This window comes from Lolium perenne, chromosome 7 (genome assembly GCF_019359855.2).
Source record: "Lolium perenne isolate Kyuss_39 chromosome 7, Kyuss_2.0, whole genome shotgun sequence".
Lineage (NCBI taxonomy): Eukaryota > Viridiplantae > Streptophyta > Magnoliopsida > Poales > Poaceae > Lolium > Lolium perenne.
The window spans coordinates 297244550-297316236 of NC_067250.2; the positions used below are offsets into that span (position 1 = coordinate 297244550).

The window sequence follows — 71687 nt, forward strand, 5'->3', positions numbered from 1 at the left end:
TCCCACCAAGATGTGCTTGCTCCTTCCGGCTTGCTGCTCTTGTCTTGATAGCACATCCTTCACTTCTTCCTCCGAAAGCCCCTTGCCCTTGTTGTTGGAGGCCATGGTGCTTCTAGACCGACAACAGATCCTGGCAGAAACAACTCGAAACAAAACACGTCGAGAACACGATATACGGACCTCCAGGGGTCCGGGGGATTATATAGCAAAAATTTTCGCGACTAAAGGAAAGTACCAGATCGAACTAGAGTCGGAAAGGGGCGACGGGGCGGCCAAACCATAGGGCGGCGCGGGCCCAGGTCAGACCGAGCCGGCCTATGGTGGCGCCCCCTCGTGCGTCCTTTCCACTCCGTTTCGAACTCGTAATTTTTCATATTTTCTAAAAACAGCAAAAATATTGTTCGGAAAGTAAATTGCGTACTTTTCATTACCAGTACTGTTACCTATTCAAAGTCGAGTTCTGGCGGACTGTCAATTTGCCCTTTGATGAAAGCCTCCGGTGTTTCCACTTGAATAATATCAACATCAACATTATAGGAATCACCTGAGATATAATGCTTGAGTCTTTGTCCATTCACCACTTGCGTAGCATTGCCTTGGAGAGAGCTAATTTTGATTGCTCCTGAACGATACACCTCCTCGACAACATATGGTCCTTCCCATTTTGAGAGTAATTTCCCTGCAAAGAATCTGAGACGAGACCGATACAATAGAACTTTATCCCCAATATTAAATTCTCTTTTGATAATCCTTCTATCATGCCATTTTTTAACTTTCTCTTTAAAGAGTTTAGCATTTTCATAAGCTTCACTTCTCCATTCATCTAGAGAACTTAATTGCAACAACCTCTTATCACCGGCAAGTTTAGGATCTTTATTTAATTCTCTAACTGCCCAATAAGCTTTGTGCTCTAGTTCTAAAGGTAAATGACAAGCTTTCCCATAAACCATTTTATAAGGTGACATTCCCATGGGATTTTTATAAGCAGTTCTATAAGCCCATAATGCATCCTTCAATTTACTAGCCCAATTCTTTCTTGTTTTATTAACGGTCTTTCCCAAAATAGATTTAATCTCTCTATTTGATAATTCTACTTGACCACTAGTTTGAGGATGATAAGCGGAAGCAATTCTATGATTAATACCATACTTAGCAAGAGTTTTTCTAAAACCTCCATGAATAAAATGAGAACCTCCATCAGTCATAATATATCTAGGCACTCCAAATCTAGGAAAAATAATATCTAAAAGCATTCTTAAAGTGGTCTCACCATCAGCACTTTTTGTAGGTATAGCTTCCACCCATTTAGTAACATAATCAACAGCAACAAGTATATGAGTGTTACCTTCTGAAGAGGGAAAAGGTCCCATGAAGTCAAATCCCCAACAATCAAATGGTTCAATAACAAGAGTATAATTCATAGGCATTTCATTGCGTCTGGAGATATTACCAACCCTTTGGCATTCATCACAAGATAAAATAAACTTTCTCGCATCCTTGAAGAGAGTTGGCCAATAAAAACCTGATTGTAGAACCTTTTGCGCGGTTCTTTCTCCGGCGTGATGTCCTCCATAAGCACTACCATGACATTTACTCAATATCTCCTGTTGTTCATATTCGGGAACACATCTTCGCATAATACCATCCACTCCTTCTCTATATAAGTGTGGGTCATCCCAGAAATAATGCCTCAAATCATAAAAGAATTTCCTCCTTTGCTGAGCTGAAAAGGTTGGAGGCAAGTACTTGGAAACAATAAAGTTAGCATAATCAGCATACCAAGGACTGTCTCGCGAGCTCACTTTTATTACAGCCAATTGTTCATTTGGAAAACTATCATTAACAGGAACAGGATCATAAGCAATATTTTCCAATCTAGACAAATTATCAGCAACAGGATTTTCAGCACCTTTCCTATCTACAATATGTAAATCAAATTCTTGCAACAGAAGTACCCATCTAATAAGCCTTGGCTTAGCATCTTTCTTTGTCATTAGGTATCTAATTGCAGCATGATCAGTATGAATAGTAACTTTTGAATCAACAATATAAGATCTAAATTTATCACAAGCAAAGACTACAGCTAATAATTCTTTTTCAGTCGTAGCATAATTTCTTTGAGCAGCATCAAGAGTTTTACTAGCATAATGAATAACATTCAGCTTTTTATCTACTCGCTGTCCAAGAACAGCGCCTACAGCAAAATCACTAGCATCACACATAATCTCAAAGGGTAAATTCCAATCAGGAGGTTCAACTATAGGAGCAGTTGTTAAGGCTTTCTTAAGAGTTTCAAAAGCTTCCTTACAATCATCATCAAAAACAAAAGGCACGTCTTTTTGAAGAAGATTAGTAAGAGGCTTCGAAATTTTGGAGAAATCTTTAATAAATCTCCTATAAAACCCAGCATGACCAAGAACACTACGAATACCTTTAACATCCCTCGGATAGGGCATCTTCTCAATTGCTTCAACTTTAGCTCTATCAACTTCAATACCTCTCTCAGAAATTTTATGTCCCAATACAATTCCTTCATTAACCATAAAGTGGCATTTCTCCCAATTAAGAACAAGGTTAGTTTCTTCACATCTCTGCAAAACTTTATCAAGATTTCGCAAGCAGCTATCAAAAGAATTCCCATAGACGGAAAAATCATCCATGAATACTTCTACAATACTCTCGCAAAAACCATGAAAAATAGCAGACATGCATCTTTGAAAAGTAGCAGGAGCATTACATAAACCAAAAGGCATGCGTCTATAAGCATAAGTTCCATAGGGACAGGTAAAGGTGGTTTTCTCTTGATCTTTAGCTTTAACCGCAATTTGTGAAAACCCAGAATAACCATCAAGAAAACAAAAATGAGTATTTTTAGACAATCTTTCCAGCATTTGATCAATAAATGGTAAAGGGTAATGATCTTTCTTAGTAACTTTATTAACTTTTCGAAAATCAATGCACATTCTATACCCTACAACTACTCTTTGAGGAATGAGCTCATCATTATCATTAGGCACAACAGTCATACCTCCTTTCTTGGGAACGCAGTGCACAGGACTAACCCATCTACTATCAGCAATAGGATATATAATACCAGCTTCAAGAAGTCGTAATACCTCATTCCTTACCACTTCCTTCATCTTCAGAATTAGACGACGCTGATGTTCAACAACAGGCTTTGCATCTTCTTCCATATTAATAGCATGTTGGCAAATAGAAGGAGAAATCCCTTTCAAATCATCAAGAGTGTAGCCAATAGCTCCTCGGTGCTTCTTCAATATTTCCAATAACCTTTCTTCCTCAATCTCTGAAAGCTTAGAACTAATAATAACAGGATAAATTTTCTTATCATCAATATGAGCATATTTAAGATTATCAGGCAAAGGCTTTAAATCAAAAACAGGATCTTCCTTTGGTGGCGGTGTTGTACCCAAATCTTCCACCGGTAAATCATGCTTGAGAATAGGTTGGCGAAGAAAAATTTCCTCAAGTTCATCTCTTTCTTTCCTAAAAACTTCACTCTCGCTATCCTCCAAATGTTGCTGCAAAGGATTATTAGGAACAAGAACAATAGATGCACACTGTTCCATTTTAAAATCATTACTAGGCAAATCAGCTTTATAAGGAGTTTTAGTAAATTTAGAGAAGTTAAACTCATAAGATTCACCAGCAAATTTAGTCAAAATTTTCTCTTTCTTGCAATCTATAATAGCTCCACAAGTATTTAGAAAAGGTCTACCAAAAATAATAGGACAATAATCACTAGCAGCAGAACCAAGTACCAAAAAGTCAGCAGGATATTTAATCTTACCGCATAAAACTTCCACATCTCGAACAATACCAATTGGAGAAATAGTTTCTCTATTAGCCAGCTGAATAACCACATCAATATCTTCAAGTTCACAAGAATCAATTTCGTGCATAATCTCCGTGTAAAGCTCATAAGGAATAGCACTAACACTTGCACCAATATCACATAATCCATAATAGCAATGATCACCAATTCTAACAGATAGCATAGGAACACTAGCTTGTTTGGGTTTATTAGGATGTGAAACAATATTAGAAGCATCTTCACAGAAAATAATATGACCATCCTCCACATTTTCAGTCACAAGATCTTTAACTATTGAAACAGCAGGTTCAACTTTTATTTGTTCTTCAGGTTCTACAGGTTTCTTTTCACTTTTATGAACCGCACTATTTATAACAGAGTACTCCTTCATTTTAGCAGGGAAAGGAGTTTTTTCAATATAAGCTTCAGGAACAACATGATCAGCAGTTTCAACTACAACGCATTTATTAATAGATGAATCAATTTTATCTTTATACGGTTCATGATACTTATCAAAATTCTTCTTTGGCAATTCATAATGAGAGGCAAAAGCTTTATAAAGATTTACAGCAAATTGAGAATCAAGACCATATGTAGCACTCATATTACGAAATTTATCAGTATCCATAAAAGCTTCAATGCATTTATAATCATAAATTATACCTGATTCTCTATCCTTGTCGTTCTCCCAACCTTCAGTATTTTCTTGGATCCGATCAAGAAGGTCCCTTTTAAACTCTTCTTTATTGCGTGTAAATGATCCAGAACAAGAAGTATCCAGCAAGGTCTTGTCTTGAAAAGAAAGTCTTGCATAGAAATTATCAATAATAACATTACCAGGAAGCTCATGAATGGGGCATTTGAGCATTAAAGACTTCAATCTCCCCCAAGCTTGGGCAATACTCTCTCCATCATGAGGCCAAAAATTATATATGCGATTCCGATCCTTGTGAATTTCACTTGGAGGATAGAACTTAGAATAAAACCGGGGCACAATATCATTCCATTCAAGAGAATCCCCATTATCCAGTAATTTATACCAATGCGCCGCTTTACCAGACAGCGATAAAGAGAATAGTTTCTTCCTCACTTCATCCATAGCAATACCTGCACATTTGAATAACCCGCATAATTCATGCAAAAACAGTAAATGATCACCGGGATGGACAGTTCCATCCCCTTCATAGCGGTTATCCATAACACGTTCAATAATTTTCATAGGTATTTTATATGGTATTACTTCCTCACCTGGCGCCTCATCCACTACCGTTGCAGTAGTAGTAGATTTCCCAAATAAAAATTGAAGAGAAGATCTCTCCATAATGACTTATAGCAGCAGGCAGAAATAAAATCAGCACAACAGTAAAGGTTTTCCTTACCAATTCCACTTACCAATAGCGCTTCACTCCCAGGCAACGGCGCCAGAAAATAGTCTTGATGACCCACAAGTATAGGGGGTGTATCGTAGTATCTTCGATAAGTAAGAATGTCGATCCCAACGAGGAGCAGAAGGTGTTGACAAGCAGTTTCGATGAAGGATTCACTGTAAATGCTCACAGACAAGTATTCAGGGGGTTTTGGTGTAACAGTTGAATAAAGTACGAGTAAGTAAAGTGCGAGAGTAATAATTGCAGCGAGTGGCCCAATCCTTTTTAGCACAAAGGACAAGCCGGTTTGTTTACTTATAATTACCAAACGTTCTCGAGGACACACGGGATTTTAGTCTAGTGCTTTCGCTACATACGGCTAAATAATCTTCATTGTTATGATAAGTGTTGTGTGGGTGAACCTATGCTAATGTACCGCCCTTCCTAGGACTAATACATACTTGTGATTATACCCCTTGCAAGCATCCGCAACTACAAGAAAGTAATTAAGAATAAATCTAACCACAGCCTTAAACTCTGAGATCCTGCGATCCCTCCCGCATCGATATACCAACGGGGGTTTAGGTTTGTCACTCCGGCAACCCCGCAATTAGCAAACGAATACAAGATGCATTCCCCTAGGCCCATAAATGGTGAAGTGTCATGTAGTCGACGTTCACATGACACCACTAGAAGAATAACACCACAACTTAAATATCACACCATTGAATATTACTCAACCATAGTTCACTACTAACATTTAGACTTCACCCATGTCCTCAAGAACTAAACGAACTACTCACGAGACATCATATGGAACATGATCAGAGGTGATATGATGATGAATAACAATCTGAACATAAACTTGGTTCAATGGTTTCACTCAATAGCATCAACAACAAGTAGAGATCGATACCGGGAGAGTTTCCCCTATCAAACAATCAAGATCAAACCCAAATTGCTACGGCGGTGACGATGTCCAGCGGTGGAGACGGCGGTGATGATGGTGGAGATGATGATGATGGTGATGGAGATGATGTCCAGCTCGATGACGGTGACGATGGCGTCGATTTCCCCCTCCCGGAGGGAATTTCCCCGGCGGATTCCTGCCCGCCGGCGAGCTCTGTTCTCTCTGGTGTTCTCCGCCCCGCGAGAGGCGGCTGTAACTCTTCGCGAGGTACCCTACGTGGCTTAGGTTTTCGGGACGAAGGATTTCGCGAAGAAAAGGAGGCGAAAGGGGTCGTGGGCCCCCCAAACCACATGGCGGCGCGGCCAGGGCATGGGCCGCGCCGCCCTAGGGTGTGGGCCCACCCTGGGTCCTCCTGGCCCCGCCATCTGGCTTCCTTAGTCATCTTGAAAAATAGGATTTTTGGTATAATTTCCTCCCACGGTTGATCTTCCGAAATATTGCGTTACGACGGTGCTTTTCCAGTAATCCTGGCTCCGGTGCTTGATCCTCCAATAATGATGAAACATGCAAAATAGATGAAATAACATAAGTATTGTGTCCCAATATGAAATATATCAATGAATAACAGCAAATTATGATATAAAATAGTGATGCAAATTGGACGTATCACTTCCAGAAGACCGAAGACGAAACGAAGTGGGGCCACAGGGTGGCCAAACCCTAGGGCGGCGCGGCCCCACCCCTGGCCGCGCCGGCCTATGGTTTGGGCCCCCTGTGCCGCCTCTTGACCTGCCCTTCCGCCTACAAATAGCCTCCGTGACGAAACCCCCAGTACCGAGAGCCACGATACGGAAAACCTTCCAGAGACACCGCCAACGCCGATCCCATCTTGGGGGATCCAGGAGATCGCCTCCGGCACCCTGCCGGAGAGGGGAATCATCTCCCGGAGGACTCTACGCCGCCATGGTCGCCTCCGGTGTGATGTGTGAGTAGTCTACCCCTGGACTATGGGTCCATAGCAGTAGCTAGATGGTTGTCTTCTCCCCATTGTGCTATCATTGTCGGATCTTGTGAGCTGCCTAACATGATCAAGATCATCTATCTGTAATTCTATATGTTGCGTTTGTTGGGATCCGATGAATAGAGAATACTTGTTATGTTGATTATCAAAGTTATATCTATGTGTTGTTTATGATCTTGCATGCTTTCCGTTACTAGTAGATGCTCTGGCCAAGTAGATGCTTGTAACTCCAAGAGGGAGTACTTATGCTCGATAGTGGGTTCATGCCTGCATTGACACCGGGACAAGTGATGAAAGTTCTAAGGTTGTGTTGTGCTGTTGCCACTAGGGATAAAACATTGATGCTATGTCTAAGGATGTAGTTGTTGATTACATTACGCATCATACTTAATGCAATTGTCTGTTGCTTTGCAACTTAATACTGGAGGGGGTTCGGATGATAACCTGAAGGTGGACTTTTTAGGCATAGATGCAGTTGGATGGCGGTCTATGTACTTTGTCGTAATGCCCAATTAAATCTCACTATACTCATCATGATATGTATGTGCATTGTCATGCTCTCTTTATTTGTCAATTGCCCAACTGTAATTTGTTCACCCAACATGTTGTTTGTCTTATGGGAGAGACACCTCTAGTGAACTGTGGACCCCGGTCCAATTCTCTTTACTGAAATACAATCTACTGCAATACTTGTTCTACTGTTTTCTGCAAACAATCATCTTCCACACAATACGGTTAATCCTTTGTTACAGCAAGCCGGTGAGATTGACAACCTCACTGTTTCGTTGGGGCAAAGTACTTTGGTTGTGTTGTGCAGGTTCCACGTTGGCGCGGAATCCACAGTGTTGCGCCGCACTACATCCCGCCGCCATCAACCTTCAACGTGCTTCTTGGCTCCTCCTGGTTCGATAAACCTTGGTTTCTTTCTGAGGGAAAACTTGCTGCTGTGCGCATCATACCTTCCTCTTGGGGTTCCCAACGAACGTGTGAGTTACACGCCATCAAGCATATTTTCTGGCGCCGTTGCCGGGGAGATCAAGACACGCTGCAAGGGGAGTCTCCACTTCTCAACCTCTTTACTTTGTTTTTGTCTTGCTTAGTTTTATTTACTACTTTGTTTGCTGCACTAAATCAAAATACAAAAAAATTAGTTGCTAGTTTTACTTTGTTTGCTATCTTGTTTGCTATATCAAAAACAAAAAAAAAATTAGTTACTAGCATTTACTTTATCTAGTTTGCTTTATTTATTGTCTTGCACTCTATATCAAAAACACAAAAAAAATTAGTTACTTTTGTTACCATGTCTAGCTCTGAACCTGTTACTTCTTCGCCTGAAGAATTAGTCTTCACTTTTAAACAAGGGGATGAGGAGAGTTTTAAGGATGCTTGGTCTAGAATTTTTACTTCTTATCGTAAAACTGAACCTCAAATGACTCTAAGTTTGCTACTTAGTAATTTTTATTTTGGTCTTATGGTTCGCTATAGATATGCTTTGGATACTTTAGTGGGAGGAGATTTCCTTCATTGCAATGGGGATCAAGCTTTTAATGCCATAAAGAAGTTGGTTGCGTCACATGATTCAGCTAATAACTTTGATTCAGCCCTCACTAGCATATATAGTAGATTAAATAATCTCGAGATAAGTACATCTCGCTTGAATGATAACTATTGCCACGTTCGTAATCATCTTGAACAAGTTTTAGTGAACTCTAAACTCTCATTGTGGGATCCTGCTGTTAAAATTGTTATCGGTGATCGAACTCTCCATGCCTACTGTGATATTATGTATGAATTTTGCCTTATGCCTGAAAGTATTTATAAATCTTTGAAACTTTGGGGAATTGATGAAGGAGGAGAAGAAATAACTCTCATTGATAACTCTACTATAATTCCTAAAGGAATAGCCGCAGGTGTGCATACAACCATTCTTGGAAGGACAATATCCATTGATTATCTTGTTATTGAAATAGGAAAACTCACACTCGGAAGATCCCTGCTGAAACTATTGGGAGCAGTCATTGATGTTGGAGAAGGCACTCTGAAATTCACCTCTATACCGGGGGGAAATCATATATTTCCTAAACCAAAGGGAAAGAAAAACAATAAGAAAGGTAAAGGTAAAGCCCAAGGTAAGGTTGACACTTCGTCTCTTGATAATACTTGATACACACCTTCTGCGCCTAGCTGAAAGGCGTTAAAGAAAAGCGCTTATGGGAGACAACCCATGTTTTTACCTACAGTACTTTGTTTTTATTTTGTGTCTTGGAAGTTGTTTACTACTGTAGCAACCTCTCCTTATCTTAGTTTTGTGTTTTGTTGTGCCAAGTTAAGCCGTTGATAGAAAAGTAAGTACTAGATTTGGATTACTGCGCAGTTCCAGATTTCTTTGCTGTCACGAATCTGGGTCCACCTCCCTGTAGGTAGATCAGAAAATTAAGTCAATTTACGTGCATGATCCTCAGATATGTATGCAACTTTCATTCAATTTGAGCATTTTCATTTGAGCAAGTCTGGTGCCATTTTAAAATTCGTCAATACGAACTGTTCTGTTTTGACAGATTCTGCCTTTTATTTCGCATTGCCTCTTTTGCTATGTTGGATGAATTTCTTTGATCCACTAATGTCCAGTAGCATTATGCAATGTCCAGAAGTGTTAAGAATGATTGTGTCACCTCTGAATATGTTAATTTTTATTGTGCACTAACCCTCTAATGAGTTGTTTCGAGTTTGGTGTGGAGGAAGTTTTCAAGGATCAAGAGAGGAGTATGATGCAACATGATCAAGGAGAGTGAAAGCTCTAAGCTTGGGGATGCCCCGGTGATTCACCCCTGCATATATCAAGAAGACTCAAGCGTCTAAGCTTGGGGATGCCCAAGGCATCCCCTTCTTCATCGACAACATTATCAGGTTCCTCCCCTGAAACTATATTTTTATTCCATCACATCTTATGTGCTTTGCTTGGAGCGTCGGTTTGTTTTTGTTTTTGTTTTGTTTGAATAAAATGGATCCTAGCATTCACTTTATGGGAGAGAGACACGCTCCGCTGTAGCATATGGACAAGTATGTCCTTGGTTTCTACTCATAGTATTCATGGCGAAGTTTCTCCTTCGTTAAATTGTTATATGGTTGGAATTGGAAAATGATACATGTAGTAATTGCTATAAATGTCTTGGGTAATGTGATACTTGGCAATTGTTGTGCTCAAGATTAAGCTCTTGCATCATATGCTTTGCACCCATTAATGAAGAAATACATAGAGCATGCTAAAATTTGGTTTGCATATTTGGTTTCTCTAAGGTCTAGATAATTTCTAGTATTGAGTTTGAACAACAAGGAAGACGGTGTAGAGTCTTATAATGTTTTCAATATGTCTTTTATGTGAGTTTTGCTGCAGCGGTTCATCCTTGTGTTTGTTTCAAATAAACCTTGCTAGCCTAAACCTTGTATCGAGAGGGAATACTTCTCATGCATCCAAAATACTTGAGCCAACCACTATGCCATTTGTGTCCACCATACCTACCTACTACATGGTATTTTCCGCCGTTCCAAAGTAAATTGCTTGAGTGCTACCTTTAAAATTCATCATTCACCTTTGCAATATATAGCTCATGGGACAAATAGCTTAAAAACTATTGTGGTATTGAATATGTAATTATGCACTTTATCTCTTATTAAGTTGCTTGTTGTGCGATAACCATGTTTACTGGGGACGCCATCAACTTTTCATTGTTGAATTTCATGTGAGTTGCTATGCATGTTCGTCTTGTCTGAAGTAAGAGAGATCTACCACCTTATGGTTAAGCATGCATATGTTAGAGAAGAACATTGGGCCGCTAACTAAAGCCATGATCCATGGTGGAAGTTTCAGTTTTGGACATATATCCTCAATCTCAAATGAGAAAATTATTAATTGTTGTTACATGCTTATGCATAAAAGAGGAGTCCATTATCTGTTGTCTATGTTGTCCCGGTATGGATGTCTAAGTTGAGAATAATCAATAGCGAGAAATCCAAATGCGAGCTTTCTCCTTAGACCTTTGTACAAAGTGGCATAGAGGTACCCCTTTGTGACACTTGGTTAAAACAGTGCATTGTGATGATCCGGTAGTCCAAGCTAATTAGGACAAGGTGCGGGCACTATTAGTACACTATGCATGAGGCTTGCAACTTATAAGATATAATTTACATGATGCATATGCTTTATTACTACCGTTGACAAAATTGTTTCATGTTTTCAAAATCAAAGCTCTAGCACAAATATAGCAATCGATGCTTTTCCTCTATGGAGGACCATTCTTTTGCTTTCAATGTTGAGTCAGTTCACCTATTTCTCTCCACCTCAAGAAGCAAACACTTGTGTGAACTGTGCATTGATTCCTACATACTTGCTTATTGCACTTATTATATTACTCTATGTTGACAATATCCATGAGATATACATGTTACAAGTTGAAAGCAACCGCTGAAACTTGATCTTCTTTTGTGTTGCTTCAATGCCTTTACTTTGAATTATTGCTTTATGAGTTAACTCTTATGCAAGACTTATTGATGCTTGTCTTGAAGTGCTATTCATGAAAAGTCTTTGCTTTATGATTCACTTGTTTACTCATGTCATATACATTGTTTTGATCGCTGCATTCACTACATATGCTTTACAAATAGTATGATCAAGATTATGATGGCATGTCGCTCCAGAAATTATCTGTGTTATCGTTTTACCTGCTCGGGACGAGCAGAACTAAGCTTGGGGATGCTGATACGTCTCCGACGTATCGATAATTTCTTATGTTCCATGCCACATTATTGATGTTATCTACATGTTTTATGCACACTTTATGTCATATTCGTGCATTTTCTGGAACTAACCTATTAACAAGATGCCGAAGTGCCGCTTCTGTTTTCATTGTTTTTGGTTTCAGAAATCCTAGTAAGGAAATATTCTCGGAATTGGACGAAATCAACGCCCAGGGGCCTATTTTTCCACGAAGCTTCCAGAAGACCGAAGACGAAACGAAGTGGGGCCACAGGGTGGCCAAACCCTAGGGCGGCGCGGCCCCACCCCTGGCCGCGCCGGCCTATGGTTTGGGCCCCCTGTGCCGCCTCTTGACCTGCCCTTCCGCCTACAAATAGCCTCCGTGACGAAACCCCCGCACGAGAGCCACGATACGGAAAACCTTCCGTAGACGCCGCCAACGCCGATCCCATCTCGGGGGATCCAGGAGATCGCCTCCAAAGACTTCGCCGGAGAGGGGAATCATCTCCCGGAGGACTCTACGCCGCCATGGTCGCCTCCGGTGTGATGTGTGAGTAGTCTACCCCTGGACTATGGGTCCATAGCAGTAGCTAGATGGTTGTCTTCTCCCCATTGTGCTATCATTGTCGGATCTTGTGAGCCGCCTAACATGATCAAGATCATCTATCTGTAATTCTATATGTTGCGTTTGTTGGGATCCGATGAATAGAGAATACTTGTTATGTTGATTATCAAAGTTATATCTATGTGTTGTTTATGATCTTGCATGCTTTCCGTTACTAGTAGATGCTCTGGCCAAGTAGATGCTTGTAACTCCAAGAGGGAGTACTTATGCTCGATAGTGGGTTCATGCCTGCATTGACACCGGGACAAGGATGTGTAAAGTTCTAAGGTTGTGTTGTGCTGTTGCCACTAGGGATAAAACATTGATGCTATGTCTAAGGATGTAGTTGTTGATTACATTACGCACCATACTTAATGCAATTGTCTGTTGCTTTGCAACTTAATACTGGAGGGGGTTCGGATGATAACCTGAAGGTGGACTTTTTAGGCATAGATGCAGTTGGATGGCGCTCTATGTACTTTGTCGTAATGCCCAATTAAATCTCACTATACTCATCATGATATGTATGTGCATTGTCATGCTCTCTTTATTTGTCAATTGCCCAACTGTAATTTGTTCACCCAACATGCTGTTTGTCTTATGGGAGAGACACCTCTAGTGAACTGTGGACCCCGGTCCAATTCTCTTTCTTGAAATACAATCTCTGCCAATACTTGTTCTACTGTTTTCTGCAAACAATCATCTTCCACACAATACGGTTAATCCTTTGTTACAGCAAGCCGGTGAGATTGACAACCTCACTGTTTCGTTGGGGCAAAGTACTTTGGTTGTGTTGTGCAGGTTCCACGTTGGCGCCGGAATCCCTGGTGTTGCGCCGCACTACATCCCGCCGCCATCAACCTTCAACGTGCTTCTTGGCTCCTCCTGGTTCGATAAACCTTGGTTTCTTTCTAAGGGAAAACTTGCTGCTGTGCGCATCATACCTTCCTCTTGGGGTTCCCAACGAACGTGTGAGTTACACGCCATCAGGATGCTAACCCGAAGGTGGAATTTTTAGGCATAGATGCATGCTGGATAGCGGTCTATGTACTTTGTCGTAATGCCCGATTAAATCTCATATTACTCATCATGATATGTATGTGCATTGTTATGCCCTCTCTATTTGTCAATTGTCCAACTATAATTTGTTCACCCAACATGCTATTTCTTATTGGAGAGACACCACTAGTGAACTGTGGACCCCGGTCCATTCTTTTACATCTGAATACAATCTACTGCAATCATTGTTCTCTATTGTTCTTTGCAAACAAACATCATTTTCCATACCATACGTTTAATCCTTTGTTTACAGCAAGCCGGTGAGATTGACAACCTCACTGTTAAGTTGGGGCAAAATATTTTGATTGTGTTGTGCAGGTTCCACGTTGGCGCCGGAATCCCTGGTGTTGCGCCGCACTACACTCTGTCACCAAGAACCTTCACGTGGTCCTTGACTCCTACTGGTTCGATAACCTTGGTTTCTTACTGAGGGAAAACTTGCTGCTGTACGCATCACACCTTCCTCTTGGGGTTCCCAACAAACGTGTGCTTGACGCGTTGTCAAGACTGTTTTCTGGTGCCGTTGCCGGGGACCTGAAAAAAAGTTACACCACAGAGATTTCTAACTCCCACGTCAACTGCACGCCAGCAACTGTTTTCTGGCGCCGTTGCCGGGGAGATCAAGTCACGCTGCAAGGGGAGTCTCCCACATCCAAAATCTTTACTTTGTTTTTGTCTTGCTTTACTTTATTTTCTGCTTTGTTTGCTTTCTCTATATCAAAAATACAAAAAAATTAGTTACTTACTTTACTTTATTTACTCTATTGTTTGCGTTCTCTATATCAAAAACACAAAAAATTATTTACTTGCATTTACTTTATTTACCTTTTGTTTATTTCATCATGTTTCCTCCCAAGTTCACTCTGAAAGATATACCGGTAGGGCAAGGGTCTATCATTGGAAGAGATAATATAGAAGAATTTTTCACTCATGTTAGTATGGTTGAAGATTTTGAAGATAGACACTTGGTAGAACTTGCTCCAACTTATGAAATTGCTACTGCCTCTTTAGTACACATGTTGGAAGCTAGATTTGTCAATCTCAACCCCATAATGCAACATATGTTTCTTACACTCTGTGATATGGAAGAAGGAGAAAAGAAAGATTTTGTTTTAGAAACCCTACTTAAAAAATTCGGTGATGTAGCTAGAGAAGCTAGAAAAGTCTTTATTAAACATAAGATGCTTGGCTTTTATATCAATTTTGCAAATACCCTTGAAAAGATGGAAAAAGATAGACTAAAGTACACTAATAAAGTCAACTGTGAGGGGGAGATTAAAACACCAATACCTTGTAAGCTCTTAGGAATGCATGAGGCACTAGAAAAGAATTTTGATTGGATTGTTCCTGAAAATTTATTTGAGGAGGATAGTAAGCCTAAAAGTAATGAAAGAGGAGCCTCTGAAACTTACATAGATAAGATACAATGCATAGTTGAGAAAACTCCAAACCCCTCTGTTGATGCTTCATCTCTCGATAATACTTGATTCACACTTTCTGCGCCTAGCTGAAAGGCTTTAAAGAAAAGCGCTTATGGAAGACAACCCATTATTTTACTTCTGCACTTTTGTTTTATATTTGAGTCTTGGAAGTTGTTACTACTGTAGCAACCTCTCCTTATCTTTATTTTATTGCATTTTTGTTCCAATTAAAGTCTTTGATAGTAAGGTTGATACTAGATTTGGATTACTGCGCAGAAACAGATTTCTTACTGTCACGAAATTGAGTAGCCCCCTCTATAGGTAACTCAGAAAAAACTGCCAATTTACGTGAATGATCCTCAGATATGTACGCAACTTTCATTCAATTTGAGCGTTTTCATCTGAGCAAGTTAAGTGCCGCTAAAAAAATTGTCGTTACGTATTGTTCTGTTTTCACAGATTCTGCCTTTTATTTCGCATTGCCTGTTTTGCTATGTTGGATGGATTTCTTTGTTCCATTAACTTTCAGTAGCTTTGTGAAATGTACAGAAGTGTTAAGAATAATTATGTCACCTCTGAATATGTGAATTTTTGATTATGCACTAACCCTCTAATGAGTTTGTTTTGAGTTTGGTGTGGAGGAAGTTTTCAAGGATCAAGAGAGGAGGATGATACAATAGGATCAAGAAGAGTGAAAACTCTAAGCTTGGGGATGCCCCCGTGGTTCATCCCTGCATATTTCAAGAAGACTCAAGCATCTAAGCTTGGGGATGCCCAAGGCATCCCCTTCTTCATCGACAACTTATCAGGTCACCTCTAGTGAAACTATATTTTTATTCCGTCACATCTTATGTGCTTTACTTGAAGCGTCTGTATGTTTTTATTTTTATTTGTGTTTGAATAAAATCGAATCCTAGCATTCTTTGTTTGGGAGAGAGACACGCTCCGCTCATTCATATGAACGCTGGTGTTCTTAGCTTTACTTTTAATGTTCATGGCGAAGGTTGAAACTGCTTCGTTCATTGTTATATGGTTGTAAACAGAAAATGTTTCATGTGGTAATTGGTATAATGTCTTGAATAATTTGATACTTGGCAATTGTTGTACTCAAATAGATCATGTTTAAGCTCTTGCATCATGTACTTTGCACCTATTAATGAAGAACTACTGTAGAGCTTGTTGAAATTTGGTTTGCATGATTGGTCTCTCTAAAGTCTAGATATTTTTTGGTGAGGTGTTTGAACAACAAGGAAGACAGTGTAGAGTCTTATAATGCTTGCAATATGTTCTTATGTAAGTTTTGTTGTACCGGTTCATACTTGTGTTTGCTTCAAACAACCTTGCTAGCTAAGCCTTGTATTGAGAGGGATTACTTCTCGTGCATCCAAATCCTTGAGCCAAAAACTATGCCATTTGTGTCCACCATACCTATCTACTACATGGTATTTCTCTGCCATTCCAAAGTAAATTTCTTGAGTGCTACCTTTAAAATTTCATTCCTTTGCCTTTGCAATATATAGCTCATGGGAAAATAGCTTAAAAACTATTGTGATGAAGAATATGTCGCTTATGTCTCAAACGTATCTATAATTTCTTATGTTCCATGCTAGTTTTATGACAATACTCACATGTTTTATACACACTTTACATCATTTATACGCATTTTCCGGCACTAACCTATTAACGAGATGCCGAAGAGCCAGTTGATATTTTCTGCTGTTTTTGGTTTCAGAAATCCTACAAAGGAAATATTCTCGGAATTGGACGAAATCAACGCCCAGGGTCTTATTTTTCCACGGAGCTTCCAGAAGACCGAGGAGGATACGAAGTGGGGCCACGAGGTGGCCAGACCATAGGGTGGCGCGGCCAGAGAGGGGCCCGCGCCGGCCTATGGTGTGGGCCCCTGGTCAGCCCTCCGACTCTGCCCTTCCGCCTACTTAAACTCTCCGTCCTGAAAACCCTATTACCGAGAGCCACGATATGGAAATAGTTCCAGAGATGCCGCCGCCGCCAATCCCATCTCGGGGGATTCAGGAGATCGTCTCCGGCACCCTGCCGGAGAGGGGAATCATCTCCCGGAGGACTCTACATCACCATGATCGCCTCCGGACTGATGTGTGAGTAGTTCACCCTTGGACTATGGGTCCATAGCAGTAGCTAGATGGTTGTCTTCTCGTCATGTGCTATCATGTTAGATCTTGTGAGCTGCCTATCATGATCAAGATCATCTATTTGTAATGCTACATGTTGTGTTTGTTGGGATCCGATGAATATGGAATACTATGTCAAGTTGATTATCAATCTATCATATGTGTTGTTTATGATCTTGCATGCTCTCCGTTGCTAGTAGAGGCTCTGGCCAAGTTGATACTTGTGACTCCAAGAGGGAGTATTTATGCTCGATAGTGGGTTCATGCCTCCATTGAATCTGGGACAGTGACAGAAAGTTCTAAGGTTGTGGATGTGCTGTTGCCACTAGGGATAAAACATCAATGCTTTGTCTAAGGATATTTGTGTTGATTACATTACGCACCATACTTAAAGCAATTGTCTGTTGTTTGCAACTTAATACTGGAAGGGGTGCGGATGCTAACCCCAAGGTGGACTTTTTAGGCATAGATGCATGCCGGATAGCGGTCTATGTACTTTATCGTAATGCCCGGTTAAATCTCATATTACTCATCATGATATGTATATGCATTGTTATGCCCTCTCTATTTGTCAATTTCCCAACTGTAATTTGTTCACCCAACATGCTATTTCTTATTGGAGAGACACCACTAGTGAACTGTGGACCCCGGTCCATTCTTTTACATCTGAATACAATCTACTGCAATAATTGTTCTCTATTGTTCTTTGCAAACAAACATCATTTTCCACACCATACGTTTAATCCTTTGTTTACAGCAAGCCGGTGAGATTGACAACCTCACTGTTAAGTTGGGGCAAAGTATTTTGATTGTGTTGTGCAGGTTTCACGTTGGCGCCGGAATCCCTGGTGTTGTGCCACACTACACTCCGTCACCAACAACCTTCACGTGGTCCTTGACTCCTACTGGTTCGATAACCTTGGTTTCTTACTGAGAGAAAACTTGCTGCTGTACGCATCATACCTTCCTCTTGGGGTTCCCAACGGACGTGTGCTTGACGCGTCATCATATATCCACAAGAGAAACTATTTCTCTTTGACATGCTATTTCCACAAGAGAAAATTAGCTCTTCCCTCTTGTCATCTTAGATTAGCACTTGTTATTTTGCACCCCTGCAAAGTACCTTCGTGATGGTTTGCGAGTATAATTCCAGTGTACTCACGGCTTTGTCCCTGGTATTTACCTGGCCAGAATTGGAGGAACACGACGGATGAAGAAGGAGTTGGCGACATCTATACGAGCTAGGAACGTCTTCCCAGTCAGTTGCCTGTAGGGTTTATGGCAGATGACTTGGGCTCCGCGCTGTTGAAGTGATGATGCTACTCTGATGTTTAGTTAGGTCCTTCGAGGCTATTATGTAAGTAATGGTCATGTGCCCTTATTGTAATTTTCTTATTCCGTTTTGTAATGGATGATGTAATTTGATATCAGTTCGGTTATGTGTTCACGGCGCACTAATCATGGGATCGTGAACTGTATACATAACAGGGTATTTCGGACAGCTAGTCCAGGGTCCCCACAGTAACCTTAAGGTCATGAACGCTCCCCCTCCCTCCGATCTGCAACTCGGCAGACCACATCCAATTTATTAGCCAGTTGGCATTTCATTTTTTTCACTACCCCTTGCCCAAAGAATCTTGACCGGAAGTAATTCAATATGTGCAAGACTCCTTTGGTAACCGAAAGAAAGAAATAATATATAGTACCATGCATGTTACTTAGTACCAATTTAATTAGACCTAATCTTCCACCGAGAGATATTAATTTTCCTTTAAAGATGCTTAGCTATTTTTGTAGGATGTCCTCAACGTCTTTCCATTCGGTATTTGTCGGTCTCCGATAATAATTCGCAGTACCCAATACTAATAGGAAATTTTCCTTGCTGACAACCAAAAACTCGGCATACTAGGCAGCCTTGTCTTGGGCATTCCGGAAACATACTATTTCAGATTCTGAAAAATATTTTGAGTCCTGAAAGTTGTCGAAGGCTCATAAAATTAATTTAAGATTCTTAGCTTTTTCAATATCACGATCTGTAAAAGGAACTATGTCATATGCATATATGGGGATAGATAGGCCCCCATCCGCCAGATGGGGAACTACTCTCTCAATTCGGCCATCAACTTTTCCATGCTCAATCATGCCAACTAAGCGTATAAACCACTATATTTATTGGTAAAAATGTTCACATAGTGGTAACCCTTTATTCGTTTGAAAGTAATGTCCAATATTATCATGGAGTTTAATGGCCACAACACCTTCAGTGAAATCTTCTCTTTCTTAATACTTAGTCCCATTTTCCTGCTCTCACATGGAGCCACGTAGGCTCATTAACAAAGTTAACCTCCCCGCACTGTTACCACCCGTACGGGAGGATTCGCTCGCCATACTGACACGGCAAAACGCTACGGATGGTCGTTCCTGTCCAGTCCACGTACGGGACGTTTCTTCTGGCCAGAAGCTGAAGCGTACGGATTGCCCTTTGTGGCTAGGCCCAGACGCGTCGACCAGGTGGGCCGACCGACCTCAGCCTTCGGCCCGCTCAGCCCAACCCATGACTGTTCTTCTTCTCCCACAAAGGCATCTAAATCCACCGACGAACCTACCGCTCCGTCTTCCACCTCTCAATCAATGTACAGACAGGACCACCGCTGGACTCTCTCTTCCTCTTTCATGTGATTCTGGCAAGAAACAATTGCTGTGCAGGCCATCGACACTGCAGGCTGTATCCACCGGCGATTGACGCTTCCTCTTCTCCATTTATGCTCTTCTTCATGATCTGCAGGGCGGCAGACTCTGTTCCTCTCCTCAAGATCTCGGTTTGCACTAAACAGATGAAACGCCCCCATTATGTCATTACCTCCACCATTCGTCTCTTCACATCTAGGCATTTCTGTTGTACTTTTATCTTCTCCCCGCATTATATAATAATCTCAAATCTGCGGATGCAGCAATGGGCATCACCCTCCTCATGCCGTAAAGGGGACAGAGTCGTATCTTACTAATCCCACCGATGCCTCAAAATTCTCTGCTATATAGTTCTTGATGGCTTAATTGTGTTGGACGGACCTTTAGGCTGCAGGTATAATTTCTTTTTCTTTTTCTGCATGGTTGCTACAAGCCGATCAACTCCATCAATAGGTCGAGGTACCGCTCTACACCTTCTCTCTGCGCATTTGGATCATGTTAGCTCATTTCTTTCTTTTTTTCTTCTTGCTTTTGTAGATTAATCTTACTGTGTACATTTTTCCTTCTTTTTGTTCTAGCATAAACAATCCCCTTTCCTTCTTGATGTTGGCCTTGTGGCAAGAGCGAGCAACACCACTAAGATGGCTTTCTTGAGTCTCTCCACTCAGTCAACAACACTTACAGATGCTATGTTTGAGCGTTCCATGTTTGATCTTTTTTGGGGTGACTTTTTTTTGGTTAACTCCATGTTTGATCTGACTGCAGGTTTCTGTTTGTTTTTTTACTTGATTCACTAGGCATGCTACAAGTGGATGAAAATCGAGAGGGCACCATTCAGACCTCAATGTTTGTTTAGGTAATTACTGATTAGCAAATGATATATTCAGTTGTACAAATTCAAGCTTGCTAGAGTGTATGCTAGATGCTTTGATGAATTATCTGAACTATCTAACAAGACATTCATATGGTAAAAAAACATTACTCCCTCCTGCCTTTCAATTTTTTTGAGCTACCTATACTGCTACACATACTTAGTTACTTACAGTATTTACTATATATCAGACAAATAGCTCTAGGTACCTTAGTCCAGTTTCCATAGATTTACTATATATCAGACAAATGGCTCAAGTTACAGTAGTCCAGTTTCCATGGAATTATCATAAATCCTCTTTGCCCCACACCTAAGTTTCTGCATCTGATTATCATGATTGATATAAGGTTGAAATTGGCTTGATGCTATGTTCAATTTTGAGAGGAAGGAGAAACAAAGAGGTGAAGGCTAAGTTTTGTGCCCCTCTGCTAGTCAATGCTCATCCTTCAAGTACTACTCTACCAGCCGCACTTGAAAGCGTTCCTCTGCAGTGAGATTAGGAATTTTGAAAGGCCTCAAGGATTATCGATAGTTTATTCGAGAAAATAAGTTGGTCTAGCGATGTGCTTCCGTGTTCCAGTTTTATGATCTAATTGAATGCTGTAGAAGCTTGGAAAATTTGTGACATCAAGTTGTTGTGTAAAGTCTACTAGCTAATGTTCAGTCAACAACCAGGTGGTGGGGTTGAGGATCTTAACCATTTCATTTTGCCCCCGTGTTGTACTTCTGAAGACTTCTGAAGACAGTTGTTATCTCCGGTCAGCTTGGGATCTCTTATTTTGAAGTTCCACTTCTTGACTAACGCGGCATATTCTGAAGTGTGGTCGATTTTTTCTGTCAGCTTAATCTTACGATGACCATCAGACCAATTATTAGTAACGCTAAAACGCTAATTATGCACAGTAATCTACAACCGAATTCTAGCTCCACATTTTGTACAGATTTGCTACTTTTTTTTTTCTCTTTTACAACGTAAGAACATTTTCAAATTTACTACTACTATGTTATGCGGTTGGACAAATTCTTTATTGCATTCTCGGTTGCAATATAACAGTATCAACTCATTTGCCCTGTGCAAGAACTATTCCTCTTCAGCATTACATTATTACTTTGATTTGATTGTATTTTTGGGCTAACTGAGATTTTACGTGAAGGATGTACTTATGTGTGGTTCAAAAGAAAGATTTTGTGGTACACATTTCTAGCTTTTGTTTTCTGATACAACTAATCAACAAGTCAATACGAAGCCTCGTGGGATTTACAAAAGTTTCTTACCGAGCTAGGTTTTCCCATCTCAAGCAACTTAGAGTTTTTCATTTAATATTTGTGTGTTACTAAATACTCATTGCTATATATACTAAGCATTTTAATATTGTGACCTCATCGTCGAACTTTCATTTCTGTTATCCACATTTGATGAATCTTTTCACGCACCTCCTATAAAGCTTCTAATATGTGTGCCCTGTTGAGAAAATTGGATGTCTTATAATTTTATTCTCCATAAAAAATTCTATAAATTCCCGCAACAACGTGCGGGGTATCATCTAATATATAATTATGCATCAAAGCACATCATTCTTCTAACAATCCTTTCATCCTCAGAGTTTGTTGAAGACAAGACCATCATACATATGTTTTTTCAAAGTTGATTTTTAATATCATCCCATTTAAATTCTACGTAATTTATATTTATTGCGTGATAGATGTGAATGAAATAAAATGAAGAACTCGGCTCCCAGCTCTGGAATACAATATACTCGATTCATGTAGTACGCCAAACTAAATTGCATTGCACTATAGATAAAGTTATTGTACTCATAGAAGAATTCATCATTGGGTATAGGAGTAGAAAGTAGCCTTGCTCGAGCATTGTAAAAGAGGCGGCAGAATAAGATGCCGTGGTTGAGGCCTTCGGGAGAAAGAAAGAAAGATCAGGGAGAAAAAAATGTTAAAATGGTCACAAAAGGTTATTACTAGATACCGTCTACTTGTGTTCACCGCTGTTTGACCGTTTTTCATATACCATACTTCGTTACAACTACCTTGTGCAATGTTTGTATACAATTCTAACATCTATAACTAGTTACAAAAGAAATATCCATAATTGACACTCATACTCATGTTAAGCTTGAATTCAAATCAAGGTTTATTATTTCCTTTATGAGAATTGACCTAAAAATTACATTTACTTACATAAATGATCTTAGATCTGAATAAAAAATACAACTTCATGACTCTACTGATTATTTTATGGCATTTAGGTGAATTAAATCGTGTATATATGTGCATGTAAATGTGTACTTTGTCTCCATTAATTTTAATATTCTTAAATATATTATAGAGAGATCTAGGTTGGATGGTTTAAAAGATATTTTGAAACTTCACTGTAAAATTGGGGTTTTTAAGTAAATGAGGTTCTTAAAAGGGATCTATCACATTGAGCTCGCACTGCTGAGTTTAATAGTTTATTTTTCCCTCTTGCTAATTTATTGCATAATATTCTGAGTTCGGTAATCAATATGGGCGACATGCAAAATTTCATTTCTACTGAAATTGAATTATGGGTAATTAAATCCTTCCATTATACATTTTTTTCGATAAAGGGAATATATTAATATCAAAAGATACCAATTACACCCAGCCTCTGCAACAACGCCCCACCCTAATGGCAGTGCGGATGCACACAGCCAAAAAAGAGAAAAGAAAACTAAGAAATAAAAGTCCCGCTACAGCCTTCTAGACCTAGCAACAGCAATACAACCACCACCGTGACAACACCTGAAGTACAGACTCTCCAGAAACGACTCCTCCAAGAAGGAAACAGTGCACCAGCGCCGTCGTCGCCCGACCAAAGGTCTTAGGATTTCTCCCTGAAGATAGTCCCCACTCTCAAAACAATGCCTCCAACAAGAACATTGCCAGACACAACCAGTTAAGGTCAGACCTTGGGTTTTCACCCTGAGAGGTAAGACTCCGGACTTCCCCTGTGCTGCCGCCCCCACATGCATACCACTGCTGCAAGCCCGGAACGCCAAGCAGATCCCTCAGCATCACGTTGACTCGAACCTCCTTTAGTCAGTCCACAGATCTAAAGAAAGACGAGAAAAATAAGTTGACGATTTGAAGGACCAACAAGCACACGTAACCAACCAACTCTCAGAAAAGGTTGCTGGTGGTATGGAAGTGGAGCTAAGGAAAATTTATTCACCCATGTGCCACCCCATCATCTGATGTTACATCACAGCAAACAAATCCTAACTGCATAATGGAGAAGTAAGGCCCCTCCCTCTCTTGCTACCGGTGGGGGAAGCGGAGGAAGATGAGGGCAACCCCCACACCGTTAGAGATCGCCCTATCGCCTGCGAGACTAGAGGAAGGGGCCAAACGGTCCGTGGGTGTGTTAAACCCCTTGTCTAGCCTGATCCTTGTAGACGACTAATATACTCCCTCCATTTGGTAAAATTTGTTGTAGATTCGTCTAAATTTAAATGTATCTACATAATAGATAGTATCTAGATTATGTATATAAATTTTGGTAGGTCTACAACAACTTTGGTACGACAGAGGAAGTCGATTGGAAGTATTTTTTCCAATAAATATATTTGTATGTATTTTAATCATCTGTTCGTTATGTACTAGGAAGACAATTTTGCCCCTGGTCAAGCTGAGGGACTATCCTGGCCCCCCCCCCCCCCCCCACACCCAGGCAGACCTCAAACCAGAGCTTAGTCCCGCCTGACGGCGGCGGCGGTGGCGCATTAGGTCGGCTAGTGTTCTTTATTCATCTCTCCGACGGCGACGGCGACATGATGCAGCGTGTTCTCGCCCCCTCTCAATGAATCGTCTTCCGCAGCAGGAGTTGGTGTGCGGAGCCACCCCCGAGCCAGTCAGCCTGAGGTGCGTGTCGCTTCCCATTCGCACGAGCAGACTAAGCGGTGCTGATGAGCGCCCTCGTTCTCTCTGTGAGTTAGTGATTTCTCCATTTCTCTCCTAGAGCGTAGTACTAAAAATATTGGTAATTAACTAGTTGTCCTTGTCCAAAAGCTTAATTGCATTTTTAATTTCTTAGTACTACTTTTTTTTCAGTGTTTGTAGATTGCACATTGGATTTCGACTCATGCCTTAATTTCATACTATATAAATGATGATTCTAGAGGGGGAAAACCTTGGCTGCCCCTGTAATAAAATCTTGTTTTAGACAGCTTGTTAATTTAATCATTTCTGGTCCATCCTAATTCTTAAGTTCCCCTTGAAATGATCAACCATTCGGACAGACTACTCAGTGTTGGGTCCACTGTTCTCGCTGCAGACCTTTTTCAAGAGTTTGTGGTTTCACCATTGTTTCCCTTTGAGTCTATTTGGTTATCGCATATGTGTGTTTACTTTCTGACATCTTGTCTTTTGCATAACAAAAATATAGCTGGAACATCTATAAAAAAGTAACGGCTAGATAGAATGGTTCATCACAAGCTATTCCTCTTTATATTGTGCTTTCATATATTGATCTGATTTGTGCAAAGTGGATTCATATAATGGTTCAGGTCATAATATTATGCTAGAAGTAAAATATTAAGACATTGTTTTCTCCAACCAGGAGAAGAGCTAACATGGGCCATGAAAGTGTGGTGCCAAGTCCTCTGCCGTTGCTTTCATCGGAAGATATTACAAAAAAAATCCCTAGAACTATGGATCAGAAGGTTGGTAGCAGCATCTATGAAATTAGAAAGCACGATTTGAGATGTATTATGTATAAGAGCCATTTGGATGATAAAATGGTTTACTTGTCACCTGCTCCTAGCTGGGGCACCTGCAAACCACTGCAACTGCTTCCCAACTTGGCTGCCAATGTAAGTAAACTCTGTTTTAGTTAAATGCGTAATTTACTCTGTTTCGGTGAACCTCAACAACTGAGGCCTTTTCCTGTCTTTAGCTCAAGACCGAGCTACAAGTGGACTCTCCTTCCACGGTTGACAAGCTCCATCATTTCACGCTGCAGGTCCTTTTTTTTTGCAAGGTTGATATCCTAACTCTTTCTCTGTCTTGAGTTGTCTGCTGTTTTCACAACCTGCTAGTTAAATCCGCGACTATTTCATCTTCACAGACAACATAAATCTTTTTTACTCTCTAAATCTAAGTACAGGGAACTTGGTCATAGAACAAATGGAAATGTTTATCTGGTATGGCTAATATGGTCTCAGATCACAATATCATACAATTAAAGAAAGACATGGCCCCACACTTGTGAATTGAGACATACTGAACATTCTGTTAGATCATTTTATCTATGTTTTCATGCATATATCTTACTGTCTCCTATGGTGATACTGGTCTGTGCTGGGAGAGTTGAGTGCAGCGGGGACCATGGCAATTTCAATCTGCCGATTTATCCGTATGAACCTGTTCTGATGTTCAACATCATTGCACTATTTTCTCCTAAGCTGGTTGGGTCTACCCATCTGATGACCAACAACTAAACACTTCCAGAAAACTGACGGCCCTAGTCCATCCGTAGACTGGCCTTGAACCAGACATATGCCTATCTCTTCTTAGAGTACCGGTGTACTAGAAAAATCCTCTTAGAGAATATTTCAAACACTAATTACACAGATCATGACTTCTCGCTCTGATTAAAAGATGGTTATTCTCTACCAAACATGACCTTCCATAGAGCCAAGACTTGAACATAGATGAATAGCATCTTCTTTCTTACGTTATGTGTATGCCTAGTATGAGGAAAAGCTAGTGGAGACTTATCTTAGTCAAACATGGTTATCTCGAGTAACTTTCGTAAATTAACAGCGTCAATTATTTTGCTGGAACCAAAAAAAAATTCCTTGGAAAAAGTTGGCACAAAGAATTTTTCAGAATCTCGACAGAGGAAATAAAATTCTTAGTTCAAAGTAAAATAAAGCATACAACGGCATTGTGTCTGGAGTACAAAAATCTCGATCACCAAGAAATGGAATAGCAGTTACCATGAGAAATGAAATTTAGGTTCCAACAATGACATAATATCACAGCGAAATATTTTTTAAATAAGTATAAATAGAGCATGTCCTTTCCATCTTGCACATGTATGTTGGAGAAGACCTGAATTTCATTCGACCTGGGAGATCTGAATTTCAACGAGCATATGTATTAGCATAAAATAAGTTGTTCTTCTTATGTCGGGGTAACAGAGCAAGACAGTAGTAAATAAAAATCAACAACTTCAACTGAACTATGCATGGTTCATAAATAATCGATGGCAAGCAAGTAAGAAAATGTGATTCTGCATATCAGGGTCGCAAGTATCTTAATTCATTTATTTTGGGCTACACATGAGAGAAAAATATATCCATTAAACTTTTACATTCCCTCATTTTTGTTGAGAATGAGCAACTAGTATTCACAGTGGGCCAAAGGCCAGTACATGTACAAGGATACAATATGCAGGGAAACCCCTCACACTATGGGAATATACAGTATAGGGGACTATAGGGGACTATACACCACTAACACCCCCCCCCCCCCTCAAACTCATGGTGGATCAACAACACTGAGTTTGGAGAGAAAGAACACATGCTGTGCTCTGGTCTGGGTCTTCGTGAAGAAGTCAGCAAGCTGTAGCTCGAAGGCACATAATGAGGGGCCACAACCTGCTCCTGCACAGCATGACGCACGTAGAAGGCATCAACACCTATGTGTTTGGTGAGCTCGTGCTTCACCGGGTCGCGCGCAATGCTGATGGCACCAGTACTGTCCGATAAGAGAGGGGTCGGAGCATCAGCAGAAACACCAAAGTCCGCAAGTAACCAGCGTAACCAAGTCACCTCAGCCGTCAATAGAGCCATCGCTCGCAACTCAGCCTCAACACTCGAACGAGAGACTGCAACCTGCTTCTTGGTCTTCCAAGCAATGAGAGAGCCACCAAGAAAGACACAGTAGGCAGAAAGAGACTTGCGATCCTCTGGATCGCTAGCCCAGGTAGCATCTGAGTAGGTCTGGAGCGAGGAAAGAAAAGCCGACGAGAGATAGTGCCCCGAAGATAGCGAAGGACACGAAGAAGATGACTATAGTGGACACTAGTGGGAGCAGCCATGAACTGACTCAGAATGTGGACTGGGTAGGAGATGTCAGGACGTGTAGCAGCAAGGTAGACAAGACTCCCAACCAAGTGACGATAGCGAGTCGGGTCCGGAAGAGGATCACCATCAGTGGAACGGAGGCGGACATTGAGTTCCATAGGAGTCTCGACAATGCGCTCATCACTAAGAGTGGCGCGAGTGAGAAGGTCCTGAATATATTTCTCCTGGGAGATATAGAAGCCATCGGAGGTAGAGGAAACCTCAAGCCCAAGAAAGTAGCGGAGAGGACCAAGACCAGTCATGAGAAACTGATCGCGAAGAAGGGCCTTGACAAAGGCAATGTACTCAGGGTCGTCGCCTGTGATGATCATGTCATCAACATAAAGAAGAAGCAGAGTGCGGCCACGAGAGGATGTGTGGACAAAAAGCGCAGGGTCATGTGGGCTAGGGACGAAACCAGCAGCGGTGACCACAGAGGCAAAACGCTGAAACCAGGCGCGAGGGGCTTGCTTAAGGCCATAGAGAGAGCGCTGGAGACGACAGGCCATGCCATCGGGAACAGAGTAGCCAGGAGGTGGCTGCATGTATACCTCCTCACTCAACTCACCGTTAAGAAAAGCATTCTACACATCAAGCTGACAGACAGACCAGTGACGAACAGAAGCAACGGCAAGAAGAGTACGAACAGTGGTCATGTGAGCCACTGGAGCAAAGGTCTCGTCATAGTCACGGCCATGCTCCTGCTGAAAGCCGCGAGCAACAAGTCGAGCCTTGTAGCGCTCAAGAGAACCATCGGAGCGAGTCTTGATCTTGTAGACCCACTTGCAGGTGATGGGACGAATAGACGAAGGAGGAGTGACAACATCCCAAGTGCCAGTACGCTCAAGAGCAGCAATCTCCTGAGCCATCGCTAGCTGCCATTCAGGATGAGCAAGGGCATCCCGATAAGAGCTCGGCTCGAGGGCAGCAGAAAGACCGTAGTGAGTGGGAGAATAGCGATCAGGAGGAGGACGAGGACGAGCACGAAGATGGTGAGTCGGCTCGGACGGAGAGGGCATCGCAGTAGAGGTAGAAGGTGTATCAGGAGAAGCAGCATCATCCTCACGGGGACGACGGGAGTAGTGAAAAGGGTAGGGAGTGACGACCGTAGTCGAGGAAGGTGACATGGGAGGGGAAGATGTGGAGGGTGGGGACGGTGGTGAGGGAGGAGAGGGGGGTCTGGCGGGTGGAGGAGGAGAAGGTGGTGAGATACTCGGCAGGGCAGGGACCGGAGGCACAGGAGGAGGTGAGTCAGGGAACATGAGAAAAGAGATATCATCCACCGAGAAGGAAGAGGAGGAGGGACGTGGGTAGAAAGGACGGGACTCATCAAAAGTGACATCCCGAGATATGCGCATCCGACGGCCAATAGGATCCCAACACTTATATCCTTTGTGCTCAGGGCTGTAGCCAAGGAAGACACACTCAACAGACTGAGCACTCAGCTTGGTGCATTCGCGTGGAGCAAGAAGAACATAGCAAACGCAACCGAAAAGACGAAGGGTCGAGTAATCAGGAGTGTGACCAGTGAGACGCTCAAGAGGAATACCACCCTGCAAGGCTGTGGAGGGCTGAAGGTTGATGAGATAGGTGGAAATAGACACAGCCTCAGCCCAGAAGTGAGGAGGAAGAGAGGCAGCGATCATCATCGCACGTGCCGTCTCAAGCAGGTGGCGATGTTTGCGCTCAGCCACGCCATTTTGGGCATGGGCGCCAGACAGAAAAGCGGGCAAGAGTACCTCAAGCCAAAGAAGAAAACCACGCAACAGGTGGGAGATATATTCACCGGCAGAATCAGCCCGAAAGACACGGATAGGTGTCGAAAACTGAGTATGGACCATGGTAGCAAAACGCTTATATATCGAGAGAACCTCGCTACGAGAAGTCATAAAATAAATCCAAGTGTGGCGAGAGAAGTCATCGATAAAAAGAACATAGTAGCGGTGGCCCCCTTTTGAAGCAAAAGGAGCCGGACCCCATACATCAGAATGGACCAAGTCAAACGGACGCTGAGATACAGACGCACTAGTAGGATAAGGTAACTGATTCTGTTTACCAAGCCTACAACCCTGACAACCCTGAAGCGAGACATCTCCTGAGACAGGCCCCAGAAGGCCTCGACGAAGTAAAGATGACAAGCGAGAACCACAAAGATGACCAAGACGATGGTGCCACTGCTGAAAGGAGGCGGTGGTGGAAGCAGCAAGCACACATGGAGCTGTCGATGAAGTGGTGGAAGAAGGAACATGAAGCCAGTCAAGCTCCCAAAGTCCCTAGGAGTCACGGCACCGAGGGCCAGCCCCAACCAGGGCCCGAGTGTGAGTGTCCTAAATAGAACAAGAATCAACATCAAGAATGACCCGACAACCAGAATCAGTGAGTTGAGCAGCGGAAAACAAATTCATGGTAAGACGGGGAACATGAGAAACATCAGGAACGGAAAAGGAGGAAGTAGAAAGAGTGCCACGACTAGCAACAGGGAGAGAAGTACCATCGGCAGTAAGAACACTAACAGGAAGAGGAAGAGGTCGAAGAGAGGAAAGAGAGGAAGAATCAGGAGACATGTGAAAAGAAGCTCCAGAATCCAGAACCCACGAAGATGTACCTGTCGGTGGAGAGGAAATAGCCGCGGAGGCAGCAGTACCCGTCGAAGCAGAGCCGGAGGAGGCAAGGAGACGCTGAAGTCTCACTATATCCTGCTCAGTGAAGCCGGTGGTGACAGGCGCTGAGGGTGGAGCAGGAGGAGGCACACCCCGCTGCTTCTGGTAGCAGTCAGACTCAAGGTGACCAGACCTCCGACAGTGAGTGCAGAACCGAGGAGGGCGAGAGCGACCCCCACCACGAGAAGAGCGGGCTCCTCCAGGAGCAGCAGGCACTAGTGTAGGAAGAAGTGGCGGTGCAGGAGCAGTGGGAACTCGAGCAGCAAGGACAGAGGGTGTCCCAAGCAGGCCAGCACCACGCAGACGAGTCTCCTCAGCACGAAGCTCAGTCAGCACCTCAGAGATAGGAACACGGCCTCGAGCAAACAACTGAGCGCGACGAGGCTCAAACTCAGGGCGAAGTCGAGATAGGAACTCATGGATCCTCTGAAAGTCCATATCGGAACGTACTGTCCGGCAACACTGGCAAGTACCACAGACAACACTGCGAAGGGAGTCAAGCTGGCGCCAGATCGCCGCACTCTGGGTGTAGAACTCATCAACAGTAGAGTCACCCTGCTGAAGATCATGCTCCTGACGCAAAACAGACAAGTACAGAGAATCCCCAGAAGGCTGATAGCGCTGGCGAAGATGAGACCACATCTCGGCAACAGTGGCGAGACCCATAAACTCAGAAGCAAACTGTGGCTGAACACTCTGAGAAAGAACGGCGGCAGCCCTGGCATCCTCATCACACCACTGAGTAAAGGTAGCCAAGCTGTCACGATAAGAGCTAAGAGCCTCTGAATAAGCAAGTACCTGCTCCTCATATGCCTCATCAGCAGCAGCCTCAGCAGACTTGGCTGCATCCCTATCATCCTGAGTAGCATCCTTAGCCAGGGCCTGTGGCACGGACGGCGGAGTAGGAGGCACAGGAGCAGTGGGGTGCGGCGGACAAGAGACCTCGCCGGTAAGAACACCCCACAGCCGAAGACCACGCATGTGGATGCGCATAAAGGCAGCAAACTCCCCATAGTTGGTGCCGTCAAAGATCACTGGGCAGCGAGGAATACTGACATAGCCAGACACAGAAGACGCCATTTTTTTTTTGGTCAACCCAGATCTGAATCTGGGGAACAACTCACGGCAGCACACAGCAGCCTCTCGTACGGAACAAGGTGTTCACGTTCGAGCTCCAAAGCAGCACGCAGAAGCAGGAGAAGGCCGGACCTTGTGCAGGTCTGCCGGAGAAGGCCGGACCAGGCTGGACCGGGCCGGATTGGGGGCGGGACAGGGCCGGACTCAGCCGGGACGAGACAGCCGGCCGGCCAGAGGCAGCCGGGGCGGAGCCTGGCCAGTAGATCCGGCCACAGACGAGGAGATCCGGCCAAGAACGGCCTTAGCCGAGACGAAGGCTGGCCGGCGGCGACCAGGACGGAGAGCCCGACGGAGTGGACGGAAGAGCTCGATTTGGAGCTCTAGAATGGCCGAAAAAGGACTAAATTTTGTGGAATAAAGGAGGAAGAAAGGAGTGGAGCAGCATCGGCTGGAAAGATCATCGCCGGCGGCGCGGATCGAGCACGGAGTTGCAGCGTGCAAGGAGTTAAACCATGAGCTCTGATACCATGTTGAGAATGAGCAACTAGTATTCACAGTGGGCCAAAGGCCAGTACATGTACAAGGATACAATATGCAGGGAAACCCCTCACACTATGGGAATATACAGTATAGGGGACTACAAGGGACTATACACCACTAACAATTTTGATAAACTATGCCAGGATAGGAAAATTGTACCTGATATGACCTAGATCAATTTGGATGCCGTCCATTGAGCTTGTCGAGGATTGTTTCTATGGAAGGTCTCTTCTGGCGATCAATATCAACACATTGTAGTCCTATTTCGATGCATAATGTTACTTGTTGGAGGCCATCTGCTTCTAATGATGGGTACTCCGAGAGCATGCGTTGTCCTCTCCAGTTTGTACGTACCTACATGTAAAATCGGAATTACGATGTATGGAGATAACACAAAAGATTAATTGTGACGTGAGCTTCTATAGTTTAGTCTTCAATCACTCGCAACATCTGTCCTTACATTTTCAACAAATCGCTTTGCAGATGGTTCATTGCCGCAAAAATTCTTCTCTCCTGTGGTGGTCTCTATGATCAGTATGCCTAAACTGTATATATCTGACTTGGTGGATATTTCACCTCTGTATATATATTCTGGAGCCATGTATCCACTGCATATCATTAAGATTTAAAATTGAATGAGTATTACCAGAGAGGCTAGAATGGAATTTAAATCATAATAATGGAACAAAATAGTATTACAGTCTGTAAATTGACTTACTATGACCCCACAACAGTTTGTGTGTTCATTCGTGTTTTTTCTTGGCCGAAGAATCTCGATAGACCGAAATCAGCGATTTTCGGCTCCAAGTTATCGTCCAGCAATATGTTTTGAGGCTTCAGATCCATATGAACCACAGAAATGCTGTGTATGAAGTGTATACCTTCGCAGATCCCTTTGATTATGTTGAAGCGTGTATCCCAATTCATTTTGGTACGTATTTCTGAAGAAGTGAAATATTGAATTTTGGAGTAGCAGAACATAGTGACTTCAATAGCATTTAATTATTAGAATGCTAACAGAAAACTGTGATCACAGAGATAAATTTACAGTACAATTCTTATGATACCAACGGTTATACCTTTATTGTCATTATATAGCACTGAAAAGTTAAGAGTGTGTGTAAGCATATTAGAAACCTGAATGTGAATGCAATTTGATCGGGTAGTATTATATACCAAAAAGATTGCTCTGAAGGTTTCCCCGTGGTAAATATTCGTAGCAAAGTAAACTTTCAACAATGTCAGCAACAATATATCTTCCATTGTTCTGCACAACTTTCTTTAGACCTTCATGGCAGTAGCCGACCAGCCTTACAACATTTTTATGTTTGACAGCCATAATATTTGTAACCTCATTAGTGAATGCCCTTTCTCGTGGTAGTGGCGAATTTTCTGAGAGTTTCTTCACAGCAATGATTTCCCCACCAGGCAAAGTTCCCTGTTCAAGCTCAGAGATGCTCTTTCAGCAAATATTGGCATCGTTTCCAGCAACTTTCGGAGAAGGAAAAAATTGTTAAGGCATAACCATACCTTATAAACGGTTCCAAATGCGCCTGTACCAAGTATGCGCTCCTGTGAAAACTGATCTGTGATACTCTTCAGAAAGTCTAACGGCAGTTCACTGGGCAACGTGCTCAGAACGCTCTGTTGGCTCTCTTCAGTTGTACCTCCGCCAGAGCTAGTCGCCATTTCTAATGATTTAAGAAACTTGATGTGAGCTGCTACAAGCTATCTGTTGCCACAAACTCTATTTACCATAGCAAAGACAGATCTAAATACACAAGACTAAACATGCATGGATTGTTGGTAAACTTAGCCATAAACATGGTTGCTGTGACATCTGAAGATAATCTGCTTCTGAATTGAAAGGACTAACCTGGAGAAGATGGAAGACTTGAGAGATCCTCTGGCAGCTGGGAAACTGAGATGAGGCTTCTCAAAAGAAAAGCTTCCTTGCTAGCATCAGCTCTTTTTTTCTTTAGGCTGTGTGTGCTAACCTAAGGTAGATATATACCCTTCATTTTCGAAAACAAATCGTCAGAAATGGATATATTAAGTCATAAACCAATCCAATGTGATGTTGATCTATCATGTGAACAAGAAATAGTTGACTTGACTCATGCCGCTCCAAGGAAAAAATGGATCCGTTATGAATATAGTATTTTCTTGAAGTGGTCCGACATTTGTTAATTACTACTAGTAGTACTATATTATTATTTCATTCGAAACAAGCTATGTATATGTGGTACTGGTTGTGTCAGGCGAATGATAAAATATAATCGCCACATACCGACGAAGACTTGACCCCGCTGCAAGGAAAAAGTGGATCCATATCTGTCCATATCTTGATCACTATACATGATTTCCATTCCGACGACGACGACGACTTGACCTGGCCGCCGGCAAGTAGCTCTTGTCAAGAATGTCCACTAGCTCGTGAAGTACAAGTGTAGGATTAAACAGCAAGGCTCCAGCACTCGCCACCCACACCCACGCAAGAACAAACCAACGTACACTCGAGGAAGAAGAGCTCTCTCAAGTTCAGCCATGGCGGACCTGACGGTCGGGCTGGCCAAGTCGGTGGTGGAGGGGACGCTGAGCAAGGCCCATGCGGCGATTCAGGAGGAGGCTAAGCTGCGGCAGAGCGCGCAGCGCGACCTGGTGTTCATCACGGGCGAGTTCGAGATGATGAGGTCCTTCCTCAATGTGGCCAACGCGGAGCGCGTGGAGAATCCGGTGGTGCGGACCTGGGTGCGGCAGATCCGCGAGCTGGCCTACGACGTTGAGGACTGCATCGAGCTCGTCGTCCACCTGGACAAGGACAAGACGAGCTTCTGGTTCCGCCTCCGTCGGCTCTGCGTCCCCTGGGCTCCGGCGAGGATGCCGGCGCTGGACCAGGCCGTGGACGAGATCGAGCAGCTGAAGGCAAGGGTGGCGGACGTGAGCACCAGAAACGTGCGCTACAGCCTCATCAGCGACACCGGATCCAAGCCCGTCGTGCAGCAGCAGCTACCGGCCGCAGCCACCGGCGGCACGGTGGCCGCGGCCAATATGCTCGCCGAGGCCAGGGACGCCGCAAGGAGAGTGCAGGGCCTCGGAGGCGGCGACCTCACCCAGCTGATCACCAAGAATGTCGGCGCCGGCCTTCAGGTGATCTCGGTGTGGGGGTCAGGTGGCGACCATGGGACGGCCTCCATTATCATGAAGACGTACGGTGACACAGAGATCTGCAGTGACTTCACCTACAAGGCCTGGGTGACGCTCACGCACCCGTTCAGTCCCCATGACTTGGTCCGGAGCTTGATGCTTCAGTTCTGCCTAGAAGAAGAGCAAAGTATGGATGTCCCAACGATGATGCAGGCCACACAAGAAGTTCTCTTCAAGAACTTCCAGGAGATTGTCACAGAGAAGAGGTACCTCGTCGTCGTGGAAGACCTGTCGAACATGGCGGTGTGGCATGCTTTCAAGAAGTTCCTTCCTGACAGGAGGAAAGGCAGCTGGATCATCGTGTCCACGCAGCAACCCGAGATAGCAACCTTGTGCGTCGGGCACTCGTACCAGATACTGGAGCTGAAGCACTTCTCAACCGAGCACTCCGTGTGTGCCCTTTTCAACAAGGTAAGCCAGAAATATCTCGTTCTTTCCCTTTTTACCAAGAAGAATTTACCAACAATTGATCATGCCTCCTTCCTAATCGGATCTTGTTTGGGAAGTGGGCACGCTCTCCCTCATCCAGCTTTGACTTTAATTTGCTACCCCACAAATTACTCCTTGGCCCTTGTTGTTTGCTCCTGGTTTGTTAATACCTTTCCTAAAATATATACATGTACAGGGTTCTTTTGCCGATGGAGATAATGCCAACAAACCAGTGGCGGAGGTACTAAGCTTGAAACTTCTCATTGTTTAACTTTCAAATTATTTTAACTAGTGCGGTGGCCCTCTCAAATGTGAGGCATCATCTTCAGTGGATTGAAAGTGTTTGAGAAATGAAGTAATGGTGTCATAGATGTAACATTTTAGATAGGAAACAATACAGTTCTACCATCCATTCTTTTATGGTGAATGAAGTATCATATATGTGAGCAACAACTTCAAATAATATCTTTTGATTATTGCGTCATTTGTCGAAGAGTCCATGTGTGTTGTTTGTAAGTAATATTAGCTCAGTAGTAAACCTATGCTCCATGATAGATCACAATGCGATTTAATTAACATTGATAAATCTTATTGATGATCTTAAAAGAGAAAAAAGTTCATCATCGTTAATAGGTGAGCCAAATTAGATATTTATATAACTGTAACCTAAGTCTGTTATTCTTTCCCTTACATATGTAGTTTTAAAATGTGCGGACTTTTAGACCGCCATTCACAATATTGTATACTAATATGATTTAAAAATTAAGTTAAAGCCAAACAAATCATCATTTTAGTAGTATTATTTGATTTTTTCCCCGGATTCATTGGCACGTTTATATGCGCTAGTAGAAGTTAGAGAATTACATTTGCAATACTTGCATAATATCATCTATTTTGTTGTAGTACCTTTTCTATGTTTATATTTTTTGCATGCATGTTTAACTGGACAACGTAGATAATTAGGTGTTCCGCGTAATTTTTAGTAATTCAGGTTTCAAAATATGTATATCATTTTTTAATGTTTTGCACTAAAATTAGAGAATATAATACATACAACAATGCACATGCATATCGTGTACTTTTCATGTATGTTTATACGAACTAGTCTATTGATCTCTGCAGATATTGTATGTATATATATCTTTTCTAAATGTATTGACCTATTTGTTCTGGATCTGTTCTCTGCAAAATCTTGATTTCCACTGGCTGAAGTTTTTACCAAACTTTGTTGGTGTTCAGGTGGCCTGTGCGGTAGGTGAATTGTTTTTATCTCTTTTAACAGTTCTAACTAAGAAAATTCATACCAGAGTCCACTTCAAAAATAGTATAGACACGTATCAGAACGCACATCCACCTTTTTTCCCGGCCGGAAAACCGCCTGGACTCTACGACACAGAATTAGAGATCCCTTCATTGCACGATTGCTAAGTTGGACTAAACCATTGAATGTGTGAATCTAGGCTACAAAATTCTTTTTGAGATATGTTGTAAGAACTCGTGTGGACCCGTATAGCGCTTACTTGCCATAATTTTACTTTTGTATACACACATGTATTGTTGTACGTAACACTTCTTATCTTTTATTCTCAGACATTAAAATTAAAATAATTGGTTTATATTTTTTGAGCGTATGTGGATTAACCTCGTGCCACGAAAAACACTTTTATATTCCTTTTAGTACAAGATAGATTTTATATGTTAAATATAGTAATAATCATCTGCAGAGCATAAAATTGTGATAGTAATTTGCCGAAGGCCCATCGACAACACATTCGGCGACCATGGGCCACACGACAGCTCCATTGTCTTCTTCAAGATCGTCAATTGGCCTGGCTGACCTGGCCGGTTAGATAATATAGTTTTCTTATACTTATGATCCACGAAAAATGAATGGATTGATCCAACCAGTTTCATATGCATTGTCGCGTCGTCCCACCGCATCTTGGGCACACGGAAGCTATATTATAACATGAAACTTAAAGTGATGTGGGCGTCTAAGTTTATCAATCGTGCGCTGAGCAATCTATTCGATTAAAAGCTACCTTTCGTATGTAGCATGCACTCTTCTTAGGAAATATTTCCAATTAAATCTAGCAAAAAAAGTGCTTAGCATGTTTAAATAATTTGGAGGGTCCACATGGTTTAAAACAAAACTATGTGCACGTCTCTTTTACGTATAAACCCTCAAACAGACGTATAAAGTTACGTAATTAATAATTTTTTATTATAGAGTAAATCATTTTCCGTTGTATATGTGTACTTAGCATAATGTCTTCAAGCTCATGTCCTCAGTTTTCATGTCCCATCGCCATATTTTGCTGGACTCACATACGACAACGTCTGTAGCAAGCAAATGGAAAAAAGAAAGAAAAAAAGATAAGGCAAATCTAGAGAGTCCTAGAGATGCACGTCTAGACAGACTTATGGTTTTAATTTTGGACTCCTTTTTCTTTTCCTCCTGATGTGATTTAACTTCCATATTTGGTACAAATGGTTGTTATGGCCGTAAATTATAGATCTAACAGTTAAAATAATTCTGATGATGTGGATTAATGTGGTGTCTCTATTTTAAATCCATGTATTGTGCTTTTAGTATATAATAGATAGATCAGAGGTTTTGATACTAATAATACAGTAATAAAAAAATCCACTCTCTAGTGAAAACCATTGATCATTTTTTTCGAGAATGAAACTCATGATCATACTCTATCTAATTAGAGGACGCTGGATTTGTATACCACGATTTTTGTTTTCTGCATTGCTACTACTAGGTTGAGTGGGAAAACAAGTAATGTGGAATAATCAAGCAAGCAATGAAATAAAACTAATTAACCAGAATTACACACAAAAAATCCGTCCGCAAATCTCGGCTTAAAAGATGTGCAAGTGCTCAATTGTACACTGGAAGTTGCAAAACCAAACTATGTGCAATCTCGGCTTAAAAGATGTGCAAGTGCTCAATGGTACAATATTTTTTTTTTTAGATTCCCACTTGTACATTCTGAAATACCCAAATTGCACTTTTTCTCTGAACTTATGCAAAAACTCAAAAAGAAAGGTGTATGTAGGTAACAAAAAATTCAAAACCCTTACGTGCAACAAAATATATGAAAATGAAAAAGGGATTCTAGTAATAAAAATAGATTATCAGGCCCTTGCAATGCAAACAAAACTTTTTTTTCTTTTTTCGAGAAAACGCGAAGGACTTTTGCGTCTCATTTCATTGAAAAGATAGAATAAACTCTTTTTTTTTCTTTGCCAGTGTGCACTACTGTAAGAACCCTAGAATTGGACAAATAATTATGTGTGTTTCTCATGATGTTAAAATAAGGAAATAAATTTCTCATTTCCTGGCATATATTCCTCACTTTTTTATCACTGGATGAAAAATTGAATGGACCCTATTACCCTAACCATTACAAAGCATAATGTAACCGACTAACATCAAATTAATGACTAGAAGATCAATATATCCTAATAGGGAACGATCTAGCAAGGGAGATATCAAATGTTCTTAGACAAAGTTTCAGTCACCTAGGATTAAGGATCACAACACTTGTCGGTATGTTTGATAAACTGTTCTAACAACCCCCTTGTCCCGGTAGAAAAGAATAATGGCCAATACATAGCGGTTTGTACATGATTGCTCTAATTCAACAAAAATTCCTTTAAATATTATAATTTGCCAACTAGAAAAGAAATCATGCATGTGATATAGCATATTGGATCGAATTATTAATTGTTTTTTTGTCAAAACCATGGAAACAAATTTGAAGTGTGGCACAAGCATGAATCATTTCCTATAATTGGGCAGGCATGTAAATAGACTATATATATAAAAGTATATCTTCATTCTCGGTACACAGAAATCACTCCAAGTTGTTTATGTACCTGGCCTCTCTCTACTTTTCTTTCTATATCAATACCTTTCTCAACACATATACATATATTATCGTACAGGGTTCTCACAGTGATGGCGATAAAGGAAAAAAACCAGTGGTGGAGGAGTCTTATTCCCTCGTTGGACGTGATTCGCTAATAGATCAACTTCGTCAGTATCCAGCAAAAGCACGTATAAACTCATGTCAAGTTATGTCTGTATGGGGGATAGCTGGTGTTGGGAAATCAGCTCTTGTCAAAAATCTATTTGATCACACATGTTACACGGGGCAATTTGAAAAGTACAATTGGGTGGATGTACCTCATCCCTTTAATTTAAGGGACTTCCATCGGAGCATACCTTTGGACTTTCGTCTTGAAACACAAAGTTGGCTCATTGTTATTGATGATATCAAGTCCAAACAGGAATGGGACTTGATGCAGAGTTCCTTGTTACCTAGATCCTCCAGGAGCGTTATTATCATCATTACAACTGAAGCAAGCATTGCTGCATATTGCTCCAGTGGGGAAGAGCTTGTGCTTAATGTCAAAGGTCTAGAAGCTGCTGCTGCCTCAAGTCTCTTCGAAAAGGTATGTTTTTTGGTGAACAGAATTTACCATGTTCATCATTATATGGCAATCGCACTTACAAATAGGTGTCAAAATTATACCAGTTGTTATTTGTAAATTAGAGTATATGCATGTATAGTTGCTCTTTTTGCCACCAAACCAAGTGTCGCTTCTTCTGTACACTCCTAATAGTTGGTACAGAGGAATTTTTTTGTGCTTCCAACCATGCATGAAGATCTGGTTCGAATGTGTGTAGGTCGATGTAACAAAAAAGTGTGCAGGTGGTGGAACCCTGCCACTTGGTAAGCTGCGAAATTTTACATAAACTCCTAGAGAATCTCAGGTTGGCTGGGCTGGCTATTGTCATTCTTTTATTCGAATTTCTAAAGATTATGTTACACAATTAATAGTGTTACGGATACCATTCCAATAATGCATAAAACATTATGTTTTTTTTTTGTCATAATAGGATCAATATGCTGGTAAAAGTGATGATATTTTAATCCGGCCGCTATTTATTCCGTGGAATTTTACCATTACAACCTGGAATATATGATATGAATTGTATCATTCATTTCTGGGATAGCTCACTGTATATTCTGCCGCTGAAACATAACCTTAACTTATGGTATCTACAGGTATGCAGGACTACTCCATCATCCTCAACGGTCCAGGAAGATACGCGAGTAAAAGAACTTATTTCCAAGTGTGGAGGTCTTCCCAAAGTGATAGTTGCTATAGCAGACGTATTGAACAAACAGACGGTCACGTGGATGAATACTGTGGTTTCTTTGAATGAGAGATTTATGCACCATCTGGAGAGAAAGCCCGACTACAGTCTACGCGACCTATTTGGTTGGCTGAATTCCTACTTCAGTACTTGCCCAGATTCACTCAAGCCATGTATCTTCTATGTGTCAATCTTTCCTCGAGACCACCCCATTCGGCGAAGACGATTAGTAAGGCGGTGGATTGCAGAGGGCTACTCCAGGGATGGTGATGATGACTCTGCAGAGGATAGAGGGGAGAAGCAGTTCTGCGAGCTACTTGATCTGAGCATAATTCATCAGGTACCACACTTAGCGACGAACACATTGATCGACACAAGGATGGTGCTGTGTCAGGTCAATGGTTTCATCCGCGAGTACATCATCCCGCGGCGGAAGGAAGAAAACCTTGTGTTTGAGCTAGGGCATAATTGTGTCCTAGCCACCGAACGCACAGGTCGCCATCTTATCATATTGCGCGACTGGAATAGAGACATAATTGTGTTCGAGAGCATGGATTTTTCCCGGCTACGGTCACTGACAGTGTTTGGGAAGTGGGAACCATTCCTCATATCTGAAAATATGAAGCTTCTTCGGGTACTTGATTTAGAGGATGCAGATGGCCTAAAGTTTGAAGATCTTGAGAACATAGTAAAATGGTTGCATCGCCTCAAGTTCCTCTCACTTCGAGGACAGCGTGAGATCCACCATCTGCCAGGTAATATGGATCATCTGAGGCAGTTACAGACTTTGGATGTCAGGGGCACCTCCATAGTCATCTTGCCAGAGAACATCACCAAGCTACAGAAGTTGCAGTACATTCGTGCCGGCAGCAGCGATATCCCAACAACAGCAACACCTAGTGCACTGAGTTGGCTACCAGAGTTCTGCAGATGCAGTCGTGTAGTCGGTGTTGTGGTGCCTACAGGGATTCGGAAACTAACGGCATTGCACACGCTTGGCATTGTCAATGTGGCTGCTTCAGGAGGGAAGACCATGGTGAAAGCCCTCAAGAAGCTCACCCAGCTGCACAAACTCGGAGTGTCCGGCATCAACAGGAAGAACATCAAGGATTTCTCCTCTGCAATCAAGGATCATGTCAATCTGGAATCCTTGTCAGTGCATCTCGATAAGGACAATCAAGGTTGCCTGGATGGCATTGCTCTTCCTCTGGGCAAACTGCGAAGCCTTAAACTGTATGGACTTAATGAAAGCTTGCCACAGGGGAGTGATCAGCTTAAAATGCTCAGAAAACTGGATCTAGAGATGCACACCTTATCACAAAGTGACATTAAGTTACTTGGCGAGCTTCCAAAACTATGTATTCTACGCCTTAGTGTCAAGCAGCCCAGCCTCAATTTTATCTCCAAACATGATGCAAGTGAGTTGTTCAGCTATGAAAAGGTTAAGATCCTCGAGATTTCTTGTAGCTCCAGCTTATTATCTTTGGAATTTGGCGCAAAGTCGATGAAAACTCTTGAGCTGCTCAAGCTTGACTGCTCCAGCGGTACGCCATATGATTTTACTACTAGCATGGTTTTTTTATCTGAGCTCAAGGAAGTCTCGCTTATTGGTATCCATGGTGAAACATGCAAGACTAATCTGGCGAACAAACTTTGTGACTACACAAAGAAACCTGTTCTGAAGGTGGAGGAACTACCACGTTCATCCTGAATGACTATTTTTTTATTATCTCACTAATTCTTTCTTACCTAGCAATTGCCCGCTCCTGTAGGGTTTGTATAACCTTTTTGTACATGTTATGTCATTTTTATTGACTGCATGCATGTATTCGTCACAATACAGCTAAAGAGCTTTGATTAAGGGAGTATTTATTGAAGCAAAAAATCGCATTGAGGTGAGGCATCTACACAAAGAATGTGCATAGCTAGGGATGTAAATGGAGCGGATATTTTGCCCACCGGGCCAGATACCTAAAATCACTTATCATATCCTCAAAAATTGATGCGGATGCGGTTTCGGTGCGGAAAATATCCGCCCCATTTACATCCCTAGCTATGTACATCTTCGTGAAGGCCTCGCCTCAATGATAGTGTTAGCAGGATATCTGTACGGATATGGTAGAGGATATGATATTGGCAAAATCCGACAGATGTGGATTATCCGTTTTTTGATAGATTAAGGATTAATTAGGAAAATCTGATTTTATTACAAAGTGTTTTGTTGTAAGTCCCTATAGGAAACTCGGTGAATCCAAGAAAATATAGTTTATGGGCATTGCATCACTAGTTCTCTCTCACTTCACGATGATATATGTGGTCGTTCTTGTGCACATAACATAATATGTATTTTCCAAAACATAGTATTTTTGAAATTCTTGGCATAATCTTTTCAGGCCTCGGATGTTTGATTCTGTCTCGTTTAATTTTCAAACGCTACATATTGACTAGTGATTAACTTATATGGAGAAGAATGTGGTTTTACTAGTAATCATTGATACCTAAAAATATACCTATTTCACAATTATATCCAGCAAAATATCCAATAATATGCAAATTGTGTGACTACACAAGTTGAGCAAAAGCTTGTCAAGGCAACATGAAACGTTGCAGCCATGAACGGTCCATAAATTTTGAATTGTATTGGCATATGTCACTTTTGATGGATATATAGATGGCGCCTAAGAACTACATGGTTACTTGGCTAGTGGGGTTTAGACTCATTTGCATAAGGCAATAGTTGTTTCTCGTACTTTTATAACACATTTAATTTTTTTAAAACTTATTATCTATGATCACACACATTTTTACCCATCATGTTTAAATTGTGAAATTGGAATGGTGAGATTATCCAAACAGTGTCATACTCTAGTTTCACATAATTGTTCATAACTAGGGATATGGCTAATTCTTTAGTTTGACACTCTCAAGAGGTTGTACACTTTACCCACATGACTTAGTATGTCCATTCTACCATAATGCTCATTATGCTCAAATGGCCGGGTGAATACTAAGACGAAACTTTTGAAAAAAAACCAAGAATCACGCTTCGGATCATAACACACCTATGGTTCACTACCTGTTGATTCACGACTGGTCAAGGTCCTAAAACTTACTTAGTCAAGACATATCCCATAATGACATATAGTTGTACTGAAAACTACTAAAATAGAAACCGATCAAATCTCTTTATTTCTAGGTGACCATCCACAAGTGTGATACACACAACCGTCATAGATATGACTTCGGTGTAACCACTCAACATAAACTAATCAATGCTACATCCACCCAAATGATTCACTATCATACTTATTTTATTACATCAAAGCAATACTTTTCAATATCACATATCATATCATGAATTCCTAAATCACACATCTAAAATAGCACAATTAAACATTGGAATACGATAGGGCGACAAAGAATCATATCATGGAATCATATGGCTATCCATATAATTTTCATGGCATAGCAATATATTTTGAAACAATCCTACATCTGTATAGCTACTGAAATTAACTAAAACATTCATAAAAAAATAGTGGGACAATGAAATGACACTTGTGAGTTCAAAAAGTCAAAAAGTCAAAACAGTCACACTTGTTGCATTCTAGACAATCTAACGCAAAAAAAAAAAATCACAATCAACCACGAAGCAAGACAAACAGAGAGACACATAAAATGTAATACGTGCATGCTCTTGAAATAATTTAGATTTGAAAATACTTTATAAGCAATTTGTTTATTCAATAGTTATTCTTGGTAGGATTTTTAATACAAACAACAAGCTTTGGTATACAATAATTTAGAAAATAAAAAACATGCTACTGGATAGAAAACATACTTTATAAGCAATTTGTTTATTCAATAGTTATTCTTGGTAGGATTTTTAATACAAACAACAAGCTTTGGTATACAATAATTTAGAAAATAAAAAACATGCTACTGGATAGAAAATAAAAAGCATGCTACTGGATAGAAAATTCATTATATTTTATTTGAAAGAAAATTTAAATCATTTAGAGAATTTTAAATACATTGAAAATAATATAAACACTATTCAAAAACTTGAAAATTTGTAAGTTTCGTAAAATTGTAAACAAACAGACTTCTGTATAAAATAATTTTTCAAATCACAAATAAGCATGCTATTGGATAGACAATTTCATTATCTCTCATTTTGCATTGGAATAAAATTAAAATCATCTATAGTATTTTAAATACACCAAAAATAATATAAACACTATTTACAAATTTGAAAATCTGTAGGTTTCGTAAATTGTAAACTGACACTATCACTGTGTTCTTCCCATTTTTTCGAATCCAACAGTATATTATTCGCTGAATTCTAAGTTATGATTTTTTTTAGATTTTACAAGATTTGCATATTCCGTGTCTTTTCTGTATGAATTTTCTAGTTAAAAAAAAGAAGAAGATCGACACATGGCGGCTCCTGATTAGCTGACACTGACGTGATGCGGATCTCGGTTTTGGACCGTCGGGTCGTACGCAACACATGCGGCAGAGGTCGTGGCGGCGGTGCTCACCGGCTTGACGGCAGGCGGCTATGGCTTGGGAGAGGTTGCTGGCAGATGTTCCGGTGGTCTTCGACGGTGGTGAGGTTGACGGCGATAACCAGAAGACAACGACTATCACAGTGGTGGTCTTGGTGTCATCTCTACCCCCCAAACAACTATGGCGTGCAACTAATCAAGCTCCGCTCCGGCGATGCTCCAGCGGAACTCCGGCGACGGATTCACCTCATGCGTGAGATGGGAATCAATTATAACGACAAAGAGAAGTTAGGGAAAATTTTCATACGAAGAAGGGAGGACTCGAGGCAATGAGAACCTAGAGTTCGAGCTTGGCGTGTGGACCAAAATGGTGATCTCCTGCCAGGAACTAGGGTAGCTCGGTGACATGATATTTAGGTATTTTAGGAGGCAAAAATAGAGGAGATATTGGTGTTTGAGAATTTTCGTGGAAGGGGCCAACGAATTCTGAGCTGGCAATGGGGGCCACATATCAGGGAAAAAATATGGGCATGCGAGATGATGCGTTCGAGAGCCACTTTACATCGACCTGGTCGATGCTTGCAGGGTGCCGCACACCCTAGTGAGCAGGTCGGGGTGGTTGTGACGTGGCCCATTGATCACGTATGACTCTTCTCTTTTCTTTTTTGTTGTTTCTTTTCTGTTAATATTTTCTATTTATCAAAATCTAACATTTTTCACAAAAAAATATTTTTCTCGAGTTTTTGAAATATGAATATTTCTAAATCTGGAAAAAATTCAAACATTATTATACTATGAACAATTTTTAAAAATAAACATTTTTTAAATTTAACAATTTCTAAAATTGTTTTTTTAATTTGAATTAATTTGAACAATTTGAACTATTTTGGAATTTAAACATTTTTTAAAAATGTGAAGATCTTTCAAATTTTAATATTTTTAATTTATTTTTCAAATTTAACAATTAAAAAAATGCAAATTTTAATATTTTAATATTTTTTAAATCTTACAAGAAAAAAACAGAAAAAAGAAACAGAAACTGAAAAGAATCAGGAAAAAAAAGTGAAAACAAAGAAACAGAAAAAATACGAAGCATAGCTAACCGGGCCGGCCCACACCGCGCGCTGGTGTGTACGGTGTGGTGCAAGTGCAGACTTTTGTTTTTTTTTGTTTTTTTAGGGTTGGTGCTGCGCGCGGGGCTGGCTAGGCCGGCAATGGGGATCGACTAGCAAAGGTTGATCCAGCCGGCTTGTTTCCCTTTGTTTTTTCTTATTTACTTATTTCTCTCTTTTTTCTGTCTTATTTTAAAATAGCGGTTTTAAGCTTCTAAATTAGCCCAAAGAAATTACGAAAAATTTATAAAAAAACTCAGTACAATAAATGGATATTATGGAGCACTACTCCAGTCCAACAAGCGCATGAGTATATATTTTCGTAGATCTGGCCAAATAGACTATTAGCGAAACTAGAAATAGAATTTCCCTTTTATGCAAGAAAACAATTTAAAACCTCTATTCAAAACTGAAACATTTCGCAGATTTTTTTTAACATGAATCCTGATTTGGAGGTCAAAACGGTTCAAATGACTTTATAAACTAATTTTGGTCCAGGCCAAATAACAAAAACATCATTATGCATATAGTGCCATATATAGCTATTTGGAAATAGGCGAAATAGAATTTTAGTACTTTTGAGTAAAACAAGTTTGTAAACATTTATAAAACTGAAACTTTTTCAAAACCGGACTTTTGGATATTTAATTTGCTTGGTAGGGATAGTTGGCAAACTTTTAAAATGAGTTTATGTTTAAAGAGTAAACAAAAACCGAATAGTTTGAACACCACTTCACAAGGATACGAAAATAATTTAAAAGTCTCAGTTTCGTATAAAATCAAGGATACGAAAATAATTATATTTCCTCTTATAATCACGTGATGGAAAACATTTTGAAGGATCCATAATTTATTCTAAAAACTTTAATAGTCAAAAATATTACTTCACCATAATTGGAAAATTTATTTTATTCTGTCTTCTAATAAAACAAACATGATAGGATAATACTTGGATTGCCACTAAAGGATCCAATAGGTTGTAACAAAATATGATCAAGTCAGATAGTATTATAAATCCACTCATAACAAATGTCTTAAATCATGGTTGAGAAAAGTCAAACAAGTTTTCAAAAGTTTCTTTTCACTGAGAATTTTCAACCAAGTTAAACAATTCAATCAACTTAATATATTACTTTAACATTTCAAACTTTTAGGATGTTACATTTTTAGCGATACATCAGACAAAATATTTATCCGCAACCGACCCATATTCGTTTTTTCCATATTCGATGTATATTATGTACGCTTCGATCCACTCCATGGATAAAAATAAATATACAGTACGTATGAATTAATGCACTCTTGTCCAAAATAAATATACAGTGCTAGTACTCTAAATTAATTTAGCAAATGGCAGAATAAATCCGGCATATAGATTTTGTGTTGAACTGACTGGCTAGCTGCGAGCGTATTGATCGTGCTGCCTTAGCCGCCCTTTGGGTCCCCGATTCCACCGCGTCAATGGCTAGTCCTGGCTGATCTGGTTCTTTTTTCCTATGATCACATTCCGCGGATAACATAAATCAATGCACAACGTGTCCACGAAACGGAATAAGTGTACAGGGACATCTTAGAGGATCGTGTGGCAAGTATTGTTAAATGCTTAGCATAAATAGTATAGCATCCATTTTTCTTGGCCTGGAAATTGAAGGTGACACTGGCACAGCGACAACACTGCTGTCCATTCCAAGATTTTGGCTTATCTTGGAAACTCTCGGCTCCAGCCCATCTCCGCGCCTGCAGCTCGGATCGGTTGGTGTGTCCGCATCAGATCGGACGGACGGAGACCCTCCTAGTGGCGGAGCGTGACAAAAAAACATAGCGGGGCTAAATTAAACCTATTCGAAAACTTTTTCAAATCAGGTTTCCAGTTTTTTTTTCTGTAATTTCGAGTTCTATTCGTAACCACAAAAGATGATTTTCAAGCCTGAAAATGCACATCTTAATTTACGCAAGAATTAACCTACCAAGACTGGAGGAGATTTGTTTTGGCCAGAATCCACCGATATGGCATTTCTTCATGCACATAGGAATTGACATAGTAATAAAGTTCTATGTGCAAAAAAGAAAATCTGTGTAGCCTACATTTGTACCCTAAAAACGGGATTGGTAGGTCGCAACCCTTTTGAAGCTCCGAGGGCGGGGGGTGGGGTGGGGGGGGGGGGGGACATGATGGGTGGAGATGGCCAAAAGCAACCTTCTGCATTCCATTTGTTTACTCACAAGAATTTTTTTTTCACAAGGGAGAAAATGGTAGCTGCAGTGTTTGGTTGGCTCTATGGAAGGCTAAAACTAGTTACTGAGGTTTAGTTGCAACGCTAACCACTGATATGGTAACTTCTTCCTCTCTGAGGTGAGGTTACCCACCACATAGCAGGCAATACCATTGACAGAACTAGGACATAAGCTAAACAGTTCATCATAAAGGGTGGTATTGTGTAATAGCAGGTACCATAATTACCGATGCACCACAAGCTTACCCAAAAAATTACAGCTCATGATGCATCACTAGTGCATCATCAGAGGGATATCATAATATATATATATATACCACCTTCGGGGATTGCAACATGGAAGGCTTACGGTGACGGGATGCAAGATTTTGCGCATAGGTTGGTGAGCTGGACGGAGAAGAAGGCAACACCACCGTGGATGTGCTCAACGGAGTGGAAGGTGATACATTCGATATGAAATACTCGATGTATTATAGTTGCTTTTTCTCTAGAAGACCTATGTTATATGGATCCTTGGAAATCGACTGTTGTGGTGATTTACTCAATCAAGTCCTTACTGAAAGTATAGAGATGGTAAACCTAGAGGGGGGGGGGGGGGGTGAATAGGTTTCTACAAATTTTAATTCTTTCTTTGCAATATTAGGCTTTGCGGAATATAAAGATGAGCCTAATGCAAACTAGGTGAAGCAACCTATATGAGGATACAACTAACTCGAGCACGAAGGCTCTCACAGCGATTAAATCACAAGTAAGGAGTTCGGTTAGAGATAACCGATAGCACGCGGAGACGAGGATGTATTCCCGTGTTCCCTTGCTTTGCAACAAGGTACGTCACGTTTGGAGGAGTGGAGGTCCCACGAAGGATTCCCCGCGCCACGAAGGCTCACCCTATTCTCCGGAGCCTATCCCACGAAGGAATAGCTCACTCACTTGTGGTAGACTTTGAGGTAGCCTCCAAACCTTCACAATCTTGCCCGGAGCAAATCCACAGCCCGGATGCTTCCGGACTCCTCTTGCCTACCTAGGGTTTCCAAGGAACCCTAGGAAGCAAGCTTCTCAATGAATACAAGGGGGAATGAGATTTGGCTTGGTAGAACGGTAGATCGGGTCCTCCTCTAATGATTCCCCGGAGGGATTTGAGTTTGGGTGGAGGAGGAGGGAGATCTGAGGCTTTTGGTGTTTCTAGCAATGGAGTATGAGAGAGAGAGCTCAAGAACAGCTTGTAGTGTAGTGCCTAACTGTCTAGAGGTAGGAGAAGGGCTATTTATAGTGTTCTTCGAAATATGGCCGTTTGCCACTTGCCACCTCAGCTTTTCCTCGACGAACCCGGTTGACCGGCCCACAGACCGGACAGCCCGGCGGAGAGTCCGGTCTGACCGGGCCAGTGACCGGACGCCTTTTGCTGGTCCTGGAGCTCCTCCGGTTGGCGGCCGGTTGGCGCCCGGTTGCCGCCCGGTGGACCGGACGGAGCACCGGACACGCCGGTCGAGAGCCCGGTTGACCGGGCGCAAACCGGATCTTCTGGCTCCTCCTTTGGAGCCCGGTTGCCGCCCGGTTGACCGGCCACCACGCCGGACTGGCCGGTTGCTGGCCCGGTTGGACCGGGCAGGTGACCGGATTTCTCCTGTAACCCCCTTTTGATTGTTGTTGAAATGGGGGGGTCACCTTTAGCCTTCTTGTTCCTTTGATACACCATTTACGCCTCATTGCCTAATACCTGAGATTGTACTTATAAACATATTAGGCCAAATACTTTAGCACGGTGTCATCGTTACCAAAATAATGGATAAGGGTGAAATACCCTTACAATCTCCCCCTTTTTGGTATACGATGACAAACCGAGCTAGAGTCACAAATAGATATTATGATAAGCTCTAAACCTTGATTCCATATAAGATATTACGAAAGCTCCCCCATAATGTGTGCACTTGGAGAATTTGCGTTTGAATGCAAAGTGCACCATTTGAGAATCATGAGAAGCTCCCCCAATATCTTTAGGAAACAAGCATGGTATGGAGATGTGCATATCAAGATATATAAGCATATCATAATCATCCTAACATGGAGTAGCACACATAATAGTCATCCATACATATCCATACACGAATAGCAAATGGTTCTTGGAAAACTCAAAGTAAACTAGCACAAGCCATATAAAATCCAAATAAAGCAACTCCCATGGCTTGTGGCAAAGAACCCTGTGGTCTAGACTCTACTCTCTTCTCCCCCTTTGGCATCGGAACACCAAAAAGGCGAAGAAAAGAGGAGAGATGCTATCGCACCCATCAGTAGTGACCAAACCCAAGCGAGGAGGAGCTCTCGCGTGCATCATCATCACGGGCATCATCATCACCGGCATCATCATTTCCCGCATCATCATCACGCTCATCATCATCAGCATAGTCAGCAGGAGGAGCACGAGCAGGCCTAGGGAGAGCACCATGAGCGTACACTGAGAAGTCAAAGTTCTGGAGCATCTCATCGGTAAGAAGAGGCATCTCCCACTGAGGTGCTATCACAGGCTCCATCTCAGGGCCAGGAGGAGGAACAGGGTGGTTCCTTGAGGCCATGAATTCATTCTGGCGCCTCCGTGTCTCTTGGGTCATGTTATGGGTCTGATGGGCAACATCATGGGTTCTCTTGCACATTTGGAACAGGCATGTGAAGAAACGAGCGGCCCCATGCTGGGAGCGCTGAGTGTGACTGGAGCTAGCATCATGATCATGGTGTGCCTTGGAGCGGCGCTCAGTGGTGGGCATCATGGAGGGAACGTCTGGACGAGTGGCCTCCTGAATGGGGAACCTGAATGGATCCATGATGACTTTCTCACCAATAACGTTCCGAGGAGCAGGAACAATGTAGTTGATGAGCCGCTGAACATATTGGGCGTAGTTGGGAGTCATGCGGTCCATAATTGCCCTCTTCAGTTCACAGTAAATAAGATCACAGCCATCAATCTTCCTCACCCTGTCAGGATGACAATAGTCCATCAAGTTGAGGTGCTAGTTGCGGACTTCACTGTGGTCTCCAGCCTTGCGGGTGAGGTTCTCCTAACAGCTTGGCAAGTACCAAATAGGAGTAGTACATCCCAGAGATGGTGGGAGGTCCAGGCGTAGGGTTTGCAGGATAGCAGAAAGAGATGTCACCCCTAGTACACCTGGACCGTGAATGAATCTTGTACCCTGGATCACTGTCATCACCACAACCCATAGCTGCACGGAACTGAGAGTAGGAGCATGAGTACTTTGTCTTGCCGGTCATCCAAGTGAGGGTGCGGGCTTCATCGTCATGGAAGAAGACGGTGCGGTGGCGACGGACAAGGAGGGGACAAAAGGTAGGATCATCTTGAGTATCATCAGGCTTGAGGCACACAAGATCATACAATCCCAGACTCCTCAAGGTTTGAACCACAAACCGATACTTGGTGGCTTCATGCAAGATAAGTTCTTCAGGATTGATAGCCTTGGGTGATACAATATTCCCATGCTTCATAAACTCATGAGAATCATAGAAACCCTCCCAGAGGGCTGCTTGTGTGTTGGTCCAGAATGACTTGTCCGAACGGGTGTAAGTTGGCTTCTCAAAGCGATACGGATTCAGTGTCCTCCATTCCTGCCACTCAAGACGGTTTGCAGCCCCAACATTGATGGTTGGTACAGCCTCATCATCCTCTTGGACAACATTCTTATCCTTGCGCTTGGTAGCAACAGACTTGGTTCTGCCCCGAGCTGAGCTGCCAGTGTCAGTACCTTGCTGAGCTTGGGGGGGTGCACGGCTACTAGAACGGCGGGGAGGATCAGCCGTCCGACCTCGCTTGGCAACTTGGCCACGTGGTGGCTCACCACTCCAACTTCCTGTGAATGAGAAAATATAGCAAGGATAGCAGTGGGGTAAGTGTACATGTCATCAATAAGAGGGAATCCAAAAAGCATAGCATATACCCAAGTGTAGTGATGAGATTTGTCTGGCCCAGGCAACCTTGGCGCACAGGCCGGTCAAACCGGGCAGCAGACCGGACGGTCCGGTTTGCGACCGGTTGACCGGGCCACACGCCGGGCCGGCCGGTTGAGCGGCCGGTCGACCGGGCGTCAGACCGGGTTTGTCGATTTGTGATGTTGTGCCCAGATTTCTACCACAAATTCATGCAAAAACTCGAAAAACTTGAGTACATGCTATAGCAATAGAGTGGAGAATGTGCTTTGTGTTGAGAGACACTCTAAAGGCATGAGGACTTGCAAACCCTAAACCTAACCCTAAGATTTCCTCAAATTTTGGCAAGAACTTGCAATGTGTGAGGAGGACTAGAACTTAGGGAGGAAAGGAGAGTACATTACCCGAAGACATTGTCCTCCTTGATCAAGAGAACAAGAAGAACACAAGGTAGGGCTTGAAACCCAAGAACTCCAAAAATTCCCAAGCTTAGTTGGAGAGGGACCAAATCCTTCGGTGGAGATGTTCCAATGGCCCCGATCTATGGTGTGGTGAAGTTTGGGGAAGTTCTTGTGGTGGGAAGTGCCTAGATCTTGGTGGAGGTGTTGAGGGCGCCGGCCATGGAGGTTGGGGATTGGGGAACAATGGGGAAGAAGACCCCAAGGGGTATCTCTTCCCAATATATAGTGGGCCGCGCGACCGGTCAGATCTCCGGTCAGACCGGGCTGGTGACCGGCTGACCCGGCCCAAACTCCGGTTGCCGCCCGGTCCACCAGACCATCCGGTCAGGGACCCGGTCCGACCGGGCCAGCGACCGGCCAGCCCAGAAATGTCTAATTTTGCCTCGTTTTTGCCCCTATGCTGTGTGTAAGTGTGTGTAAGTGCTCAAATGATGACATGTACATATAGATAGATAGATGATGATGAGATGAGCATAGACATGGGGTTGGAAACACAAAGTTCTCTAGGCATACCCATTGGAGAGAAAATCCAAACAAGATGTGAATAGCAACAATGGGCATGATTCGAAGTGTATATCAAGAATCATAAGTTATTTTGAAATAGTTTTTGCAATAAGATCATTTGGCCTTATATAGTCAAATCAAGTGGTAATGAAGGCTCAATGAGGGGCGGGGGATTACTCCCCCTATGTGAAAGCGCAAATGTCATGAGACCTCGAAGAGACATGCTTGGGTCCATTTAATGACATTGGGTCTATTTATGTTGCACACATAGGTATGCATCATACCAAGATATGGTAAGATGACTATCCCCATATGTGCTATACCTCTAAGCTAGATAGCAAGATAAATGCAAGAATATAGTGCAAGAAGTTAATCAATCCAAGTTTTTAGGATCAAGAATACCAAGTTCTCCTCTCAAGTTAACAAAGCGGGCTTCATCCAAAGGCTTAGTGAAAATATCCGCCAATTGGTAGGTTGTTCCCACATGAGTGAGATCAATATCCTTATTGGCAACATGATCACGTAGGAAGTGATGGCGAATGTCAATATGTTTGGTGCGACAATGTTGAACCGGGTTGTTGGCGATCTTTATTGCACTTTCATTGTCACAAAGAAGAGGCACCGTACCAAGAGACACACCATAGTCTTTCAAGGTTTGCTTCATCCATAACAATTGAGTGCAACAAGATGCCGCGGATATGTATTCGGCTTCGGCGGTGGATAGGGCGGTGGAGTTTTGTTTCTTGGATGACCAACTCACCAATGACCGGCCAATAAATTGGCAAGCCCCGGAGGTAGACTTCCGATCAACCTTATCACCGGCCCAATCGGAATCCGAATAGCCAATGAGTTCAAAGGTTGACCCCTTTGGATACCATAGCCCGAGAGTAGGAGTGAGAACAAGGTATCTTAGTATCCGTTTGACCGCCACTAAATGGCTCTCCTTGGGAGCGGATTGAAAACGAGCACACATCCCTACACTTAGCATGATATCCGGCCTAGAGGCACAAAGGTAGAGCAAGGATCCTATCATGGAGCGGTATACCTTTATGTCCACATCCTTCTCACCGTCACATGAACCAAGTTGCCCCTTTACGGGCATGGGTGTCTTCATTGGACTTGCATTGGTCATGTTGAATTTCTTGAGCATGTCCTTCACATACTTTTCTTGAGAGATGAAGGTGCCTTTTGCAAGTTGCCTCACTTGGAAGCCTAGAAAGAACTTCAACTCTCCCATCATGGACATCTCAAATTTCCTAGTCATCAATAGCTCAAAAGCTTTGTTATGATTGGGGTTAGTTCTACCAAAAATAATATCATCAACATATATTTGACATATAAAGAGGCCACCCCCTTTAACCCGCTTGGTGAAAAGGGTGGAATCGACCGTACCCATGCAAAACCCATCATGTAGTAAGAAATCCCTAAGGAACTCATACCAAGCACGTGGAGCTTGCTTGAGACCGTAGAGTGCCTTATGGAGTAAATACACGTGGTTGGGTCGGCATGGGTCTTAACCCGGGGGTTGAGCCACATATGCGGTTTCTTTTAGGGGACCATTCAAAAATGCACTTTTCACATCCATTTGGTATAATTTGAAATTGTGGAAAGATGCAAATGCAAGCAAAAGACGAATAGCTTCAAGACGGGCTACCGGCGCAAAGGTATCCTCAAAATCCATACCTTCTATTTGGGCAAACCCTTGCGCCACTAACCTTGCTTTGTTTCGTATAACAATGCCATTCTCATCTTGCTTGTTCTTGAATACCCATTTGGTCCCAATGACATTGATGTGATGATCCTTGGGTCTCTCAACTAGAGACCATACTTCATTACGAGTGAAACACTCCAATTCTTCTTGCATGGCAATTACCCAATCCGGATCGACCAAGGCTTCATGTACCTTAAGTGGTTCAAAACTAGACACGAAAGCATGATGTTGACAATAAGTGATAAGTAATGCATGGTGTCTACGAGTTACCACTCCTCTTGAGATGCTACCAAGGACTTGATCCACTTTCATGTCACTTGCCCTTGTAGCGGCCTTGATCTTCCGAATGGTTCCTTCATGATCAATGAATTCATCTCTTGCTAGTACTTGATCATGAGGGACCACTTGAGCTTGATCATGAGTTGAGGATGTTTCTTGATCGTCATCATGATCTTGCTCCATGGAATGAGGATCTTCTTCTTGTTCTTCGGATTGAGACTCATTTTGAGTGGAGGGTGGTTCTTGAGTTGCACTTGATGGTTCGGCTTGAGTTGAGCTAGGCTCTACTTGTGGCGTGCTTGAGACATCTGCTCCATCATCTTGATCATCATTATGAACCTCCATGGGCCGGATGTGTCCAATGCCCATATGCTTGATGGCACTCGATGGATCAACATCATTACCTGCAACACATGGAACAACTTGCTCCACTTGGGAGCCATTATCCTCCAAGAACACCACGTCACAAGATACTTCAATAGTCCCGGAGGACCGGTTGTAGTATCTATAGGCGTGAGAGTTCTCCGCATATCCAACAAATATACCCTCTATGGTTCTAGTTTCAAATTTACCGAGCTTTCCTTTGTTGTTCTTAACAAGGCATTTGCATCCAAAGACACGAATATACATGACATTAGGCTTGTTACCGGTAAGGAGCTCGTATGGGGTTTTGTTGTGGAGGGGACGGAGGAAGAGCCGGTTGGAGTAGTGGACGGCCGTAGAGATGGCTTCTCCCCAAAAGTTGTGGGGTGAGTTGAATTCACTCAACATGGTTCTTGCCATCTCAATGATAGTCCGGTTCTTCCTTTCAACAACACCGTTTTGTTGAGGGGTGTACGGCGCCGAAAACTCATGCTTGATGCCCTCATCATCCACAAACTCTTGCATAGTGTAGTTCTTGAACTCGGTGCCATTGTCGGTCCTAATTGCCTTGATCTCGGATTCATACATACGTTGAGCTTTCTTGGCGAAGGTGATGAACTCTCTATGGGTCTCGTCCTTAGACTTAAGGAGAAAGACCCAAGAGTATCTTGAGTAATCATCAACAATGACAAGTCCATACTTGCTTCCACCAAGAGTATCATAGTGTGATGGCCCAAAGAGGTCCAAATGAAGGAGCTCCAAAGGCCTAGATGTGGTAACAATACTCTTGATGGGATGCTTCTTCTTGAGTTGCTTTCCGGCTACACATGCACTACAAACACGATCTTTCTCAAAAGAGACACCGGTTAGTCCCACAATATGCTCACCCTTTAGGAGTTGTTTAAGATTCCTCATGTTAACATGACCAAGGCGGCGATGCCACAACCATCCTTCGTCATGCTTGGCCGCCATTAGACATGTGGAGAAGGAGGGGCTCTCTTTCGAGAGGTCAACCACATAAAGGTTGTTCTCCACAAATCCAACAAGGACCAATTTGAGATTGTCACTCCTAAAGACTTGCACATAATATTTAGTGAAATATGAATTGTACCCAAGCATCGGCAAGATGATATATAGAAAGTAAGTTATAGCCAAGGTGTTCAACAAGCATAACCGTCTCAAGGCACAAGTCCTTAGAGATTGCTACCTTGCCATACCCAAGTACCTTTCCCTTTGAGTTGTCACCAAAGGTAATGCTTGACTTCTTGTGGATATCTTCAATGAATTGATCAAGCACACCTTTTCCTCCGGTCATATGATTGGTGCATCCACTATCAAACACCCATTTTGGACCACCGGAGGAATACCCCTACAAAAATCAAGTAGAGGATTTAGGAACCCATCGATTAATGGGTTCCTTTGCAATGGCAACAATATCTTTTGGTACCCAAATTGAGTACTCTCTATAAGCATAGCCATTAGGAGGGCCAACATAGTTAGCATAGACATCACCATAATAATCAACAAATAATGCATAGTGATCGTTTGGCCCCGTGCGGGCACCACTAGTGGCTTTGCCCTTTGAGGCTTTGCCATTGTTAGTGACCTTCTTGTTCTTATCTTGAGTGGGTTTCTCCTTCTTGTAGTTGTTCTTCTTGTGGGACTTGGGAGTATATCCAAGTCCATACTTTTGATTGTTTGACCTTTGCTTACTCAAGAGGTCATCCAATCCCATCTTGTTCTTGGCGGTGGTGAACTTTGCAAGTTCCTTTGTTAGCCTAACATTTTCCTCAAGAATAGATGCTTGCTCACAAGAAGATTCATTAGGATGATAGTCAAGACCATATTTGGTCACCAAGGACTCAAGATATGCATTGGTCTCAACATGCAAAGAAAGTTCCTCTTGTAAACGAACATGTTCCTCAACAAGTTTAGCATGCTCACTAGTAAAGGAAATGGAGGAACAAGCAAGCTTTTCAACATCAATGGGATCCTTCATTGATCCAAGAGCCTTTTTGTAGGATTCTTGAAGTAGATCATGATTCTCTCCAAGTTTCTTGAGCTCATCCTTGACAAGCTTGTTAGCTCTTTCAAGGTGGTCAAGATCCCTAGTGAGAGAAGCATGAGCAACTTCAAGTTCCTCCTTTGAAGCATTGAGCCCTTGGGTCAATAATTGAGCCCTATCAATAGTTTCTAGGTCCTTAACTTTATCAAGTTCATAAGTTTCAATTTGTTGCTTAAGGCCTTGAGATATGCACCTTTCGGTTTTTAGCTCTTGTCTTAGGAGATTGAATCTCCGTTCCTTCTCATTCAATTGATATTCTAATTCCTCAATGGACTCATCCTTTTCTTTGAGTGAGTCCATCAAGAAATCAAACTTGACAAGAGCTTCACCACGAAGGGTGCATCTAACATCATAGAGTTCCTTAAGCATAGTTAATTCTTCTTGATCTTCGTTTTCATCATCAAGAACACTAGATAGGGAAGGTGGAGGTTCCATTACCTTGGTTTCCCTTGCCATAAGACAAGAGCCAATGATTGGAGAGGAGGGAGAGTCATCGGAGTCATCATCTTGAGTTGTTCTTGCCATGAAGGAAGAGCCAACATCATTCTCCGTGGAGTAATCTTTGGAGTAGTCATATGTGAAGAGTGACCCGGGCTTAGAGTATGCTAAACCGGCCACTCCGGCCTCCTTCTCCTCATCTTCCTCTTCTTCATCGGACAAGTACTCGGCCCCAACAAAAGCTCTTCCCTTGTTCTTCTTGTACCGATCGTTGATTGGGTTCGGCTTCAATCTTGGCTTGACCCCTTTGATGAACTTTGGCTTGTCTACCCTTTTCTCATAAGGGCACTCATTTGCAAAGTGGTTATCTTCATCACAATTGTAGCAAGTTCTCTTCTTCTTCTTGTCATTGAGGAGCATAGGGAACTTTGCCTTGTACTTCTTGGCAAAGAAAGCAAAGTCGGTAGCAATGTCACTAGTTGAAGTCATCTCTTCATCTTCTTCAATCTCATAGTCTTCTTTGCTTTCATGGTCGGCTCTAGCTTTGAGAGCAAGGTTGTGTGACGCTTCATGGTTGTGTGAGGCTTCATCAACACGGTTCATTGCCTTGAGCCTCTTTCCGGCTTTGGCCATGCTTTCATTGGCGGCCACATAGGAGACTAGATCATCGGAGTTGAGATCGGCACTCTTGGTCATGATTTGCAAGTTGAGTCCAAGGTTGGTGTCTTCTTGTTTGACGGCAATCATAGCAATGACCTTGGATTTTATGAAGGCTTCGTTCATCTCAAATCCGTCATTGTACTTCTCAACACCAAGTCCCTTGACCCTTACTTTCAGAGCACCAAGCCTAGCATAGGCATCAAATATGGATTCTCCATCTCGAATCATGAATTGGTAGGCCTCTTGCTTTGCGGTCTCATAGAGAGCTGATTGGATCAAATCGGTTCCCTCTTGGAGTACTACGATCCGATCCCACAACTCTTTAGCGGAGACAATGTCATCGACTTGATCAAGAAGCTTGCGGTTGATGACACTTCTAATCTTGTCACGTGCGGATGCATTGAGTTGACGGTTGTAGAACTCGGTGGAGGTCAACCGAGTAGGATCTTGTGGCTCCCGATGTCCATGAACAATGAGCTCCCATAGCTCCACACTGCATGCGAATATGAGATTCCATAGCAGATTTCCAATGTGGAAAGTGAGTTCCATCGTAATGGGGAACGGTCCCACTATGGTTTATATGAGGCATGGGTGAAGTGTTTCTAGGATAGTTATAGTTAACATCATGGTAGGACTCCTTAGAGACCGAAGCCCCACTAGAAGTTCCACCCGCAGTTAGGTTCTTAAGCATGGCAGTCATTTCTGCCATTTGGTTTTGTAGCTCATCCTCCTTTTTCTTCTTCTCGGTCTCATATGCCAAGAATCTAGATTTCATCTCTTTAACCGAAAGGTTAGAGTCTTCATCTAGACCCTCGAAGAGTTTATCCATCTCACTCTTAAGGCGGTGAAGCCCTTAATAAGAGTCCAGGCTCTGATACCAATTGAAAGTATAGAGATGGTAAACCTAGAGGGGGGGGGGTGAATAGGTTTCTACAAATTTTAATTCTTTCTTTGCAATATTAGGCTTTGCGGAATATAAAGATGAGCCTAATGCAAACTAGGTGAAGCAACCTATATGAGGATACAACTAACTCGAGCACGAAGGCTCTCACGAGCGATTAAATCACAAGTAAGGAGTTCGGTTAGAGATAACCGATAGCACGCGGAGACGAGGATGTATTCCCGTGTTCCCTTGCTTTGCAACAAGGTACGTCACGTTTGGAGGAGTGGAGGTCCCACGAAGGATTCCCCGCGCCACGAAGGCTCACCCTATTCTCCGGAGCCTATCCCACGAAGGAATAGCTCACTCACTTGTGGTAGACTTTGAGGTAGCCTCCAAACCTTCACAATCTTGCCCGGAGCAAATCCACAGCCCGGATGCTTCCGGACTCCTCTTGCCTACCTAGGTTTTCCAAGGAACCCTAGGAAGCAAGCTTCTCAATGAATACAAGGGGGAATGAGATTTGGCTTGGTAGAACGGTAGATCGGGTCCTCCTCTAATGATTCCCCGGAGGGATTTGAGTTTGGGTGGAGGAGGAGGGAGATCTGAGGCTTTTGGTGTTTCTAGCAATGGAGTATGAGAGAGAGAGCTCAAGAACAGCTTGTAGTGTAGTGCCTAACTGTCTAGAGGTAGGAGAAGGGCTATTTATAGTGTTCTTCGAAATATGGCCGTTTGCCACTTGCCACCTCAGCTTTTCCTCGACGAACCCGGTTGACCGGCCCACAGACCGGACAGCCCGGCGGAGAGTCCGGTCTGACCGGGCCAGTGACCGGACGCCTTTTGCTGGTCCTGGAGCTCCTCCGGTTGGCGGCCGGTTGGCGCCCGGTTGCCGCCCGGTGGACCGGACGGAGCACCGGACACGCCGGTCGAGAGCCCGGTTGACCGGGCGCAAACCGGATCTTCTGGCTCCTCCTTTGGAGCCCGGTTGCCACCCGGTTGACCGGCCACCACGCCGGACTGGCCGGTTGCTGGCCCGGTTGGACCGGGCAGGTGACCGGATTTCTCCTGTAACCCCCTTTTGATTGTTGTTGAAATGGGGGGGTCACCTTTAGCCTTCTTGTTCCTTTGATACACCATTTACGCCTCATTGCCTAATACCTGAGATTGTACTTATAAACATATTAGGCCAAATACTTTAGCACGGTGTCATCGTTACCAAAATAATGGATAAGGGTGAAATACCCTTACACTTACCAACTTGTAAAATCTTCGTCTCACTAAACCTTCTAGTTTACTTAGGGTTTGTGAACCAATGCATGGAGATAGGCCAAGGCTAAGGATTTACATGCAGATGTGCATACATGTTATGGGATAAAAGATAATAATATGCATAATTGTACTTAATTAAATTCAGATTTGATTCTTGTGGGCGATGCGACCTAATATACTATAGACTCCAGTCAAGCTGGTTATCTAATGACTATTTTCCAACCCATTCACTCCAATCAAACTGGTTATGAAGGATTATTAATTGTCCCCAGACCAAAGCATTAAAATCAATGATGGTATCGTTATCCTAATGGATCTCAAACTACCACCCTTATCTCCCTACTGCCGCTGAGCTTCACATGAAGCAGCAGATTACCACTAATATCAGCTCATTACGTTTATCAATCATCGAGGACTTGGGTAACTGAAAAGTCCTTGACCAAGGTAGGAGATAGACATACAATCATACAAATCTTAAAATGAAAATTAAGTACAATGCCCATATAGATTAGATGCACATGATGATGCAAGGCTAGGCCTTAGCCCTTAGTCCGTGAGGACTACTCACACATGAAAGATCAACAATCATAAACATCCTAAAGGAATTCTTAAGATCACTAAAAAATAGTCTCACAGTGCCACCATTTGTGATGAGATCAATAGTACAAGTATGGAGGATGGAGATGGAGATGGAGATGGATATGATGATGAATTCTTATGTACGAATGGATCTGGTTTACTATAGGAAAAAATCTCAATGGGGGGAGAGAGAGGATACGCTATAACTTGACAGCACAAGTGCCCCCGATATCCATTATTTATCTAAACTTCCGCGGTGATGAGGATAAATATGAGGATGGGGAGGAAGAGAATGAGGTTGAGGAGGAGGATGATGATACATTTGCAGCTACCATGTTCCCTCAAAGATGCAACCTTATCAAGGGTAGGCAACACTACCTATTGGAAATTTTACCGCCATCCAGTATCTTCGCCAGCTGCCAATTGTCACATGTATGGTAAGCACCATACCTGGCCATGGGCAGCCCGGCCCGAAAAGGGCCTAGCCCTGAAATTGTTGGCCCGATAGTTGGGCCAGGCCGGGCCTGGGTAGCCCGAAAACACGATTTTGCACTACGGCCCGTCCCGGCCCGCGGCTCGACCAGTATTTGGTCGTGACGGGCTGGGCTTGGGCCTGTTCTTTCAGCGTCGGGCTTTCTCCGGCCCAGCTTGAGGCCCGGCCCGGCCCGACACATGCACAGGTATAGTAAGCACAAATGTCAAACACTATGATACGTCTTTCAACTTATATGTTTTCTTTTGTGTCCGTGCATATCCTATTGTGGTACTTGTTCACCATTGTCTTTTTCGGCCTGTGATCATTTTAGGCCTTTGTCTAGATTTATATTTTCTTAGGTGAATTGATAAAGTTGAATTGTTTGCTTTAGAACTCGTCATGGTTTATGTTAGTCGAATTTTTGTCCATGAAGGAAACCACCATTTTTGACCAAGATATGCTTATTGATCGAGATAACCAAGTGATAAGGATAATCCTTATAAATTCAGTCCCGCCGGAATGTAGGGTACTAGCTGGGTGGAATAAATTGAAAAGGACAAAACAGAAGATTGTGTATATATGGAGTAGTAGTACAAGTAGGATCTATGACTAAGTAGAGGGAGACGATGGAGCAGCGGTTCTCCTCTCCGCAGATGCGAATGGTGAAATGGATCTCGTGGTGGCTTCTGATCTATGTGTGGTGTTTCTTCTGTTCATCTTTTTTTTTCTAGTGGCTGTGATGCCTAATATATATAGGCCTTTTCACGAAAGTTGTTCTGTTTGACCTGGCTAAGCTGTGGTGGTGATATCTACGGGTGCTTCTATTCTTGTAGACAGTGTTGGGCCTCCAAGAGCAGAGGTTTGTAGAACAGCAGCAAGTTTCCCTTAAGTGGATCACCCAAGGTTTATCGAACTCAGGGAGGAAGAGGTCAAAGATATCCCTCTCAATCAACCCTGCAATCACGATACAAGAAGTCTCTTGTGTCCCCAACACACCTAATACACTTGTCAGATGTATAGGTGCACTAGTTCGGCGAAGAGATAGTGAAATACAAGTAGTATGGATGTATATGAGCAGTAGTAACGGCGCCAGAAAAGTGCTTGCTGGCGTGCAGTTGATGGTAGTAATATTGCAGGAAGTAAAGATGCAGTAAAACAGTAAACAAGCGATGATTGCAGTATTTGGAAACAAGGCCTAGGGATCATACTTTCACTAGTGGACACTCTCAACATTGATCACATAAATAAATAAGTTCTCTTCCTTTGTGCTACATATACTCCTGTTTGATAATGAACACCATTCGTTGTGTAGGGCTACAAGAGCACCTCAATGCCGGAGTTAACAAGCTCCACAACATTCGGCATTAATATTTAAGTAACCTTTAGAGCATAATAGATCTTTGCAATTTAAACCGAGTACTAACATAGCATACACACTGTCACCTTTACACTATGAAGGGGGAATAAATCACATCAATACTATCATAGTAATAATTAACTCCATAACCTACAAGAGATTATGATCATAACCTACGTCAAGTACTACACGATGCACACACTATCACCATTACACCGTGAAGGAGGAATAGACTACTTTAATAACATCACAAGAGTAGCACATAGACTAATAGTGATACAAAGCTCATATGAATCTCAATCATGTAAGGCAGCTCATGAGATCATTGTATTGAAGTACATAGGAGAGATTAACCACATAGCTACCGGTACAGCCCTTAGCCTCGATGGAGAACTACTCCCTCCTCATGGGAGACAGCAGCGTTGATGAAGATGGCGGCGGTGTCGATGGAGAAGCCTTCCGGGGGCACTTCCCCGTCCCGGCGGCGTGCCGGAACAGAGAATCCTGTCCCCCAGATCTTGGCTTCGCGATGGCGGCGGCTCTGGAAGGTTTCTCGTACCGTGGCTTTTCCGTATCGAAGATTTAGGTTAGTGACCTTTAAATAGGCGAAGAGGCGGAGTCGGAGGGGGTACGGAGCCGCCACACAATAGGGTGGCGCGGGCCCTAGCCTGGCCGCGCCAGCCCCGTGTGTGGGCCCCCTATGGCTCTCCTCTGGTAGCTCTCGGGTGTTCTGAAAGCTTCGTGGAATTCTAAGATGCTGGGCGTTGATTTCGTCCAATTCCGAGAATATTTCCTTACTAGGATTTCTGAAACCAAAAACAGTAGAAAACAGGAACTGGCACTTCGGCATCTCGTCAATAGGTTAGTTCCGGAAAATGCATCAAAACGATATAAAGTGTGAACAAAACATGTAGGTATTGTCATAAAACTAGCATGGAACATAAGAAATTATAGATACGTTTGAGACGTATCAGGTGGCACCTCGTACGGGTGCGACGTAGAGCGGGCTGCGGCCATACCAGTGTTCGCCAAACTCTCTGATCCTTATCTTCATGGCCTCTTTGACTTGGTAGATTGGGCAACTTGGAAATTTTCATTAATTGCCCTTAATTCTACCCAGAAAATGTCTATGTCTGGACACGGAGAAATAAAAGAAGAGATTTGCATATCTTTGCAATAACTAATGATTAATGGCAAGTTGAAAGAGATATTTTATCAATTACTTGACTAATATCAGATTTGAAAATGGATAAAGATGGTTGTTTTTCACAACCATTAGAAGGCAACACCACCGTGGATGTGCTCGACGAAGTGAAAGGCATGACAACCTACAAAAGATTTAATACTTAAAACTATGGAACTGATCAATCTATATCACTACCTAAATATACTATGAAACATAAAAATGGTTCCATACAATCTAAATCCACCATCTACGAACTCAATCTAACACATCTGCGGTTATATCTACGCATTTTCCCTGCATATACATCTACCACATCTAGGGTTTGAGCTTTCTTGTAGACACCAGAAGAAACCCAGCAGAATAGAGGCCGACGAAGATGGAGAAGGCAAGCCGACGACCACCACCACCGAGCTCCTCGTCACAGCCGGTGAAGAAGCTCTCGCCATCTCCTTGTATCTCGTAAGGGGAAGAACTTGACTGAGGGGGATTGGCGGATTTGGATTTGGGCGGTGAGAGTAGAGCTAAATAAGGGGCGAAATAAGGCGGGCGGTGACCAAAAATCTCTCTCCACTTTTTAGTCGCACCGCCTAAGCTCGCGCCATCTCCCCCACCTGTATCCGCTCGTACACCGCATTCTCAAAAAAGCACGAGACGAGGGTGGCTCCGGGGAAACAACCGATTCATGGCCCGGATGTGCTTTGAGGGGCGTGCAGTCCACAATGTGGGCGTAGACTGGGCATCCAGTTAGGCCGTTTTCTGCTCCCTAGGGTCTGTTTTGAGATGATGCGACCTGCCAATAATCGCGCCCCAAGATCCATCAAGAGGGAAAATCCCTATAATTCTAAGCAGCGAAGAATGGATCTGGTTCACTAGAGGAAAAATCTCAATGGGGGAGAGAGTGGATACACTATATATAACTTGACAGCTCAAGTGCCCCCATATCCATTATCTATCTCAACTTGCGCGGTGATTAGGATAAAGATGAGTTTGGGGAGGAAGAGCATGAGGGTGAGGAGAAGGACGATGATGCATTTGCAGCTACCATGTTCCCTCAAAGATGCAACGTTATCGAGGGTGGGCAACACTACGTATTGAAATTTTTACCACCATCCAGTATCTTTGTCGCATGCCAATTGTGACATGTCTGGTAAGCACAAATGTCAAACACCATGATACGTCTTTCAACTTATATGCTTTCTCTTGTGTTCATGAATATGTTATGGTGGTACTTGTTCAACATTGTCTTTTTCGGCCCGTGACTACGAGTTCTAGATTTAAAGCATATTTTGGGTCCTTTGTCTAGATTTATATTTTCTTAGATCAATTCATAAAGTTGAATTGTTTGCTTTAAAGAACGTCATGGTTCATGTTCAGTCGCAATTTTGTCTACCAAGGAAACCGCCATTTTTGACCAAGATATGCCTGTCAAGATAATCAAGTGCTAAGGATAATCAATATAAATTTAGTCCCGCCGGAACGTAGGGTACTAGCTGGGTGGAATAAATCGACAAGGACAAAACAGAAGATTGTGTATGGACTATGGACTAGTATATATCGAGATTTTCTCATGCAGAAACTGACAGCGGCAGTGACGGCACTGCATTCATGCCAAGATTTCGTTTTTTCTGCAAGAACTCTTCGCCCACTATCCGTAGGCCCGCTCGATCGGACGGCTGCCGTGCCGTGCCGCCACCAGGACAAAACCTACTCGGATTGGACTCCGTTGGACCACGCGACCGAGAAGCCCCGGCGACTCCTTTTCTGCTCCTGTCAGAGGCGAGCGGGAGAAGAAGAGCCGGCGACGACGACGTCTCCGCCGCGCCCGCTCTCTTGCCCCAGCAACAGCAGGTACGCCCGTCACTCCCGGCCACGCGACTCGCGCCGCCCCCGGTCGGATCCGTGCACGTAACTCCTCTTCTCTCCGCGGCCGCCGCCGCCGCGCGCTGCCGATCTTGCGGAACTCTGTTTTTCTTCTTCTCGGTTCTGGGTTTACTTCTGCAATTCCTCTGGTGACCTCGCAAGTCGCCAGTGATCGCTTTTCCCTTCCCCGTTTGTTTCCTCAAGGAGACGGAATTTCTGCTAGGAATCCTGGAAAGAGATTCATCACGCATGCATGCAAAAGGCCAAGACCCCGCCCTTAATTTCAGTACCGTGATTAGCTCACACCTTATAAATTCAAAAGCAAGCATTTTTAGCTTTGCCATCTAGCTAGTGATCGAGGGTCATCCTCCGTAGCCAGATTCCTTAACTCTCGTGGGCTAATCCATCTTTTTGTTCGTGGCGTCTCAGATTGATGACATCATGCCACTCTAAACCCCTTTCCATTATTTTACTTCCCTCTTGCCACATGTCCGTAGGATCCTGTTCCATTTGTTTAGCTGTACGTATGGGGATAAAGGAGTACGTTGAATCGAAGCTTGCATTTCAATATTGGGCAACTGCTAGAAGATATCATCGACTGTTGTTATTTCTATATTCCCCGATCGATGCTGCGTTGGTAATCACACGTTAAGTGTCTTTACCTCCACACCGTCCAATTTGCTCGGGCGAATATTATCCTCCCGTCTAAAGTAGACGTCTTCGGCTCAACCTTCGTCCCTATTGCCGGATTAAGATTGGTTGAAACTGCTACTTTTGTGCACATGTGTACTGTATCTTTCCTCCTGTCCACTGTTCTATGGTCTTGATGTTCGTTTAACTTATCTTATCGTGCTAGTGGCTGTGGTTTTTGCTATCCTACACACTAGGCATATTCTCGGTACTTAACCCAGTGAGTTAGCGTCATTGCAAAGCGTACCTATAAATAACTGCCCCCCTGTTGCATTGTGTTTGCAGCTCCACGGCTTTGAGCATCATTGGGAGAGAGTAAGATGAGTGGCCCGAGGCAATGCTCGTCGCAGCCGCAGTTTATGACTAGCGCCGGGAACAATAACCTCTCCAATGGAGCCGGCACCCCTCTTATCGACACCATAGATGTTGATCAGATTGTTATTTCTGAGGTATGCGGCATGTGCTTAATGCTTTCATAGTTCTTGATTGATTGGTTTTGCAAAAATAAAAGAACAAAAATATCGCCACGGCAGTTGGTTTTCACTCGTTCGACAAAATAATTCTTCCATCTGCATCTGATGTCTTGGCATGCATAGAATTTGCAGTTTTCAACCTGATGTCCCAAAATCAGTTTGTTTGCTGAATTTATTTCTGGATGCTGGATCCAGATGAAGAGAACTAATTATTGCGTGTTTTGTCCTATTGCAGAAAACTAGTTGGAAGAACTTATTTTCATACATAGGGCCCGGATTTCTCGTCTCTATTGCGTATATTGATCCTGGCAATTGTAAGATTATATCTATGTATTGCTAATTTCTACTAATTTGCTATCGTTGTCAGCTCACGATCAATAAAATTTGTCGTTCTTGCAGTCGAGACGGACCTACAGGCTGGAGCACATTACAAATATGAGGTGCATCCTTTCTTCTCTTGTCTCTAGCATATTTTTGGGTACTGTCCATCCTATCTTTCCTTTAAAGTATGGAACTCTATAGACCAAACTTGCTGTTTCGTGAAAAAATCTTTACAAGGAACCATAACTATCTTCTTTTGGTTGCAGCTTCTTTGGATCATACTTATTGCGTCCTGTGCTGCACTTGTAATCCAGTCACTTGCTGCCAGCCTAGGGGTTGTGACTGGTCAGTATTATGAGAAATGCAGCACTAGTACTTCTTTCGCTTAGTGTTTGTTTTTTCATGTGAATGTTGCTGATATTTTTTATAACTTCCGCCATATCATAGGGAAGCATCTTGCTGAGCACTGCAGGGCTGAATATCCCAAGGTCACAAATTTCATCTTATGGATTCTCGCAGAACTGGCTGTAGTTGCATGCGACATCCCTGAAGGTATTAAAATGTGTAAAGTTGACCTTCGGTCGAATACGTTGCATTTTTCTAACTGAATTGCAAAGCTACCTGGATTCAATATTTTAGATGTTTCAGGATATTGCAGATTATGTCATACCATAAACCAAGTCTAAATTAAAATGGCAGTTTGTGATGTGGAAACTGTCAGTTAAAGTTGGCATATAACAGACATATGCAACTTTATGTGGGCTCTGTGTTGTATTTTTATCTAATTAAGTTTCGTGGTTGCCTATTCGTTTCAGTGATTGGAACTGCTTTTGCTTTGAACATGCTCTTCAAAATCCCAATATGGTGCGGTGTTCTCATAACTGGGCTCAGCACTCTGATGCTCCTGTTCCTACAACAATATGGGGTTAGAGCATGTTCTGCTTTCTTTCACAATATTTTTCACAAGTTAATATTTTTACCATAAAGTTACGATGCTAATGGTAATTTATTTTTGCCTTTAATTGGGCGACCTGTTTATTGTCACTTGTGATACAACAGAATCGCTATTTAAATGTGCTTATACTGCGTTAGTTCAGAAGCAGTGTTTGTATTAGTCTTGTTTCTCATGTTGCACATTGATTTCCTTTGTGCAGGTCCGTAAATTGGAATTTCTGATAGCATTTCTGGTATTCTTAATAGCAACATGCTTCTTGGTTGAACTTGGATATTCTAAACCAAATTCTTCAGAAGTTGTGAGGGGTCTTTTTGTTCCTGAAATTAAAGGAAATGGAGCTACAGGTCTTGCTATCTCACTACTTGGTGCTATGGTGATGCCGTAAGCTTCATATACCCCCAGTTCTCTCTCTAAAAAAAATTGAACATATTTTTACTTTTTTTGAACTTTCTCAAACATTTTTTTTAATTTCATCATCAGACCTTTTCATGTTTTTGATAAAAAATGCAGGCACAATCTTTTTCTCCACTCAGCATTGGTACTATCAAGAAAAGTGCCACGATCAGTTCATGGGATTAAAGTAATCTACCTTTACCTTAACCCATTGTGTTAATCGTTCTCATAATTACATATCCTATGTTGACTCATGGTTCGAAAAAAGAAAATCCTATGTTGACCTGGATTTGTTAAACCTTGCTGGTCTGCTCTATTAAACTGACTCATACAGTCTATGTGTTCAGACTTCAGAGCATGCCTTGTTACTAATTTCAGATATACAAGCGTGAAATTAACATACATTTTCCACCTTATTGCAGGAAGCCTGTAGATTCTATATGATTGAAAGTGCATTTGCCCTCACAGTAGCCTTTCTGATCAACATATCTATCATATCTGTTAGTGGTGCAGTCTGCAGTTCAGATAATTTGAACCCTGAAGATCAGATGAACTGCAAAGATCTAGATCTTAACAAAGCTTCATTCTTGTTAAAGGTTGTTCAGATAGTTCTGGTTCCTGACAGTATAGAAGATGTTGTTCATTTTGTGCTAGAAACTCTGTATGGTTTCGAGACAAGTTTACTGCTAATTAGATAGACTTTTATTGAAAGATATTGCTGTATATACCATGTGCTAAGCTGAGCATTTGCAAAAACCTCTCTGATGCATTTTCTTATTTTAACAAATACGAAACACTTTCTGACAAAAAAGCATTATGCCTTATTATGAGGATTTGGTTTTTACTCAATTTACATAGAAGTATAACTCATGCATCAAGAGCTCTCAAATAGACTTTCTAAGTCCCTTATTTCAGTATGTATTCTGATCTGTTTTTTTTTTTTTTTTTCCTTTTGTATGTTGCTGTAGAATGTCCTTGGAAATTGGAGCTCAAAGGTGTTTGCAATAGCATTGTTGGCATCTGGCCAGAGTTCCACAATTACTGGAACTTATGCGGGACAATATGTCATGCAGGTATTTTATCTCTTCTATTGTTAGCCATATCTTGAAAACTGCAAAGGTAAATTGCGCAGTAGATATATCTTGTTATAATGCATGAAGACTCAACCACGTGTGATTGTTATTGGGGTTAGTATCTTACTGAGATTTATGTGGTTCACGGTGAAAATAATTGTACGAAAAACATTATATTTTGAATGTATGCTATTTACAGCAGAGAAACTTTACTTGTTTCTTATTGTAGGGGTTTCTGGATCTTCGAATGACGCCCTGGTTAAGGAACCTTCTAACTAGGTCCTTGGCAATTGTGCCTAGTCTGATTGTGTCACTAATTGGTGGCTCCTCAGCAGCTGGGCAGTTGATTATCATTGCATCGGTAATTCTATCACTCTGCTGATCATCTTTATAGCATACTTCAGTGCACATTGAGGTCACACGCTGCCTGTTTCCCGATTCTAATTTTAAATATTAATTTCTCAATGTTATATGCAGATGATACTATCCTTTGAGCTTCCATTTGCTCTAGTACCACTCCTTAAATTCACTAGTAGCAAAACAAAGATGGGACAGCACACAAATTCAAGATTCGTAAGTAGCTCACCCCAATAACTTGGATATACACAACAATTTTGCAGCGATCCCATTACTCATTATGATTTGCATCTAACTGGCACTCGAATGCAGATTACTGTGCTAACATGGGTGATCGGTTCTTTTATCATGATCATCAACATATATTTCCTGATAACAAGCTTTGTGAAGCTCCTCCTCCACAGTGGAATGTCCACAGTATCCCAAGTATTCGCAGGAATCTTTGGGTTCCTCGGCATGCTCATATATATCGCTGCGATTCTCTACCTCGTCTTCCGAAAGAACAGGAAGTGCACCTTGCCATTGCTCAAAAATGATTCCATGCCCGGGGGCGCAGTCCATGCCGAGGGAGAAGGTTCTCAGCTGGGTCATCTTCCCCGGGAGGATATCTCCAGCATGCAGCTTCCCCATGAGCGGCCTGCGTCTGATCTGGACTAGATGTAGTAGCCGCAATG

General features: G+C 42.4%; 4 protein-coding genes and 1 long non-coding RNA gene across 5 annotated transcripts in view; 3 read left to right on the forward strand and 2 right to left on the reverse strand.

The window, feature by feature from the left end:
- The first annotated feature begins 19738 nt into the window (after positions 1-19738).
- LOC127312114 (uncharacterized) lies at positions 19739-22112 on the forward strand. Its single transcript, XR_007858162.2, has 2 exons — positions 19739-20664; positions 21027-22112. It is a non-coding gene; the product is annotated as an uncharacterized lncRNA (long non-coding RNA).
- Positions 22113-24385: 2273 nt separating this feature from the next.
- On the forward strand, positions 24386-42767 carry LOC127312110 (disease resistance protein RGA4-like). Its single transcript, XM_051342570.1, has 8 exons — positions 24386-24576; positions 25274-25376; positions 25478-25526; positions 25610-25693; positions 34324-35680; positions 35895-35939; positions 39659-40168; positions 40786-42767. Exons 5-8 carry the CDS (start codon positions 34610-34612, stop codon positions 42586-42588), a joined length of 3429 nt encoding a protein of 1142 aa, XP_051198530.1. The 5' UTR covers positions 24386-24576; positions 25274-25376; positions 25478-25526; positions 25610-25693; positions 34324-34609; the 3' UTR covers positions 42589-42767.
- LOC127312113 (cysteine-rich receptor-like protein kinase 6) lies at positions 26554-34085 on the reverse strand. The gene is made up of 7 exons (XM_051342573.2): positions 33939-34085; positions 33593-33753; positions 33239-33500; positions 32781-33003; positions 32523-32670; positions 32222-32416; positions 26554-26794 (listed from the first exon to the last, which is right to left on the reverse strand). Exons 2-6 carry the CDS (start codon positions 33749-33751, stop codon positions 32237-32239), a joined length of 972 nt encoding a protein of 323 aa, XP_051198533.1. The 5' UTR covers positions 33752-33753; positions 33939-34085; the 3' UTR covers positions 26554-26794; positions 32222-32236.
- LOC127312111 (uncharacterized) lies at positions 29561-32068 on the reverse strand. The gene is made up of 2 exons (XM_051342572.2): positions 30391-32068; positions 29561-30112 (listed from the first exon to the last, which is right to left on the reverse strand). The coding sequence occupies exons 1-2, from the start codon at positions 31523-31525 to the stop codon at positions 30066-30068; spliced, it is 1182 nt and encodes a 393-aa protein (XP_051198532.1). The 5' UTR covers positions 31526-32068; the 3' UTR covers positions 29561-30065.
- Positions 42768-66580: 23813 nt separating the features above from the next.
- The window catches only part of LOC127312109 (metal transporter Nramp3), a 5343-nt gene continuing 236 nt past the window's right edge, over positions 66581-71687 (forward strand). Inside the window, exons 1-14 of the mRNA XM_051342569.2 lie at positions 66581-66739; positions 67727-67890; positions 68150-68228; positions 68314-68354; positions 68502-68580; positions 68683-68787; positions 69051-69160; positions 69390-69571; positions 69701-69770; positions 70006-70179; positions 70552-70656; positions 70886-71017; positions 71134-71229; positions 71326-71687. The exon at positions 71326-71687 is cut by the window's right edge and continues 236 nt beyond it. Of these exons, the coding sequence (XP_051198529.1) occupies positions 67762-67890; positions 68150-68228; positions 68314-68354; positions 68502-68580; positions 68683-68787; positions 69051-69160; positions 69390-69571; positions 69701-69770; positions 70006-70179; positions 70552-70656; positions 70886-71017; positions 71134-71229; positions 71326-71670 (1647 nt within the window). The 5' untranslated portion in view covers positions 66581-66739; positions 67727-67761 and the 3' untranslated portion in view covers positions 71671-71687. The remainder of the gene's footprint in view (positions 66740-67726; positions 67891-68149; positions 68229-68313; positions 68355-68501; positions 68581-68682; positions 68788-69050; positions 69161-69389; positions 69572-69700; positions 69771-70005; positions 70180-70551; positions 70657-70885; positions 71018-71133; positions 71230-71325) is intronic.

Coding starts and splice junctions, on each gene's coding strand:
- LOC127312111 (XM_051342572.2), bottom strand. CDS start 31,525: ATGGCGTCTTCTGTGTCTGGCTATGTCAGTATTCCTCGCTGCCCAGTG. Junction 30,113..30,390: donor TATTTCCTCTCCACCGACAG/GTACATCTTCGT, acceptor TGTTCTATTTAG/GACACTCACACTCGGGCCCT.
- LOC127312113 (XM_051342573.2), bottom strand. CDS start 33,751: ATGGCGACTAGCTCTGGCGGAGGTACAACTGAAGAGAGCCAACAGAGC. Junction 33,501..33,592: donor CATTTGGAACCGTTTATAAG/GTATGGTTATGC, acceptor GAGCTTGAACAG/GGAACTTTGCCTGGTGGGGA. Junction 32,417..32,522: donor CAAAGCGATTTGTTGAAAAT/GTAAGGACAGAT, acceptor TTTTACATGTAG/GTACGTACAAACTGGAGAGG.
- LOC127312110 (XM_051342570.1), top strand. CDS start 34,610: ATGGCGGACCTGACGGTCGGGCTGGCCAAGTCGGTGGTGGAGGGGACG. Junction 35,681..35,894: donor TGTGTGCCCTTTTCAACAAG/GTAAGCCAGAAA, acceptor ATACATGTACAG/GGTTCTTTTGCCGATGGAGA. Junction 40,169..40,785: donor CCTCAAGTCTCTTCGAAAAG/GTATGTTTTTTG, acceptor TGGTATCTACAG/GTATGCAGGACTACTCCATC.